Genomic DNA, 72,089 nt, shown 5'->3' with positions numbered 1-72,089 from the left:
ACAAGCCGAGACATGCCCGGGAGATACAAATTCTGGGGAAACCTACAATGAGTATATACATAATAAATGTAAAGTCTGTATCATAAAGTCTGTTCAATCGCTGTACATATTTTTCCACTTCTGAAATCGTTCCCATTCTAATTCTTGGTCCTTGACAATAGCATACCTGTTCTCCATACATTTTGAGGCAGCTGTACAGTAACAGCAAAACATGCCAATATGTTCCCCACAGAAACCAACAGCCAACTATGAAAAATAAATGGTGACAAAGTTCCTAATTTAACCTACTAGCTGTATCTCCCAAAAATAAAATAAACAAAAAGACTTCACAAAACCAGGATAACAATTAGTACCTGTTAAGCTCTTAAGGCAGTCTGAGAAAATACCCATCCTACTACTCTGAATGGAAATGAAATGGAATTCTAAAATGGAATCCAAAATAGAAGATTATCTCTGCTCATGGAGGCATTGCAGATGCAGATTATCCATCACTTTCATTCTTGAAACCCACAGCAATTAACCACAATTTAAATTAAAGCACACTATTGTAAAATAAGCATACTTACAGAAAATGTTGTCTAGGATAGAAAGGCAAATACTAACAAGACTAGAAGCACTCTTGATAACATCTTATTATTCCCACTTCCCTTGTGTTCTTTAGATAGAGAAATGCATGTGATACTGGCAAGGTTGCAACAGTGCAAATATATCTCTAATCCTAAAAGGTAACATAGAACCATTCATAGTTTCAGCTTTGTTCCTGAAGATGCTTAGTAGTTTTTCTACTTCTCTCTTCAAGTAAACTCAAAAGGGATTTTCTGGTAACAGAACACCACATGGTTCTTTTATTGTTTAGTGCAAATTAACAATCCTTTAAGGAGTAGCATGAAAGATCCTTTCCTGCCTCCTGAGCACATGTTAGCTTTCAGCAGTTGTTCACAGAGAGCTGTAGGACACCTTTTCCCTCCCACAGTTTTGTATTTCATTTTGGCAAAGATAGACACATATCCTCAGTAGAAAACAACTCAGCCAACTGCAAGCCTTCAAAGATTCGCACATGACTTTAACAGGCGCCCCCCCTTTTTGCCCCCCCTTTTTGTATTAGCCTCAACAATTTCACTTATTCTGCCAAATTCACATAACCACAGAATCATTAATGTTGGAAAAGACCTCCAAAATTATCAAGTGCAACCTTTGACCAAACACCATCACATCAACTAGATCATAGAAGTAAGTGCCACATCCAGACATTTCTTGAACACCTCCAGGAATGGTGACTTCACCACCTCCCCGGGCAACCCCTTCCAACACTTGACAACCCCTTCAATGAAGAAATTCTTCCTGATGTCCAACCTGAACCTGCACTGGTACAGCTTAAGGGCACCTCCTCTTGTCCTGTCTCTGGTTGCGTGAAAGAAGAGGCCAACCCCCACCTGGCTACAACCTCCTTTCAGGTAGTTGTAGAGAGCGATACTGTCACCCCTGAGCTTTCTTTTCTCCAGGCTAAACAACTCCAGCTCCCTCAGCCGGTCCCCACATGACTTACATGACTTACTCTCTAGACCTTTCAGCAGTTTTGTTGACTTTATGGTGTTGTGCAGTGTTTCAGGATAACACTTAAAAGGTCTTGTTACACAGAATCATACTGGGACAACAGGCTTCAAGTGAATCAAGTTAGGAAATAGAATTCTGGAGGTCATACACAGAGTCTGGTCCTTATTCTGGCAGCATTAAAAAAATCAGCATCAGAAAAAAAATGTGAGAAAAGATGAGTCTCTGCAATACTATGGTTAGGCAATGTCTAGCAAAGTGATAACCATATTAGAGCAAGAAAAAAAAGTATGAGAAGCTGAAGACATCATCTTAAAGCTTTCAGTGACAGAGGTCTTAGGGCAAAAGTTCATGTTAATAGTGGCTGTGGAGTAAAGATAGTAATATATATTAAAAAACCTTCCCCACCAGAAGCCCATACCTTGGAGGATACATGTTCAAAAAGCACCTAAAACCTTTCATAAAGTTTATAAACCTGGGCTGAATGCCAGTTTTTGTCTTTCTCCTCAGAATGGAACATGTGGATAGCATTCAACCTCCTTTGCTCAACACTTGTCTCAAGACAGCTTCTACCTTGTGCTAAGCCTTTAGACTGGTCAGTAGTATTGCTTAACCACGCTTTTATCTAGTCATTGAGACAACTTACCTGTACCAATTGTGGTGGCTGCAGTACCCAGATATACCCATGACATACTGCAGCATCATTATCAAGATGCCTCACACACATTAGGGTAATTCCTTCATCCAGGCTGGATGGCAGCAGACAGTATTCTCCTTTATTTTCAAAACTAAAATAAAAATAAAGAATGATGAAATTTGTCAGGAAACACAACACAGATAATGCAAAAAAGAAAAATCCACATGCTCTCTTTGTTCAGCAATCAATGACATCACACATCTGCCCCTTCTAGAACACTAGAGTGCTCTCAAACAGCATCACACTAGTTTTTGCAGCTCTTAAATGTCAATAGAGCACCCCATGAGAGAAGACTTCAGGGCAAAATTTTGATTGTGCACTTTGAACCATTATTCATTCATTTTCTTATTGATTCACGTCTACACAGAGCAAAAAAAAATTAAATTCTTTACTATTTCACTGTCCTCTCCATGTAAGTTATCCTTGTCTCTGCTTTGACCTCCAGTTTATCAGAAATAATAAGTAAATGAAAAAAAATAGTATTTCTTCTTTAAGTTAGATTTATCATTCAAAAACTTTTGAAGCCAATGTCTCTCCTGCCTCCTTGACTAATAATGCCTCCTACTCAAGGAGTTAAAGTTTTTATATAAATAATTATTTGGGTTTTTTTTAACTTCAGTTACTTCATGGCTGGGTACCCCTCTTATGATTTCTGTGTCAAGTTGTTCTTCCTCTATCTTGAACAAAACCTTTTTCTGAATGTATGTCACAGAACTCTTTGCATAGATAAATAATGAGAATCAGAGAGAATGTCAGAGTACAAAATTTCTTTTCAAGCCTTTAATTTTCCCCAGGTGTTTTTCTAAGGTTATAACTCATCATACCACTCTTTCACAGACAGTAGAATCTTTATCTCATAAATCATGCATGATTATTGCTTCCTTTCTTTAAAGATGTGTTTACAGGTCAATTTTACCAAGCTTTTTGCAAGTTAAATATACAAGTACAATCATCAAAATTATATCCAAGACAATAATTTGGAAACTTATATTTGGATTAATGTGCTCTTCAAAAATTTCTGGTCAGGTATCCTGGATGAGGAGACAGGCCTATAACAATTCCCAACTTAAGTGAGACTAATTAGCTTGCTAAGCTTTCTCAGTCATTCCAACCTTGAATTTAAATTTCATTTTCATTGTTTCACAGAACAGTTTTCCTATTAACAGGAACCTGAAAATGTTGACAAAATCAGGTGAAAACTACAGAAGACTACTGCAATACTTGGTAGTGCATTTGACCTGAGAGTGCAAGCTTGGCTTCAAACTGAATTTAAAGGGAGAGAGGGGGGAAAAGTAGTATTTTACACCAATATTATAAAACTGATATTGCATCTAAGGGTATTTTATTCCAACATGGAATCAAGTGTCTAAACAAAGGTGTTTTCCTAGCGTAAGCCACTTAAGAATATTACTTCCATGTTGCAGTGTTTTTTAAATAAAAATTTGAATAAATTTGAATTTGATTAAATAAAACTTAATAGATGGGTAAAGAGAACTTCTTCAGATGTTATGAACCAAGCCTATTTTCATCTTTCCTTACACACTTTGCACTGAAATAGATTAAAACTCTTTAGTTTGTTCAATTTCCTGACATTATAGGACCTAAAACCTGCCAAAATTTTTATTTATGCTGTTAAATACCTATGAAATGAGCCTAGAATAAATAATTAGTTATTTCAAATCAGTTAATAGTTTGCAAATATTTTCAGTATATTCAGACACCATACCAAGCAAATATGCAGAATGTTTCGGGAAATCAGACAGTAAAACAGCATGCCCAGCACAAACCTTGACTCCCTTCTTTTTCTTTCCTAACCATAAGAAAGTGAGTACTGTCATGGTAAACACAACAGCACTATTCCACATTCAGATAATTTGCACATCATCACAAATTAGTAGATGAACCTGGCTACAGAAAAAACACCACCTGCATCCCACACCAGAGCAGGCAGATGCCCAAAGGAGGATGTGAATAGGAAGCCCATGCTGGAGCTGGCTCCTGGCAAGACTTGTGGCTCCAGGGTGAGAGGAGCCCACACTGCAGCAGGTTTACTGGCAGGACCTGGGTGGATCCATGCTGGAGCAGCCTGTTTTCCTGAAGGACTGAACTCTGGACACACACTGGAGCAGTTTGTGGAGAACTGAATCCCCATAGGAGAGACTCACACTGGAGAAGTTCATGGAGGACTGTCTCTTGTGGGTGGGACAAGGAGCGAGAAGAGGAAGGAGTGGCAGAGACAATGTGCGATGAACCGATCACAACTGCCACTGGCTGTCCCCTTGCACCACTGGGAGAGAGGAGGTAGAGAATTCAGGAGTAAAATTTGGCCCTTAAAGAAGGGAGGGGGTGGGGGCAAGGTACTTCAAGATTTATTTTTTCTTTTTCTCATTGTCCTACTTTGATTTGATTGGTAATAAATTAATATAATTTCCTTGAGCCAAGACTGTTTTGCCCACAACGGCAATTGGTGAGTGATCTGTCCTTGGCCTTATCTCGACCCATGAGCCTTTTGTTATTTGTTCTCCCCCTTACCCAGTAGAGAAGAGGGAGTGACAGAGCAGCTTTGGTGGGTGCCTGACAACCAGGCAGGGTCAACCCGCCACACCTCTCCTTGTCCCAGTCTGGGAAAAAAGAAACTGAATTTTGCAAGAAAAACAGCCTTTTTGTTTATCTGCCTCACAATCTACCATGCTCTGTTTCTAAGAAGAGAAATAGGCTGAGGTTTTTTCTGTTTAATTCTAGTGTAGAAATTCAGGAAACACATACTGGGTAAAAGCATTTAGATCTTTTGAAGGTTTAGGACATGTTTTGTAGACAGCAACCCAAAATAACCTAAGAATAGTTGTCTACTTCCATTCACCTGAATTACTTGTTTAAAGTAAGTTTATGGATGAGGTAAGTTTGTGCACTCTTTATGGCTGCAGATTGAAGAGGTTACTAGCTGAGGCTTAAGCACATGATGTGACACCTTGAGAAGTAGGCGCTTCACTCAAAAACATATCAGGCATTTCTGCATTTTGTTCTGCAAAGGTGCGGTGGGCAGCACAATACAAATGTCTCTGCTTTTCTGCTTAGGTAGTCCAAGTTCAGTTGTGTTTATTAGCTTCCCTTCACCTGGACCCACGCTAATTCAATTCAGAGCACCTGCTCGTCTACCTAGTTTTGTTTCTTTTTATTAAAGGAAGGCTAATTAAATTGAAGAGTTGCTCACAAACCTGGGGTTTCGGTACAGCAGCTGAAGTGCTGGGCAACAGGCATTGTGCTACGGACAAAACATGAGATATTAAGCTAGCAGAGTCAAGAGCTAGGAAGAACACGAAATGACAGTTATCTATGCAATATTATTTCACAATACCTTTTCCTTTGCATAGTCATTAGTGTAGGGCCTAATTACATAAGCACATACCGTTAAGTGCACAGGCTGCCAAATCATTTAACACTATTTTCGTTTCAGTGGAGTGGACAGAAACAACAACATCACTGTTGCTGATTAACATTAAATAGGGTTCTTTTTCTTAATACTCTGGTTTTCCTAATCTCCAGCAAATAACATAGTCAAAAAGAATGTGTTACAGCATTCTGGTCACAGATTGATAAAGGTTTCCATCTCAAAATCCTTATTTTTTTCTCTCTAATTGGAGAAGATTTTTGTAAGATAATGCTCCAACTGACAATTATTTGAGTGGTTTGTAACCACCTTTTGCAGAAGATAAACATAGTAGCTGCTCTTGATCCAAGCTGACCTGCCTCCCTGAGAGCAAATAGAAAAAAAAAAAGGAAAAGGAAAAAAGAGGGTAAGAGAGTTTTAAAGAAAAGAAAAGCAAGCATTTAAAAGCAAAATGTCTATTCATGAGACTGATTTTCACATGCAGCCTTGCTGCTGCGACAGGCACAGAATACGTTTGTATTAGCCACTCCAAAAGCACAGAATATTTCTCTCACCACAGTGTTTTTAACACCTGAAAACCAACTTCACAGTACACAAAAAAATGCAGTAAAAATGAGGGAGTAAAACAGTTTTGCAAAGTTCAGAAAGAAAACCAGTTAAACAAAACGCAATATGTTTTCCCAGTTCCCAATGTCATGCTCAAGCCATTTCAGCATGTTCTGTTGCAGGATACTCAGCTGCAGCCTTGACAATGCTGTTATTACATATTTGGTTATAATGTCTAACTGGATAGAACTACTTTAGAGCTAGTTCAAGGTACAGAGAAGATTATGTTCCAGCAGAGGAACGAACAATTACATCAGACACTCCTGAGATTGCTGATAGAAATTGAAGTTACAAACCAGGTAGTCATCCAATTTAAGACAGGACAGACTCTGTTCTTGATGAAGATTATGATCTGAGTCATCAACTTGACATTAAAATTAGACCTTATTAGTGTCAAAGAAACCACTACTGATCACTGAGTACAAAATAGGAATAGCATTTTAAAATGTGAGCAAATAATTTGTGCTTCTGAGCTGGTGTAGGGTAGGAACATTGATTTCCCTCCGCTCCTTAACTTTCACTTTTTTAAGCATCACAAAGAAAAAAAAGATGCTGTGTTAGTAGGTATTTTAGAATACCAAGGAGGCTAATATTTGAGAACGTTTCTAACAATTTTATAAAACTATAAACATTCCTATTACATAAAGAAAAATTTCACTGAGATATTTCAGCCACACATTGAGCTACAGCACAGGAATATCACATCAACTCTAATTTGCAGGAATGTATTTTATAAAACAAAACTCCAAAGGCTTATTATAATAAGAACTTTGGGTCTACTTCTTTTCTTTGAGCATATGTTTTGAAAAATGTCACAAGACTGACCTCTGGTGGGTCATAAATTACCAGGCATCTAAAGTGACACACAAAAAATAAATATGTATCACGCACGAGAAAAGGAAGGGATTTTTCACAGAATCCCAGAATATTTTTCATAGATTTCAACATAAGAAGGACATACTATTCTTCACAGTCTCCCACGGCAAAGAAGTGAATATGCTGCAAGTCATTATAACAAACAAGAAACTATAATGATTCCACTACTTATTCACTCACCAGTATTTGAACACAAAATTAGCTATAGGACTCAGAACTACTGCTTTTTTATGAGATTAAATTTAAACAGCTAGCACTGCATATAACCTTTGAACCTGCCTAAATTTTAGTCATGCACAAGGCCAGATCCTCAAATGAATAAGTGCTCAGGTTAAAAAAAAACCAACAAAACAAAACAAAAAAACCAAACCAAAACCAAAAAAAAAAACCAAAAAACAAACAAACAAACAAAAAAAAAAACCAAACCAAAAACAAAAACAAAAAGGTAAAATTCCATATTCTATCATTCAGTATCCTGAATATAAAAAAACCCAAGCATATCCAGCTCCACCTTACAGCCTTCTCAAGTCTTCGCCTTTACCAATATAAGTATTTCATTATCTGAATGTACTCCATAAGATAATCAAGCAAAAACCTGTCCTTTTTTCCTAATAAACAGGAAAGACTGACGTGATGAAAATTCTGTTTAAGGAAACAATTCCAAATACCTTGCATAATCTACAGTTTTGTAAAAGCCACAAAAACTGCAATTTTTCAATGTCAGTCAGTCAGTACTGAGTGTAGAGGTTGCACAAGATGAGTCATCTGGTTTTGCATAACAACTTCCAATTTAGACCTTCAAGAACCACATTAGCCTTTTGCCTCAGCATTATGTTGGGAAGCTTTGTTCACTGTAAGAGCAACTTTTTACAGAGCTGTGGCCTTCCAGAACACAGTCTATCCTCTCTTCTTTATTTTCATTTTTACATGACCTACTTATCTTTTTCTCAGACATATAACTTTGAAGCGATCATATTGAATGTATTTTCAACCTGCAATGTTCCATATTAATGCCTCTGTTATTACTGAACATTCTGAAAATACAAATGAGATTAGCTAATGATGCTAACAGATTTTTATGTTCACATCCTCAAAGAGAACCAACTGATAGGAAAATCTATTGATCTAATGCAAAAACCCATAGAGCATATCTCCATCATGATTCCCTTGTCTGTACATGTAGGCAGTTCTTAATCACTTAAACACTGACATTACCCAGGAATAATTGTATCAGATGCTACTAAATGAAATGCCATAATGGTCCTATTGTACCCACAATTTTTAGCCATATCCATGGCTCCATCAGGACTTCCAAGGTATAAAAAACAGATGAGAGCTAAGTCTATTGTCAGTTTACCTAAATGTTCTATATAAATATCCTATTGTCCTTAAATTTTCAGCAAAAACTGACAAACATTATAAAATAAACTTGTAATCTCAATCACTAAGAAAAGCAAGTTTGTCATTCAAGAGTATGCTCTCTATAAAGAATTTAAACAATGTATTGAATAGGCTTTAGCTTTATTACTATGTTTTGGGGTTGGTCACTAAAATTCTGTATCAGTTTTTCCAGTTTTGCCCAGCTTTGCCATCAGACTCATTTACTATTGGCTGTTTGGATCATTCTCAATTATCCTTTTGAATAACAGCGTGTTTGACACTGTTCTGGTACTACTCTGCCTTTGTCAGGACAATCAAGAGATTGTGTTTCAGACAGCTTTAAATACCAAAAGTTAAAAAAAGCAGTGAAATTGAAATTTACTGTCCCTAACCAACACTGCTTAAATACCCTGCTTCTTTCAATTACATTTAAAAAAAGGCTTCAAAAACATGTATCAGCTTTCTTCTTTTCAAACACAGACTGGATTTTCTCCTCTATGTAATTTAATTGTCTTGGTAAAATGAAATCGGAGTTAAAGACCCAAACAAGAACTTATATCACATAATTTTTTATCTTTAGAATTATTGAATTGGTCAACTTCTTTTACAGTCAGTAGAATGGAACACTCAATTCTCAAACATGATTTATAGAGGAGATAAATAGTATCCTGGATGCATAACTATCCTATAATCTAAGATTCTGGGGGGAAAAAAACCAAATCAAAAACTGACACCAAATACAGGAGGAGATGTTTATTAGAAAATATCATGCAGCAAATACTTGAAAACAGAGCTAAAAACCTATATAAGTTCTAAACCCACTTTATAGGCTTTCTTTTTCTGAAAAGATTCTCTGCTCACTCTTTTGCTTCAAGCCTAATTAATTGATGAAAATAGTAATATTAATGCATTAGAGCTATTATAAATTACACTAGAATTTCCAAACTAATAAAATACCTACAGAATTACATATATGAGTGTATAGATTTAAAATCTAAGGAGTATGGGCTTGCCTAAAGCTCGAATCATAAGCTCTCAGGCAATAGACTTAAAAAATTGTGATCAAGAAATAAAGACAATTATTTGAGTTAGAACAGCCTCTGTGAAAGAAAGAGATGCTCTTATAAAGTAAAATATCTGCTTAGAAAAGAGGTGGAAAAAGCTCTGCCATATCACAGCAGTAGAGTAAAAAGTGTGGTAATAACATACCACCTTTTCCACTTTAGTACTTTTTTCCACTTAGTGGAATATGAAGGCACGATCATCCAGATTTTGCCTAAGGTTCCTCCAATATGAAGTGAAGTATTATCTGAAAATAGTTTCAAAAAGTAACATTAGTCAACAATCATTCTGTAAAGTCATGAGTGCAAACAGCTGATACCACGATCCTGGTAAATCAATCAGGTGATTTAAGCAGACCATAAAATACGAGCAATTAAATAATCCTTATGTATTAACAACTAAGAATGGCAGCTATTACTCAAGGAACAGCAGAGGACTAGACCAAAGGGTTTTCCAGATGACTGATTGTTAATTTAGAAGCTGGAGCAAGCTGTTTGTGTAAGGAAGAAGAGCAATGTTAAGCAAAGACTCAGCTCCCTTCTCAAGAAAGGAAAATAAATACCATTCTTCCCTTTTGAGGAAATGTTATAGCAAAACTGCCACAGATGTGTCACTAGGAACCAATGGGTCAGGAGGACTTCCACTTTTATGTAAGACTTGCTTTCTGACCAATCTTATTATACTTCACAGATTAGTGATGGAACTAAATTATTCTATATGAGTAGTACAGTCAGTCAAAGTTTGACACCATGTAAACACACAGAATAGTATGGCATTTCTGAAACATTACGTCACCCTTGAAGATTTAGCACAAAAGGTAAGAACTGGCCTCAGACCATTTTTAAAAGTAATTTTAACGCTTCCTCATTATTTGAGAAGTGTACTTTTTTGTATTAAATTTGATTAAGTCAAAGATTACTGATAAGAAGCTTAAGAATCACCATGACAACATCATGAAAATGTGTACTGTTCCAGATCACACTGTCCAAGAAATAATCCAATCTATTAAACCAACTAACTTCTAAATACATTGCAAAGTTTATTGACTGGTTAGGAGGTTAGTAAAGTGCAAATGCTGTCAATGTTGCATTGCCTACTAAAATGTCAGATAGAAATTTGTTGAGATTTCAGCTGTCTTCTCTCCTGCATAGATTACTCTGACATTCAATAAGGTATAAAATGCTGTTCTTTAAATATCTAATGGATAACAAGAAATCACCACTTGAAGTATATAGAGGAAAATGGTAATGCTTTAATAGCTAAAAGGGCCATCAGAATCACGTAGATGTACAGTCAAGTTATGGGTACAGTAGATTCCATAACACAAAACAAATTGAATCAATAAATGCATGTATGCTACAATGTCACTTCAATATTTGAATTCCACTTCCAGAGGAAACACAAGGCTTTAGATTTTTTTGATAAAATATATGCCATTGTCAAGCAGCCAGTTTTGTACAGCAATATGTAGTAAAAGCATATGGGAAAGACTGGGTTGGCATTACAGAAAGTTAATGGAATTTCAACAGGAGTTGACTCATGCTGTAATGCATCATATGAATTCAGAAAATTAAGAATTAGTTTTTACAGTTTTCCAAAATAAATCTGACATATCAGGGTTACCAAGATGTCCAACAGTGTTATGACCTGCCCCTGAGGTCATAACCGATCCCTTGGGGCAGATTAGCATGAAACAAAACAGAATGACTGGTGGGTTTTTACACACACACACACACGTATGTATGTATGTCAGGTTTATTTTGGAACAATTTGATTGCAATGGAAACGAGGTGTGTAGCAGGTTTGGGTTTATCTATAGAAATACAATAATATAAAGGTATAAAAATAACATCCAAGAAAATATACAAGAAAGAGAAACAAAGGATAAGAGTAGATAGTGGAAAGGAGAGATACCACCACCCAACAAGACTTGATTACAATTACCATGTCTGTTGGTCAAAGTGATGGTTGCAAACTTGATCCATCAGGGGTGGGGGAAGCCCTCGAAACATAAAGTTCAATGTGTTCATAAGCATTCAGGTTCAGGTGGCAACATCCAGGTACCTCTCCTGGAGGGGACAGTTTATACTGTCTGTTGTAACACTCTAGATCATGCACAGTCCTCTCGTGGAAAGTTCTGGGGGCAGTTTGGGGGTCTTTGATGGTTTATGACCCCTTCTAAGGCATGACTGCTGTTTCTCAAACCAATTATGCCTTAACAGAAGGAATGAATACCCTCAGGCCTACGTGTGAATGTCCCAGTACCTCTTCCGGGATGGAGAATTTTATACTTGAGCCAGTTGTTGAAACTGGCATTGTAGAACGCATTATCACACCTCACAGGATCTGCTTTTTATAGGACTCTTCCCTTATCTGTCTCAAAACCCAGCTTTTTGCTAAACAGAAGTCAGTTTGTTGTGGTCATCCTCTGGTGGTGGGTGCTCACCGGCTCTGCACCCTGGGCTGTCCTTCTGCAGATCAGAGGTTTTGCCACCACACACTCAAAACTCTTCACATCCTCTCAGTTGAGGGTGCAAACCTGGCCTCAGCAAAGCACATTGCTTTTACAAATGACCAATTGTTTGAGTCATTAACCTTCAATATTTCAGTCTCTCACAAACAGCAAACCAAAATCCAGTGTTCCATATTTACTCAAGCATGTATGTGCTGGTTTAAGAGTTAACCAGCAGGGGAAATGAACTCAACTCAAAAGAGAGATTATAAATCAGAATAACAATTTATTAAAATAATACAATAAGTACAATTATACAAACAACAATTGGTCTTAACCCCCAAAACCCAAATGTATAACCCAGCACCCTGGGGCATGAACCAAGTGGTGTTCCTTGGGCTCCCCCTTGAGTCCAAAGTAAAGGGAGAGGGGAAAAACCTGCTGGTGGGAGAGCTGTTGCAGTCTGGTTGAGAGCGGTGAGCTTCCTCTGGATCCCATGAGTGGTTGAAAAGTTCTGAAACTCCAGGTTTATATATTCTCCAGTTCAGGCAGGAATGGTCAATCCTTCCCTCAGAGCGGGGAATTCCATAAAAGGAATGGTCAATCCTTCCCTCAGAGTGGGGAATTCCATAAAAGGGTACGAGGACAGGAACATCCCCCCACAGGCAGCCCTCCCCCCCTCCGACAACAGTTTCTGGGAAATGGCATGGAGGGCCATAGAATACACAGTTTTGGGCTATACCCATCCAGTGATGAATCGGTCCCAGTTGTTCTAACTAGGACAACGTACAGCAAGTTAATTCTTCAAGCTATATGTGCACAAACATGGCCTAGTTTATGCAAGAGACTCATTTTCAGGTAAAAAAAAAATCCGTTGACTAGTTACCAACAATACATTGCACACAAATACATTTAGACCTTGAAATGATGGGCAAATCAAGCCACAGCAAGAGTACATTATCACCCATATAGAATAATCCCCTTGAGTATGTTGTGGGTTTTATTGTTTGGTTTTTCGTTGTTTTTACTGCTGGTTTTTGTTTGTTTGCTTGTTTTAAAACAACAGACACTTAAAAAACTAATAACTTACAAAAATACTGATAATCATAAAATCATAGAATCAAGCACGTTGGAAAAGACCTCCGAGATCATCAAGTCCAACCCTTGATCCAACACCACCATGGTTATTAGACCATGGCACTAAGTACCACATCCAGTCTCATCTTAAACACCTCCAGGGACAGTGAATCCACCACCTCCCTGGGCAGCCCATTCCAATAAAATGTCTCATATTTCTACCACCTCGATACTCTCTTCTTCTTTCAACATTTTCTACCATCTCAGTAGTATCCCCAGTAGTTTTTTCAGTAGCTACATGATGCTCAGGCTTCTTTTGCATAAAATCCATTGATAAAATATTCTGTCTCAGTTCGTTGATATATTTCAAACCATTTACATCCGAAAGCTTCTGGTTCTGTGAAATGGTTGAAAAGGCTTTTTTAAGGCCCATGTAAGGATTGGTGTTTTCTGTTTAGTTTTTTCAGGAAATAGCACTGCTTCAGTTTCAGGTGTAGGAAATCGTACTCTATACACTTCAGGGTAAGATTTCTGAAACTAGAAAAGTACATTAATTCAAATTAGAATTTGACCAACTTGTAAAATAAACTACTACAGTGCAACCTCCATTTCTGGAGTAGGAAAATTATTTCCCTAATGGGCTTTCTACATCTCCATATATAGAAAATATCACCTAATTTTCTAATATGGGTTGATTCATCACAGTATTCCAGTTCTAATGATATAAAGTTGATACCCCCAAGCATACGCGCCATTTTAAATTTCAGTATTTCTGTACAGGAATACATGCCTAAGACTTGGTAAAACTTTTTAAGTTCAAATTAGAGACTGTAGAGCAATTTTTATTTACTTGCTTGAGCTTCTTCTTTTTATCTTTCACAGGTATTTCTTTATTCATTACAATTTCATCCAGCAAAGCTGCCAGTGGTTCTTGAGAGCCAGTTGCCCTTTGGTATTCAAATTCATCTGTACTGATTTGGTGACAAAATGGTGGAGGAGGAAATGTTGCATCAGTATCAGCTCTAGCACATTTAATCTGAAGAAATAGTAAAAAAAAAAAGAGCGCTATGTTTTCTGCAAACAATTTACAAAAACTGGCTTAATTAATTGACCACCCAGAAACATCAAGTAGAGAAGATATGGCATACAGACCCTAAACTGTACTTTCTATCTCTTGTACTAATCAAGTGAGTTCCAGTAAGTCAAAAAACATGACACAAAGGAAGCCTGTTCAACTCTTGAAATAAGTTTAAACTTACTTTTTCACTAGAAAATAAAGATAGAGGAACTAAAAGCCAGTTTTGAAAAAACAAAATATGGTATCAGGAAACAGAGTTATAAAAAAATGATCAAGTAAGGATGGCTCTGAAAAAAAAAGGTTACAGCATTAATGGAAGCACTTTATAATTCACAGTTTTCCTCATTATTACGTAGTTTACCCATTCCATGGAAAAGAAGTGCTGATTAACAGGAAAACGTATTTTAAAGTTCTTGTCTCTAAACCATTCAAGATTTGCTTAGTTGCATATGAACACATAGTTAAGGTTGAATATCAGTAGTCAGAATTAGTTAACTCTTCAGAAGCTAACAGAGACAGAACAAAGTGTTTTAAGAACTGTTGAACTTCGGAGAACAAAGGATAAATTTGACCTAGAAACACAGAGACAAGAGAGGCTTTTTCACTAGATACTTACTTGGACTCTCTGGAGACGTATAACATGATCCTCTATAGAAGATTTTAAAGCAGAAGGAACACTTAAGATCTCTTGATAATTATCCATGAGAAAAGATACTAGTTTGGCAGCAAGCAGTTCATCCAAATCTATTTCATCATTTGAGCAGAGGATACAACGGGAAAACGCCTGAACCATCTGAGAAAAAAAGCAACATCATTATCATGTATATTTCTGTTTGGGACTGAGGAGTAGGGAATCAGGCTGCATTTAAAAAGTGACCTTGTAGAATAAATATTTTAACATCACAATACTTACTGTACTTCCAACATACTAGTATAATAAAAAAACCAACTTGTTATGTACGGTGACATTATGTTAGTGGTGGATTGAAGATTACTCCTGCCTCATATAGATAATCCAATCCTGACTTTAGACTTAGAATGGATGAATTCTATTTTGTTCTCAAGACTTGGTAAAATAGCCACTTCATATGGCTATTTACAGTTAAACAGAGAATAAGTATTTAGAGATTTTTTTAATATAACACAGAACTTTCATAGAAGTTAAGTATGAGATGGAAAACTGAATACCACTATTTTGAAATCATCAAACCAAATTTCAGGTCCAGTTCACTTCGTGTAGTCTTGTGCTCAAGCATTATGTCTGTGCACTGGTCATTTCTAACGTTAAAAGCACAGAAGGTAAAAAGGATTTCTGTCATGTACCATAGACTACGCAGTGGAATTAAAACCTAGTACAAAATACTTGGACTGTAAGGATTCACTTCTAAAAATAACATTTAGATTATAACATAACTACTTAAATAAAAGACCATTTACAGTTAATTAAATTATAACCTTAGCAGTCAAAAAAATAATTATTTTAATCAAGTGTTATTCATAGTAAATTAAAATCTTAATTGCTGTGGAACAAATTTAGATTTATGCACATTACTATAGAATTTTTATAGAATGGCTCTACAGCTTAGTTTTGCATTGCACTTAATTTTCAAAGACTTTAAAATTAACCAAAATAAATACATGTTCTTAGCCAGTTGGAATTGTTAAGAAAAAGCATTAGCAAAAAATAGAGCTTTGTCAAAATCTGATTAAAATTCTTTTCCGAGACTTTTGTGGTGGAAAAAAAAATTACTATTGAAATGAACTGGTAGGATTTTTTTAAATAGCTGAAAACAGGTAAATCAAAATATGCAGCTATGTATTTCTAACCTTGACTGAAACAGGAAGTCTTTTTCATTCACACTGCAATGATAAAGAAGACCAGAGACCTCCTCTGCTAGTTTTTTTTTTGTTTATTTGTTTGGGGTTGTTTGTTTGGGTTTTTCTACTGAATAGAGAAATCAGTGGGGATTTAACTTTGAAAGATAAGGAAACCTCTAAAATTCTAAGCAAGTTCTTTGTGTGCTCACAAATTACCATGAAATTCCAGTTTATTCAAATTCAGATTAGCTTTCAACATAGCTAGAATAGATAGACAAACCACTCTTCCAACAAGCAAACTGTATTATGTATACACTCTCCAGTAAGAATCTTCAATCCGTGCTACTCCAAAAGCCTTGTCCTCGACCTTTTGCCTCACATTTATACATACCAAAGTTCTGGTCCTCACTGATTCAGAAAGAGGTGGCAAATCTTTGTTGAGGCTAATTCTTGCCATCATTCTCACCAACAGCTGTAGTCTTTTTCGATTTTCTGGTGGCAGCAGGAGACAAGATATCTGAAGAGCTTCTACAGCTTTGCTGTGTTTTTGCAGCAGTCCTGGTTTATACAAGATCAGGAGGCAGGGCAACATTTCTCACTTAAGTATTTCCATAACATTTAACACAACATTTCTATATTAAACTCCCCAAATTCCTTTCTTACTCATTCAAGACTGCCTTAGAACTTCGGTTCCCAAAGAGACTAGGAAGATATTCCTAGAGTTGGACTACTAGATCTGGGTGGCTTGTTTAAGTATTTAGATTTCCTTCTGATGCACTGGAAAATATTAATAACCATAACAAACAATTCTAGATATTAGGATACATGAAAAACTACAATGTTTTGATTCATCCTTTGCACTTTAATTCCCTCGGCTCTAAACATAACTGAGATGGTATGCACAGGTGTAGCAACCACAATAAAATGTTAAGCCTGTGGCAACAATCAGAGAAACATAAACATGTGCTTATACATCAGTGACAGCTATGACAATACCAACATGTTCCTCACACCTGTAGGGGTTAAATTGGTGCCTAACTCTGCTTACAGACTCTTGAGAAAACAATCCCGTGAGCATGGTAGAGATATTTGAAGACTGGACATGCACAGTAGAATCTGATAATAGTTTAGATCTCATCTATAAAGAGGTCTGACCACCACCATTTTGGGTTTATAAGGCTGTGCAAAGGAAGCATCTATTACAAATTTTCCTAAACAGCACTAACAAAAGTCAGGAAGCAAAATACCTGCATGACTGACATCTAACAGTAAATTCTATTAAAAAAGGAAGAAAACAAATAGAGACTTCTTTTTCCCATAGGATTATGGAGGTTGGAAGAGATCTCTGGAGAATATATAGACCTCTTCCCATGTTCAAAGCAGGTTCATCTACAGCAAGATGCCCAGGACTATGTCCTGCCAGGTTTTGAATACCTTCAAAGATGGAGATTTCACAGTCTCTCTAGTCAACCACTTCCACTGTTTGACAACCTCCCAATTAAAATGCTATTTTCCTTTATATAAATGAGGTTTCCTGTACTTCTGTTCCTGCCCATTGTCTCTTGCCCCGTCATTGGGTATCACTGATCTGGCTCCTTCTTTTCTCCTCCCATATCAATCTTTTATACACATTAATAAGATTCTCTCTGAGTCTTCTGCTTTTCAGGCTAAACAGTCCCTGCTTTCAGCCTTTTCCTATATGGCACATGTTCCAAGACTTAATAATTTTTGCTGTGTTTACTGGACTTGCTGACTAGTGCCCACCAGGACTTCCAAGGACTTCTCAGCAAAGCTTCTTTCAAATCAGGCCCCCCCATACCCAGCATTCACTGGTGCATGGACTTTTTCTTCCCCAGAAGAAGGCTTGGCAATTCCCTTTTTTTTAACTTTATGAAATCCCTGTTTACCTATTTCTCTAGTAAGTCAAGGTCCCTCTGCACGGCAGTACAACCCTCTGCTGCATTTAGCCACTTTTCCCCATTTTGCAATATTTGCAAGCTTGGTTAGGGCACTCTGTCCTTGTTTAGGACAGAATGTCCCATCATCCAGGTCATAAATGAAGTGTTAACCATTACTGGCCCATTATCAGCCCTGGGGTACTCACCACTAAGAGACAGTCAGCTGAATTTTGTGCCACTGATCACAACCCTCTAAGCCCAGCAACTCCACTGATTTCTGAGTTTACCTCACTACCCACCTTTTCAGCCTGTACTTCCTGAGGTTGCCTATAAGGATATGATGAAGGACAGTGTTGAAAGCTTTACTACTCTCAACATAAACAGTATTCACCACTGCTATCCCCTCATCGACCATTTTGGTCAATTCCACACTGTGTAAAAGTGGAACTGTTATTAAAAAAAAATGTGCAGTAGTTAGTAGGGCAGCACTTAGAGACAGTGTTCAAAGCAGACTGGTAAAGCACTGTAGTTAATTTTCAAAGCAACGCTTTCTCTAATTTCAAAGAAAATTTAACAAGCATACTAGTGCATATGTTTAGAAGATATGATTCCATATTATCATCTCATTTTTTTTGTGAAAGAGATCACAAAACTAATTTTTGACTTTTTGAAACAGTGCACGGTTTTCATTGATTTCCATATGGACATTGGTATGAAATCGTTCTCTCAATTTTCCATCTGAGAAATTATGGGAAATAAAACTCCTAAAACCTGAAAGATATAAAAAACAATGGCAAAGCAAACAGAAATAGAGTATGAAAGGAGAGGAATAATTTTTAAAAATATTATCAAGAATATTTGTTGTCTAAGAAAAAGAAGACAGAAATGGAACTATACTCAGAATGAAGAAAGATTGTGAACTAAGAAAGTATAACTTCTCCAGAAAGAGAAGTGTTATTCTGAATTCGTTTTTCATCACAACAGTTTACTAAAAGCAATGTTGTTCGCAGGAAAAGAAGTTCAAAAAACTGACATGATACAAAGCATGCTTACTTTTCAACTCAGTTTTTTTTTCTGAAATGCACCCATAAAATGTAATCAAATATTTTCACTTTTACTGTCTTTCAATAGGCCATCTATAGGATGAGAATAGGTGAATTTAATATAGTGTGAACAACTGAAAAGTTATAGTTAATAACGAAACCACTGCTTCAAAGAAGCAGTGGATTAGTTATTGTAATTTCTAAATTTAAGCAACAAAGGATTTCAATTTCCTTCAAATGTCATATTTCCAGGGTTAAAAACAGTGCTTATAGCCCTAATCCTTTCTAATCTAGACTTCAGTCAAGCAATTTCTAAAAGCTTATGAGAATTTTTAAGACATTTAAGCATTTGTAAAAAAAGAAAAATCTGTTAAAATCCATCTGTTAGATGTTGAGTAATGAACAGAGGCATTTAAAAATTAAGACAAGGAATGGAAGCCTTTTGAACTATTGTGATCAAAAGGATACAAATATTACCTTGTGATATAAAATAAATTTAAATATTAAACTGTGTTCTATGTAGAATGGAAAGGACAAATCCTAAAGAATTCAGCTGTAATACTATTTAAGTATAGTAAATTAACTCCAGGAAATTAATTCTAAAGAATAATTTTTTCATTACATCCCAAACTACTTACCTAACACACTAACAAAAACATCAAAAAAATGAAATGTGAGAAGAGGTTCTTTCATCTGGTCAAAGTAGTCGACTATAGTTTTGAAAACATCTCTTTCAAAGCCTACATATGTAGGCTGCTTCAAATCTGAGCAGCTGGGCCCTACGAAGAAAAAAAAAAGGGGAGGAAAGAAAGAGAGATAGAACATTGATTTTAAGCCACCAACCAGATCAGTATTTTCTAATTCAGTTCATGCAAATACACCATTAGAGGAAAAAAAAAAAGAAAAGACTCATTCTTCAAAATAAGTGAAATTTTATTGATCTACTGAATTGATCTATTCCCAACAGGTCTAGTGAAGACACATAGTAGAGGAAAAACATGAACAGAATAGTTAAGCCATTATATACTTCATTGAAATAAGCTGCACTTGAAGGAGAATACATGCTGGCAAGTCTTTTCCAACTTTGTTTAGGCAATTTTCATAAAAAATAGTGAAGGTGAATATAAATAGGATTTGATAAAGTGGTAAAGGCACAGTCAATTCAATTGATTTTTACGGGGGTGGGCTGTTTGTGGGGTATTTTTCCCCCTCCTGAATTACTTACAATTTGCTAGACATTTCATTGCAGATAATATCCAGTGAGGTAGTTCTTCTGCATGGGGAAGAAACAGACAAATTAAAAGGAGGGAAAAAAATTAGAAAAATATCTAACTGTAAGATAAAAGCACAGCTGAAAACACTGTTACAAGTTCCTCCTGTGTAGTAAATGAACTGACTCCAGAGTCAGGCTATACCTTAATGTAGGATCTAACTTGAATTACATCTATAATTCAGTATCTTCAGTATTCCCTGTCAACCACGTATGCATTCTGCTCTTGCAACTCAATCAGCAAAATGGATCACATCACAAATCCTTAACCTACCCTAAAAAAATCAGACAAACTAATTCAAGCTATACCTTCACCAGTGCAACACAGTGAAGTGTTTACTTTGCACTGAAGATGATGAAAAGCACTTGTATATTCAGTTCTGTCATTTCTACAAGGCTGAAGTTAATACTTTGAAGTGCTCCAACTGTCTTTAAAATGCCCACATACACATTCTGAAAGATGTTTCATTCAAAATCAAACCAGGTTTCAATATCATACTTAATTCCTCTACAAAACTTGTGAAAATCATGATGGCAATAACAGTGTGATACGTCAGAGCAGCAAAGATGCTTTATTTTCTCCCTGATGTGGAAAGGAGTTCTAAACATGATACTATCTTCACAACACATTGACTGAAAACTCAAAATTTTTTAAGTATCTCTCAGTGTATATTTTGGCTGTCTCCCAATTTTTAATACATTTTTTCTTTATGTAAACACTCCAGGCAGTTGAAAGGGCAGGGTTGAGAAAGCCACCTTGAAGTGAATAAAATCCCTATCTTTATAAATGGTAAAAATTTGCTGCGCTTCCATCTTCATTTTTCAACACTAAAGCTGGAATATGTTTAAGAGAGTAAATATGAAATAAACACTGACTTTTACAAATGGGATGTCAGAGGAGAACAACAGCCTTCTACTTTGTAAAAACACTAGTACAGATGTGATCATACAAGTATAAAGATGCTACAGGCTAGTATAAATCAGAACTAATACTTTATACTAGTAAACTACAATATAAAAAATTTAAATGAAAACTTCTAAAATACTCACTTGATTTGTCTTCTAAAGTGACAATGCCTTGCTTATTGACATTGTATGCATTTTGAACTATATGTTTTGAATTCACAAGTTTTACGTCTAACACTTCATCCAGAGAATCCAAACCCAAGACCTTTTGCAATCTGTAAAAACACATAAACACATAGTTCACACATCATCTAATCTGGAAAAAGCAAACATAAAGTATTTGGATAGATACAATTCTGAAAAAAAGGAGGCCTCCATTTCATAGAGAGTATCTCCAGTCGGATGACAGCCATAAGGATCGAGTGCAACTCCTGTTCCTCACAGGACTACCTAGACTCACAGAATATCCCAAGCAAGAAGGAACCCACAAGGACTCCAACTCCCAGTTTGCGTACCACAGCCCCCAAAATCACACCATGTGCCTGAGAGCATTGCCCAAACACTTGAACTTTGTCAGGCTTGGTGCCATGTAAACTTTCCGGGGGAGCCTGGTTCCAGTGCCCAATCACCCTCTCAGTGAAGAACCATTTCCTAATGTGGAGTCTGAAGTTCCCTGACACAGCCTGATTCCATCTCTTTGTTTCCTACTGCTGGTCACCAAAGATCATCTGCATCTCTGCCTCCCTTGAATTTGTATACTACAATGAGGTCACTCCCCAACCTTCTCAAAGTTGAACAAACCAAATGACCTCAGCCTCTCCTCCTAAATTTTGCCCTCAAGACCTTTCACCATCTTAGTTGCTGTCTTCTGGACATTCTCTATGCATGTTGACAGTTTACCTAGAAGGATACTGCAAGAGATAGTATCAAAAGCTTTGCCGAAATCCAAAACCAGCACATCTGTTGTTTTCTCTTTGTCCCTTGGTCAAGGGGGACCTTGTCATAAAAGGAAATTGAATTGATCAAGCAGGACTTTTCCCTGTTGAAACCATGATGGTTTTGATCAATGACTGCGTTGTCTCTCAAGTATTTTTCATTAAATCCCAAAATAACCTTTTCCATCATTTTACCAAGCACTGAAGGGAGACTGATAGGATTGTAACTACCAGGATCTTCACTCTTAGCCTTCTTAAAACTCGGGAAAATATTTGCCAGCTTCCAATCAATTGGGACCTCTCTGGGTTCCCAGGTCAGTTGAAAATAATGGAGAGAGATCTACAATGACATCATCCAGCTCTTTCAGTACTCTGGGATGAATCCCATTGGCCTCCACGGATTTAAGTGCATCCAGCTGGAGAAGCAAGTTTCAAATAAGTTCAGGGTGAACTGCGATTCTCCCATTTCCCCCAGTCATGATCTTGCAACACAGAGCTCTGGTGGTTTCAGGGGTCCATCATCAGACTCAGAAAGGCCATAGCTTTTTGCTGGGCTAATACCATTGCTCCCTGGTCAAGCTGGCAGGGTTTCAGGACCCTTTCACACAAACTACTGTGCCAATCCTGTTTGCTATGCTCCATAGGGGTCTCTGTGTGAAGGAGGGGCTTGGTCACCATTGTCCCTGGCCTTGTTGCCCAGGTCCCATCAGGCAATACCATGTGAGCTGCAGGCAGAGACCAGAGGGTCCCTCCACTCCCCTGCAATCTCCATCTTTGAGGAAACCTGGCAGTGCACATGCAGTAAAGCACACGCTGCCAATCGTGCTGTCACCAAAGCTGCTTGCCTCAGCATCGAGTTCATTACATGCACATAATGTGCTAGGTTTACATTAAAGTTTAGCAAGGCCTCAACTGTGCTGTAATATTAGCTAATGTGTATTATTTTTTTACCCCTGCATAAATTGTCTTAAACAATGACTTCAACTTTGCATGGGATATTCCTTTTGAATACACTAAAGAATATCTGACTCACAAAGCCTTCAGCACTCAAGTAGATACTCCATTTATCTCATACAAAGTATTGTACTTGACATTGAAAGTTTTCATAGTGTTGCATTCCTACATAAGTGCTTCTATTTCATAGAAACAAGAGAAAAAAAAGAAGACTGAGAGAAAAAAGTGATCAAATAAGACAAAGCCCACACAACAAAAGGACTAGCATAACATGACATGAAAAAGTCAAAAGGTACCAAGCACAATAAAATTTTTTTGCTGAATTTGTTAGCCAAATAACAAATTGAGAGTAGTAGAGAGTAGTATAATCTAGACACTATAGCTTTGAAGGCAGCGATGAAAAGTGAGTGGGTGAAATTACAAGCATTATCAGAGAAGACAGGCAAGACTATTACCTACTACAGTGTTAGCATAACTTGACTCACAAGTATACTCACTGTGACAAAGTCATGGATTTCCATATCTCTTCTATATTTGTTTGTGTTAGCTCTCTGCGGAACACAAGTTTGCATGCCGGTACTTCCCCTATAGCTATACTGTGTCGCTTGTACCACATCTCGGAGTTCTGAAATCAGAAAAAACTCTCCTCATTAACTGGTGCCTTTTCAAGTATTAAACAGTATATTACAATTGTGGTACAGCATTTCAAGCATTCCTAAATTCCAGTAAAGTCTTCAGGATGTAAGTGAGTGTGTTTCACAGGTGTGAAACATTTTTCTCAATCACACACACATCTTTTCTCAATTCCTTAACTTGTCCAAATGCAACCGGACATGCCTATCTCGTATTGGCCTTTTCAGCCACCAACACGCTTGCAACAAATGTGGGTAGAGCCCTTCCCAAATCTTCGTTCGCGAAGCCCAGCCATGATGAACATGTCCAAAGCTGAAAAATTATGTGTATCAGAGTAACCATTAAAGTTGAGTAGTCAATGGCCTTTAATCCTGTGTTCAGGTCGTCTCCATGATTAAAATCAGTTCATCTACCATTTTAAGATTACACATCTGCTTATGGAAAAGTTATTGGAGAATTATTAGATGAAATACCAAGGAATTAGAAACAATTCATCCTTTTTCAGCATATACTGATCATAACTAAACATCAAGTTCATTAGCAGGTTTTATATATGAAGAAACTAAAAGCAAATAGCTACATCTGAAGACACTCATCAGTCCATCATTACAACAGAATAAAGTAAAGCTGAGAATGCAGAAAACTACTATCCTTTACCCAACCTTCAATCCAAGCTTGACACTTGAAGATTGTCATTAAGGTGTCAGTGGACGGACATACAATACAGTTCATACCAGCAACATACTTTTCAACACAAAACTCTTAGTCATTCCCAGTTCTTTGATTTGTATCACAGAGCAGTGCTAAAGCGCATTAAAAGTATTACTTGTGATCACAACCAAACCACAAAATACACTCCAGGAATGCACTTAATTACTCCAAGTGCTAATCGTCTGTCATTTCATGACACTAGACTAGAGCTAGTTTGAAACAAATAGCACCCTCTGAAATTAAGAGTCTGGTCTTCCATAGCACTCTCTGAAATTAAGAGTCTGGTCTTCTACATCAGTATTTCACAACACAGAATCATGCTCATCAATCCACATACAGCCAGTAAGTGCTCAGATTGATACTGGAGCAACTCAAGATGCCACCATTTACAGGTATCTGTTTTCTTCAGCATTCCAGTGGAAGATACACCTTATTATAAACGAGCTAGCAGAAAGGAGCTTATACCTTTGCCTCAGTTACTTCAACTTGCAGTTCATTGTATTAATCCAAACTGCCAGTGAAAGAGATTTTGAGCTATGCCAGACTGCATGCTGTTGCATCTGAGTCAGATGCATAGAGGCAGTCTTTTCCTAACTCTTATCAGGCCAGGATGCTTGGATGGAAATTTAGAGCAGACAGCTAGAAGCTGTAGCATGTTAAAACTTCAGCAGAAACTTGCTCAGTAATTAAAATACTCTATTCTCTTGACTAGTCTTTGGCACTCTCTTTTCTTCTATCCTAATCTTCTACCTAGTATTGAAGTTCTTAGGACCATGTTTTTCCTCTTCAGAAACTTGCTGTACATAAAAAGTGTACTTGATTTGCACACAGTTAATTGGATTGCAAATATGGAATAACCATTCATTCAGAAACTTTAGATGTCCAGCAAAATGGTAGGAGATACTTTTCCAAACAGTCTATGGATCACCAAGAAATCCAAGACCAGTGTCCTGCACTGAAATGCAGTAATAAAAAGGCAAAAATTATCAAAGAAGTTTCAAGAGTTCACAAAATATGAGAACACACACATACGCTGGAGGAAGGACTTAGAATATACATAACTACAAAAGCCTAGGCTTTTACCATGTCCAGGAGTTGATAAAATTTTTAAAATAAAAGTATTTGGCATTTCATTTTATAATCAAGTATTTTGTGCCACAACAAAGAGGTCATTAGTTTGGTTTTGCTTTCCAAATATGCTTATGTCTGAGGAAGTGAAAACTGGGTGTTTTACCATTGTGACGGATTTCCCTGGGATGTGTTCTTGAGAAGTGCCAGCCTTCGGTTCATTCCAGTCTGGAAATTTAATTATTTCCTTTCCACATGAAGGTTTCTTTGGATATGACTTCAGTGGTGAGGAAGGAGGAAATCTACAATTAGAGAATATTTTTAAAGCCTCTGAACACCAACCTAATCCATATTTACTAATGTAAAACTGTAGCAGGCCATCACATGCAGAAATACAACAAATGCCTTGGACATTCAGTGTTCCCTGGAGACTAGTATTAAGTGCTATGTAAAACACAGTGAGGTGTCTTATTTGGCCTCCAGCTGCTGCTCTTGAACAGTTCGGGTCCTTTGAACCTCCCATGACATAGCTGAGCCTTGGGTAAACGTCTGATATTCCAGTGCATTTCATATAGCACCAGCTGCCTGTACACAGACAGCTGACCCAGGTCATCACTAGAAGACATGGATTCTGCTGAAAAAGTTGCAGGTAGGATTTCCCCCATGTCAAGTGTGTTGTTAGCACGCATATCCTAAAGTAAAGCTACATATCTAAGACACGTGACCAATATTTGTATTTAATTAAAGTGCATGCAAGTGTCCACACAAAATTTTATCAACATTACCATGTTCTTTTGTATTTACATGTTTCCTATGCGAAGACTATAACCTGTAGTTCTCTGGAGTCTTTTTCCATCTGTTGTGCAGATAACTAATTCACTTTTTAAGGCATTTCAAGAAGTGCCTTGAAGAAATTAGCAGAAATAAGCCCTAAACCAGCCCTTGTAGAAAACAAGGAAAACAAACTATCCAGCTTGATCACAATCAAATTACTGCTAAGCCATGCACAAAGGAATTAATGACAGCACACCACAAAGACAAATCAGTTGGGTGGCAACGCGTCTTCAGACTGGCCCAGACCTGATCTTGTTTACTTTCACTCCTAGGTCTTAGATGCTGAGATTCCTGATGCTTCAAGAAACTAGTTAAGCCTCACTCACTCTTTTAATCTGAATGTAAAAGACAGTTATGTCTGTGATTTTGCAACAAGAGCGTGTACTCTGCTAGATAGCATGCATATGTATCCTACTAGAAAGATACACTCAAAAAATCCTCAGGTTTCTCCATGCTCTCATGCAGTTCCAGTAAGTTTTAATTAAGTTTAATAAGTTTTTTACATAGTTTTGTATTGCAGTGTTGTTAGTCCAGTAGTGTTACTCTGCATGGGTTAAACACACAAGGGTTTTTACCATGAATACTGAGACCATTTGGCATCTTCCACGGTGCTCTTCAACAGAGTATATGCAACACAGAGATATCATTTCCATCAGACAAACCCTGAGAAGGAGTGGCGAGCATCTCATATTAATCCTGCAAGATTTACTCTGCCTTTTGAAAGTAAACCAGATTAGATGGCAGATGTTCAGCTGTTGACTGTTCTCAACCATTTCTCAGATACTATTTCTTAGAGTTTGATGTTAACCATCTGCAGCCTTTTTCCTTTGCCGTATACTATTTTCAGCAGTTCCCTGTTTCATCTCTATTTCTTCACAATTTTAAGCTTTGTGCCATTTGTTGCCCTGATTCACAAACAACCAGTGAAAGAATGAGTTCTTACAAGCAGGAAAAGGAGGTGTACATTCCCCTTTTTCACACAGCATTACAGCAAGATCTAGACGAAGACAAGTTTTTGGATGAACAATGAAAACTCCCTGATTTTATGATGAAAAGATTAACATTACTCAAATCTAGGAGCTGAGAAGCATTCCAAGCCTGACACATCGAGATCAAAATGGTTTATAGCCAGCAACACTAGTTTTAGGACTCTGTACAAAGAGGAAATAGAGATACCTCTTTGTGTCCAGAACAGAGGATAAAGAACAAGGTCAACCAATATGGGTCCCAATGGTATAACAATTATTAGAGCTGCATTCCAAAAGTTTGCTATCAATGCAAGAGTAGTAACTCTTTTGCTTTTAATAGAATTGCTGCAATTCAAAAAAAAATGTAAAGCCTGACAGCTTCCAAAACTGTAACTTCTCACTCACTATTGTAGACTAAACTGAGCCAGTTGGTCAGAAAAAACTATGTGTCTGTGTGTTCTATTTTTAGAAGTCACATTAGATCTCACCTTCATATTTAATACTTGCCAAATACCCTCAAGCAAATCAAGATTTGACAACATCTCTTTTGCATACTCCGTGAAGAAGAGCAGGCAGCCACACTTATATGTGAAGGTAATAAATGACAACTGTGCACCACAGAGTACCACAGCATATTAACAGATAAATTTACAGAAAAGGTATGTAGTATGTCAATATTTCCAGAGTAAGCACTGTCAGTGGAATGGACTCATACCACTACTTGCATCAACACAGTGAAGATAAAAAGATACTATTTTCAGTATAACATTAGGAAAGTCCACCAGAGGGAGCCACCAGGACATGAAATGCATGAGTAAAATGGGCTTGAAAATCAATGTTTAGTTCCACAAATAGGGAAAAACCCACGTTTTGATATTTAAAGCCACGTGTAAAATACATAGCTTATTTATGCACTAAGCCCAGTCAGAGAAAAGCTGGCTCCAGTTCAAGATGCATGAAAGGCAGTTTTAGTTAAAAAGTTCAATTAGTCAGTTATCTTTTCAATGGGAAGTGAAGAAAGAATATCAAAACAAAATACATAACAAAAGAGCTCTCTTATTCAATAGCAGGTCATTCGGCAGAGCACACAGAAAATTAAAAGGACAGAAATATTTCACCCAACCAATTTCCACAGCCTGCAGCTCAGGCAAGTCCTGCCTGAAAATACAAATGAATGAAAGAAGAAAATAATTTGAATGTGTCAGGATGCTAACGTGAAACAAACGAACAAAAAATCCCACAGCCTCATGAACATGGCAAACCCAAACCAAAGAGACATACTGTAATACCAGCAGTTACCAAAACCCATATTAAATCTTTTGACAAGAGTCCATGTCCAGAAAGAAAGGAGACACCAGCAAAAAAAATCTGTGCAGGTAGTGCTCTCATTTAGAAAAGGCATATCAGGACTGGGCTAGGAATGTACCAAACCAATAACATACCCAGCACCATGTGCTGCAGCAGAACCTAACTCCTTTTCTGACTTGGTTCTAACAGGTAAAAAACCCACTCGATACCACCCCTTTATATTTAACCTTATTAAGGTCAAAGACCTAAAATCCTCTGCAGCTCTTCTTGTCTTCCATGCCTGTTTCCCAACCTGAGCTGGCCAATGACTAGCTAAATTGTCACAATCTCTTGCCCTTACATAACAGCCATAAGCAGGTGGCCAAAGAATTTAAGAACAAGCACACATGATACTTCCTCAACATCCTTTTGCAGCCTTCAGTCACATTCGGCTGCAGACTGCAGAGCCTGTATTGTTTTGAGATACTTAGCAAGGGATTTTCTTGGGTGAGATTCTCAAGGTATCTTCAGAAACAAGACCTTTGATACACGTGTTCTTCACACTTGAGTCACAAATTCTAAAATTTAACACAAATCTGATCCAATCTGACTGTAAATAACTGAAGTGCCACAAGCCTAACATAAATCACAGTATTTTCAGAAAAAAGTGCCTTGACCCAAGTTTGTTTATAACCAAGGAAAAAAATTACAGCATACAAACCTCTTATTTTTTAAGTCTTCCAAATTAATAAATAAAATTATGAGAGTAATGAACAACTGCACAGGCATACAGACCAAACAGCAAAAAAGTTTAGGTTCGGTCTACACAAAAACTAGAGCAAAAGAGCAATAGAGCAAACTGAAAAATAAACTTCATAAATAGCAAGTGGGAATTCAGTATTACTTATTTTTTCCAAAGAGGATAGTAAGAAAACATGATCTAAAAATTAATATGTAAAATTTAATTATGCAGTAAAACCTATAACAAGTAGAAGTATAGGCTTATTGCTAACTTACTTTCCCTATTACTTTGCATGAAGATAATTCCCATTTCCTAAAAAGAAGACTCACCACGTTAAAAGTTACAAATCCATACTTAAGATAATGGTCATTTTTATACTACTTGTGCACTGAACAAGACACTACAAGATGGTACAAATTTATAACCCACAACTTCTGGACATCCAAACCTTAACTGAGGTCACAAGAGGTCAAAGAATCCACTCCAGTAACACTAAGTTTTTCTTACAAAGAAAAATCTTTTCCTCTGTTAACAAGCCACCAGTTGAGAGGCTAAACAGTAAGCAACCAAAGCTTTGTCTCTTCTACGACAATTTCAATCTATAAACTAAGGACCATAAAATAGGTTACATTATTAATTACTTAGATTCAGAAGACCTTTCTCTTCTCTCAGAAGGAGCAGAAACAGCAACCAAGTTCTCATGGGGCTGGGGGAGAGGGAGGACAACTGGAGCTGGATGAACAATGGCAATCTCACTTCCATCTACATCACCTTGATATGTACTCTTCCAACACCAACAAACCTGATGTCCACCGACAGCAATCAGAACTTGCTACCTTGTGAAACTGTAAAAGATTTTGTTAGTATTTACAGAATGTAACTGAATAGAAGTGACCTTCAAAGATATTTAAAAACAGACAAGAAAACTGAAGCCAAACATTAAATCTTGACAGTTACCCATTTCTAAGTAAAATAAAGTCTTTAAAAGGAAGGGGAGGAACACATCAACAGTTTTCCAGAGGCATTCTACAAAAATACTTGTAAGACATGAACAAGAGTTATTACATCTTGTTTCCAAAAAAACCAAAATTTTTCATCACTATATACAGACTTACCGATACAAATGGCCATCATCTTGGAAGTCCTCTTTGCCCCACCTTCCTTTAATATCTTCGATAACATGGTTTTTCAGGAACTTTTTAAGCAGCTTAACTGTTTGATCGCGAGTCACCTCTGGGCCGAAATTTTGATTAGAGCCGAGTAGCTCATGCAAAATATCCACCGCCTCCGAAGCTTTGAAGCAACGCTCGTAGCTTTTGAAACGACAGCGGTGCTTCCGCACGGGCATCCCGGCACGGAAGAGTTCTATTATCTCGTTCCACTAAGGGAGGAGAACAAAATCCGTTACGGGAACTCTGCTCCCAGGAGCATTGTGGCTCTACAAGCGCGATCAGAAAGCAAAAACTTGAAACCCTGAGAGCAGAGCTACGCAATTTTCTCTCAAATCTGCGTTTGCGAGAACACGGAAAGATAAATCCAGGAGTTAGACTCTCCAGACCTGAAAACAAACACAGGTCTAGGAAGCTGAAATATTTAGAGCCTCATATATCTGCCGCCCTACAGACACGACCTTTTAACCTCCCTTAGGCGGGACAAAAGGCTGGACCTGCCGCGCCGCTCCGCAGCGCCTGCACTGGGTTCCCCCGCCCCGCACGGAGCCAGCCTGGCAGCAGCGGCCGGCACCCAGAAGACTGGAGAGGGAGCAGCCGTGGGCGCGAGCAAGTCCCGGGGCAGGAAGCTGCCGTGGGGCAGGGGCATCTCAACCAGGCGTGTGGCGCGGTAAGCCGGGCCCACCAGCCGCGGCCATCGGGGGGATCGCGTCCGGCGGCCGCCCGCGCGGAATCCTCCCGGCCACGGCCGCGTCCCATTGCGGGGCGGCGGCCGTCAAGTGAGGCCGCGCGCCATCTGAATTGGGCTACCCGGATACGGCACGAGAAGGCCGGCGGGAGCGGCGGCGGCTCCGCCCTGAGGGCGGGCCTGCGGAGCTGGGCTCGGGTTTAAACCCAGCCTTACCTTAGCAAGGCATAGCAGTACTTCAAGAGAGGGTGCCTAGAGGATGGAGCCAGGCTCTTCTCCGTGGTGCTAAGCAATAGGACAGGAGACAATTAACAGAAACTGATGCACAGGAAGTTTCACCTGAATATGGGGAAAAACTTCATTACTGTGCGGTTGACCACACACTGGAACAGACTGACCAGACAGGGTGTGGAGTCTCCCTCACTGGAGATACCCAAGAGTTGTCTGGATGCAATCCTGTCCCATGTGCTCTAGGATGACCCTGCTGGAGTAGATGACCCACTGTGGTACCTTCCAACCTGGGTCAAACCACGTCACTGAAACACTGGCCCGTGAATTACCACCCAGATAAAGAGAACACAACCTTGGCATTAACTAAACAATCAAACAAAACAAAACCAAAAAATCAAACAAAAAAAAATCCCGACATTTTTCAATGTTTTAAAGTTGTTTCCAATCATATTTTTTGATCAATAATTTTGTTTTGAATTCAGGCTGTATGTGGGATAATTATTACTTACAATTATATTTTATATTATTCATACAGAAGACAGGGATTGATGTTGGTGTCACAGAGCTCATTGAGTTGTTTTATATTAGCTTTTTGTGAACATTATAAAGAAAGGATGATTTGGAAAATAAATAGGAAACTTGTTTTAAGGTATGAAATTCTGACAGGAGGTCAGCTCTGCTGCAGGGGCAGGCATATAACTGAAATTCCTGTGATACCTATTACAGATGAGCTATCTGTCAAGTTTTAGGACTCCCACAGATGAGGAGTGACTGCTAACACTAGTGTTTCACCTCCACCAAGTTTAAGGAAAATAAAATTCCCCTCTCAACATTGACTGTAACATGCACTTCTCTTTCTAACCTAACTCAAATGTATGATACACTTAAGCATGTAAGATGCACAATTTTTAGGTCCGGATCAAGTTTTTGTAATTCTCACATTGTGTGTAAGTGGACAGGATTTAATAACATTTTGTACTGATGTCATTGGCATAGTAACACTTTATGCATCCTCTTAGGATACATCCATACAACTCACTGAAACAATGTATTCTCTTTCTCCAAATGCTTCCTAACTCACAAAAAACTAAACCATTGTGCAGGAAATTATGCAGCATGAATCTGACGTGGCACTTACTGACAGCCCACAGAATGATTAGCATCTCCAGTTTCTGCTCCTGCTTATTAGTTTGTCATCTCAACTAACTCTGGAAGAATTTGGCTACTGTACAACTGCTAGAATTGGAAGTTTTTTCTGACTCCTTTCTGTTCAGCATCTGTCCACATGCAGTGCTCCTTAGTTTTGACCATGTACAGTCTCAGGTACTACTTAAGTCCACATGAGAGGGATTCTGTGATAAAGCACCTTTCCACATGTACTGCCAAGGAGCCGAGAACTCAGCACTGATGATTCTAGGATCAAGCATCTGAAATTCAGGGATCCCAATACAGATTTCAAGTCATCCAAATACTTTCTGAGATCTACTTTCAAACTGTCATGAGAGCTGACAGCTACAGGGATTAAACAGTGGAAAAATATAAATTTTTTTTATAAAGAAGACTCAATGTAATCTCAAAAGAAAACATTTGCAACTCATGCCTATGATAAAGTTTAAATTCTTTTAGTATTTATAATGCACCATAAAAGTCAATAAAATAAAAGTGTTCAGGTAACAAAAGTTGTTCCCTCGGTATTGTACAACAGGGAGGCTATTAAAACCTGCCTCAAAGCTTTGGGTATTTGAAAATCCCACGGACCTGATCAAGCACAAAGCAAATATTGCAAGCTTCTTTTCTTTAGTGTTAAACATAATAGAAAACAGTACTTTTAAAGGTAACATTAATTTAAACACCTTTAACTCCTCATTTGCAGGTCTGTTGTGTGCATCAATCCTTTAATAAATTCATGCAGTACAAATGTAACTTACATACAATAGCTAGTTCCTTTAACGTCTATACATGTGTGACCCTAACCTCGGTCTGCCTAGCCATGGAAATAAAACATACTGGCTAATTCCACACAGACTGGAGTCATGCCCAGTCTCCACTGCCTGACCCACTCTCAGAAGCCAGAGAATGTCACATATTTTTTTTTTGCCTGGTTCTGGACAAAGTAACTGATGCTATTAATGGAATAACTTTAACCTTGAGTTGATAAGAACAAGCAATTATAATAATGAAAAAAACCAACACAAACTCTTTCTAGGCATGTATTTCAATAGATAATGGAAATGGAAGAGAGTAGAGCACAGTACAATCATGTCAGGCAACATTCAAGCTTCAATCAAAAAAATTCCTTTTTTTAATTTTATTTAAGTGCTAAGATTTTGGCTATTGAATTACAAGACTCAGTAATCCCCTTACCCCCTCCCACAAACAGCATATGCTACCAATATAAAATATATCCATAGATACATTGAATAATAAGTATATTAGGCTACTACAGTGAACAAATCAGTAAGATGTTTTGATCACTACAAGATCGCTACAAGACAATTCAGATAATCCCCATATTAGTAGCTTTCCAACATTTACGATAATGTCCAGCTGAGTAGAACATGAAATGAATTAAGTTCTCTTAGTAAAAGACAGTGTATCGAAAAATCTGATCTTCAAATGAAACGCCATGCCTTGACAGATCAACACACAATCCTTCCTTTAAAGTAATACAGTTTATAAACAGATATAACAATGTTTATGTATTGACTATATTAATAAGCTTTAAACAGTACTTACTGAAGATTCTTTTAATGCTGCTGACAGTCTCAGCAGCTTACAACATTAAGGTGAAGTGATTTTTATCCCCCTCAGTGTTCAAAGTACTCAGTACTTTTCATGCACATTTTAGTTTTCCTAATTATTATCTTTATTTTCATGCATTTCCAAGATAGATATCATCTATCCTCTTTTTTTTTTTTTTTCCAGAGATCCACAGTGCTCCCCTCAGCCCCCATATTCTGAATCCCAAATAACTTACGGTAAAAATACAAATTCTGTTCTGGAAGAAAACATACAAAATATACACCATGTAGAGTGTGCGCACCTAAATATCTTGATTGTCAAGTAGTGCAAGTTTCCGCTTTGATGTATATACTTTTTGGTTTTAGAGACAAGAATTTTTTACTGATCTTTGTGGATCCCATTTCTTGCCATTTTTGGTAGTCTTTGTCCCTTCGTGTAAGCGTGGTACCAGAAGTGGAGAAACAAGACTAAAAACATAGAGCCATACAGCCAAATAATAAACATGAAAATTGGATACTGGTACGGACAATCATCCATGATGTAGATTTGTCCTATATGAACTGTAATCATAATAAACTGGACCTGGAGGGAAAAGGTGAAGAAAAGAAGTACTTTTTAAATAAATGACAGACTTACTATAGAAATTTAAAAAAATTCAGCATAACTTGTACGCAGAAAAACAGATAGGAGGCATGGAGCCAGGGTAAAGTGGGGAGCAACAGGGACACCAACACAACTTCTTAATATGACAGAGATCACCTTTACAGCCCCTCTCCAAAAACCTTACTCCACTGAAAAACAGTTTTACAGAGAAAAGGCAGAAAAGTCCTGGGACAAATTGAATTACAAGCAGCACTGAGAAACTCATAGCAGGAGAATGAGATTCTACCCTGGCCAGTTCAGAGAAGAAGGAAGGAGGCAAACAGTGTTTGACCAGTGACAAATGGGAGGCTCCTTTAGAGAAATTAGCCGGGGGGGGGGGGGGGGGGGGAGGGGCGAAAGAACAATCATTACAGGGTTTGGGAATATGAATTCCCACCTTCCCTGCACACTAGCACGTGACAAAAAAGTATTCCACATGAACTCCAAGTTAATAGTCCACTGGTAGTGCCTCCAAGACAAAAATATTCAAGCTACATTGTTCAGAGTTGCACATGGTTACATGAACTATTCTATTAACATCAGCCCTAGGTGCAAGCAGACAGGGTGCTCCTTTCCCTCCTCCATTAGCATCCTTGCTCATGATAAGCGAATTGTTTAGCCAGGAGCTGAATTTCAAAAATCCAGTTGTTAAAAAACACAGGCATCAAAAAATCACCCAGAACCATAACCTTTCAAAAGTGATATAAAACTGATAAAACACAATGTAATTACTACAGGAGCATTTTGTAATGCTCTGGGGTGAAGAGAGGACCCTGACATTAGCTCAGCTGGTTAGAGCATGGTGCTACTAACACCAAGATTGTGGGTTTGATCCCAGTATGGGCCATTCATTTAAGAGTTGGACTCCATGAGCCTTGTGGGTCTCTTCCAACCCAGATTATTCTTTGATTCTGTGACTAAATTCTCTAAACATAAACACTTTCTATGAAAGAACAGACATGAAATTCAAAAGAAATATTTTTCCCTTTCCTCACTACTAGTTACATATGTATTCTGTACATTGATTGTATTTTCTTGGTATAAACTTACGTTTTAATAATTTTTATACAAGTAATGAGTTTTGTAAGTATATTTACCAAGTATTGCATAACTGAAAAGCTCATGTGTCTACACCATTCTTATAGTGAATGCTGAAGTCAGCAGATTTAAGTATATAACTGGAGAGCTCACACCTTTTGTTTTCCTGAATTAAAACATAAATCTTGTACCAACTGTAACCTAACACATGAACATAAATAACTAAAAGTACAAATTTATTGCATCAAGTCTGTGTCATTTTTGAGAGTTGTATCTGTCAAAAGCAGTTACTCACAAGTTGTATAGTTGTCATGTACTTTTTCCACCACAAATATTTATGGTAGGCTGGTCCCAAAGAGCAGATTCCATAATAAGTATACATGACAACATGGACAATACAGTTCAACAAAGCATGAAATGTTCCCAAACCACCTGTAGAAAAACAAAACATAGTAGTAGTATTGCATCAGGTATTTAAAAAGCCACCTCAGGTCCTAGCAGATATTTTGAGTAAGAATAGGAAAAACATGTACCAAAAAAACTAGATTTTGACTAATCCTCAAGGTATTTAACCTGAATTGGGTTGATATCAGTTCTGAGGGATATCAGTTTGCTGTCTCAGAAACAGCTTCAGCATGTCAATGAATGCAAAAAGTTAGAGCTAAAAGTGATCCAAGAAGCAGTAGACAGCAAAGTACTTTTAAGAGAAATATGAACATGAAACTGTTGAGCATAAAAGAAAAAATTACATAAAAGGAGAGATTTAGTGAGGGAAAAGAGTGCTATTTTCCCATTAAGAATCATTCCAATTAAAAATAAAACATTCTGTGTTTTTAGTAGCTCACACTACTCTTCCAGCTTGATAGAGCATAACTCCTCCAGCTGTGATTGCAAACTTTCTTTGAAACTTAACTATTTGTATTTTCTAAAATAATTTGACTGTTCTTACAGTTCAAACATACATACTTTTTTTGGCTTGCTCAGTGAATATTCAGAAGAAAAAATAAATAGTTAAAGCAGAGAAAAAAGAAAAGAACAACCTAATCAACAGTGCAAAAATATGCTCCAAAAAGCAACACTATACTAAGCACCATGTTACAATTCCATATTTATATCCGATCCCAGAATCAGCATCTCCATCCAAATCTATTGTTTTTTTTAAAAACAGGTTGAAAACTTGATAAATGCTGCTATTCAGAAAGACAAACACTGATGAAACTGAATACAAGGTAATCATCAGCAGGACTGAAATTCTTGAAAAAATTTTAAGTTATCAAACAGAAAAATGTTTAGAAGGGTAAGTGTAAAGATAAGCAATAGAGTTTTTGGAGTAAACACAGCTCTGCATGAATATGAGAAACTATTTCTAGCAGAGGACAAAACAATTCTTGCACACTTTGCTGAAAGTATTTGTCAAGTATCATATGGGAAATTTGAATCTTATGCAAAATCAGAAGCCTGTAGCTGGTATACTGATCCAACATCCAGATAAAAGGTAGAAAGTTAATCACCTATTAAATGGAAAATTTTCAAGGTTGAAGAGGAGGGACAGCTATTTGCTGCAGGTTTTCTTTTGCAAACCTATTAACACACTGAGGTGTATGCTGAGAAAACTACTCACAATTTTGTCATTAACTTAATACCAGTTACTCAGAAATATTTGAGAATTACATAGTCAATTCACCAGTTTCCTAATAACAGAAACTCAACAAATGCAGTAGTTATACACTAGTAAAAGCTGCACACTGGACAGATTCAATAGATCCCATCTGCACATTTTCTGGACTACTTCAAGGTCTTGGTTTTGTATTCATAAAACAGACTCTAACAGATCAGATTAATAAGCAATGGTTCTCTTCATCAATCCATCACCAATGTTCTGGGACAAAAAAATCCAAAATACACTGTCAGGAAACATAAGGGAATAAACATGTATAACCCCCTCTATTTCTCAGTAAAAGCTCCTAAAAAGGCCTAAACTGTCCCAGAAATTAACTGTGTATTTCTCCACTCTGTTCTTATCAGACTATTGTCATGGCAAGCTGTATTTATTAGTGGTGCATACTAATAATATAACATAAGAAGATGCATGCAGAGATACACAGAGCAGAAAAGGAGAAAGTGAAGGTAGGCTGGTAGTGGACAAAGAATTTTAATTCAGTACAATTCAAATATGTTTCTTTAATAAAGAAAGTCTAGAAAAATATTTCTGTAGCTTTGTGAAAGCCAAAATATTATATGTAAATAAACCCCATTCACACTACCTAAAGCCAGTAAAAGTAACTGCAACAGAGACTGAATAATTTTTCAAGCAGAGTCCCCCCTCCAACTCAGTTCTAACATTTCAGGAGGACAAACGGTTTTGAAGTAGTTTCGACAGTTATTTGCCTCATGTATCTCCTCCAGCACTTCTGATTTTACAATCACTTGCCTTTTTCATGTAATAATGCTTTTTGCTTATATACAGCTCTCTCCTCTGCATCTTTTCCCCCCATAAGAAATCAGCACTGCACAAAATGCTGTCAAATAGGAAAAATGAGTAGTCCCCAACCTTTCAAATAATTATGGTGATCTCAGTTGTTCCATAAAATACTGCAGAAATCTAAATTTAAAAACACTGATATTTGCAAGATGTTTAATTCTGTTCTTTTTTTGTCTACCATAGTTAACTTTTACTACCAGAACATATGTTCAACTCAAACTCAACTCTCTCTCCACTACCTGCAGCAAATTTGACTCCAAACCACCAGGTCCATGGCATGATGGAATGATGAAAGACATGCAGGAATGTAACTTGGTTGTTTTTCTTACGCAGCACAAAAAATATCTGAAACAGATTTTTAATGAACAGGATGTTACAGAAAATAATCAAGCCCAACATACTTAAAGAAAACTGTATGTATCAGTCCTGGTTGCTCACAACTATACATTTAAGAGTACTTTGCAATTGCAGTCTTGGGAGAAGAAGGAAAACTGAGAGTCTAGATATGCAGATTAGTTTTAAAAAAAATTAAAACCAGTATGTAAAATCCACCTGAGAAGCCAGTGCAAGCTTTGAAATGAAATGTTCAAGGCTGAGCCATCACCTACATGTGCAACAACAGTGTAAGATGGACTTGGTTGGATTGAGAAGTCTTTAGAAGCATCAGATTTTAAATCCTCTAAACTATTAATGAAATGCCATTTGAGAAAATTAACTGAAGGATTAGCAACAGATAGAGATAGTAAAAAATAATAGAGAAATAGCACTTTATTATGAACATTGAACAAGCCACCCTTGAAAAACAGCAAAACTGGACAGAGTAAATGTAGGTACACTTAACTGATATTGACAGGCCACATTTTAAAGGACAGACATTGAGGGAAGTGTTAAGGGAAGACAGAGGAAGAAAACTCTGTAAAGAGAAGTCAGGTCATGCAAAGGGTAGTATCAGATGGCAAGCAAATAAACACAGAAGAGAAGAAGTCTAGTTTGCTGGGGAAAACATTTGGAATCAGCAGATTTAAATACAGCTAAGGAATTACTTTTGCAATAAAAGCAAAAAGCTGATGAGAAACAGGTACCTAGTTGTGTGGATTCAAAAAAGTAAAATAAAAAAAACAAAACTTCAGGCTCAAGACTAATTAAAAAGGAGCACTCTAACCTGTGGGGAATAAAGGCAAATAGAGGAACAAGCTTGTCGGGATTTTCCAGTTTTAGCATTCCTGACCCTTCCATTACCATTCCATTTGGTTTAATCAGTAAGATCTTCCAGTGTTGCATCATGAGCATTTGCAGAATGAAAGTCAGATGGCTAACTTTGCTCGAAGAGTGTAGAACATCCTCACTGTTCATGAGTCAATTCCTGAACCACCACTATTGGTGGCAAATAGAACTGCAGATGATTTCAGCACTCGGAAGCTGGTTTGAAAATATCTAAGCCAATCCTACTTGATGTCAGTCTTGGAAAGAGAGAAAGGCAGATGACTGCTGATGGTAAGCAAGGTCTGCATTCTGCTTCAATGCATTGCTGTTCAGACTTTCTTTGCAAAAGGGTAGAGTGTCAGCCTGACATCAAACACCTCCATAATCATGACCCTCAAGGCAATCCCAGAAATTTAGAGAAGGTAGGTATGGCAATTTTGTGCTGTATTCAGAGCTGATGATGATAATATTCTGAATGAGAAAGATAAAATCTGAATATGATATGAAAAAATATATTCAGTATAATCACCTCTTTTTTATCTGCAGTGTTGAGACAAGCATTGCCATAGCATAACAGGTTAGTGTATTCAGCTGTTAAACAGGCAATTTATCTGGTCTTCCTAAATTTTTAAAGCTATGTTCTCTCATTAACATTTTTCCTGATAATCAAGGAATGACAGTGTAATAGAACAATCAGATGAGTTAATAAGGGTAAACATCTCGATGGTATTCTAATGATTGAAGACTGGAGGACTAACTAAAAAGCAATTTATACCCCCAGTGCTCAACAGCACTGGTCCTTCTACTGTGGAAACATCATTATTTCTTTTATTAGGCTAAAGTACTTACAGTATCTAATAATTCAATGAACTTGGAAAAGAAGTAAAGCCAACAAGTTCGCACCATCTGCAAGAGTACAAAAAAACCCCTGTCAAATCATAATAGTCATAAACAAAATTAAGCAGCTGCAGGACAAATGAATATATATAGGAAAGTAAATAAATATATAAAGGAAAGTAAATAAATATATAAAGGAAAGTAAATAAATATATAAAGGAAAGTAAATAAATATATAAAGGAAAGTAAATAAATATATAAAGGAAAGTAAATAAATATATAAAGGAAAGTAAATAAATATATAAAGGAAAGTAAATAAATATATAAAGGAAAGTAAATAAATATATAAAGGAAAGTAAATAAATATATAAAGGAAAGTAAATAAATATATAAAGGAAAGTAAATAAATATATAAAGGAAAGTATCAGGTTAAGTGGTGTCCCAAAGCTGACAGAAATACTTAAGTGTATGGTTTTTTTGGTTTTTCTTTAAAAACACAAAACATTTTTAAATCCCGAAGGAATTTTAAAACCAAGAAGAACAAGCAACAAATTCATTGCCTCTTTCTTTGTCCCAACCAACCAACCCCTCCAGTTATCTCACATGCTCTACATTATGTAAAAGTGCATTTCCACATAGTGCATTTCACTCTACAGCAGTGCATTCAAAAAAAGCAGGCTGTCCAAAAAGCATTTCTAAAAATAAAGTCAGTGCATAACAAGACTACTTTGAAGGACCTGGTCTAGAGGAAGATGTCCTTGCTCATGGCATGGAGGTGGGAACTAGAGGATCTTCAAGGTCACTTCCAACCCAAACCATTCTATGGTTCTCTGATAATAATTCAGCTTTGTGTTTGGCAACTTACCCTTAGAGCTGTTGGTGACCTTGAGTAGTCAACAATATCACACCGGAACGAGTACCCTGTGGCCCAACCCGACATAAGAAACTGGAGCAAAGAAAAGGGAAAGGGTAAAAATTTACTTTACTTCCTTTGAAAAATTCATTAATTTTGGATTATTTTTGCAATCACTAAGCAGGAGAGGAAAAACAATATTAAAAACACGTCAAATAAGTTACGTTGTCAATCATCTACCTCTGCGTGGGATAACTACCACAAAATCCTTTGCTGTTGCAGATTAATGAATTCCTAATTCCAAGACCACACCTGTAGAGAGGAATTTTCTTCCTACACTCATTATTTCAGCATTAGTAACTGAAGAGGAGAAACAGCTTCATCTCAAAACTAATGTTAAAAACCAACTTACTGTGTAAATCTGACCACAAAACCATAGCTAACCATCTTAATACTGAAAAGAATCCAACACAGCATCTTAATTCTCTAACAAAATTAGCACTATAAAAAATTATAATTGCTAATTATCATTAAAGACAAGGAACAAATCCATATGCAGAATACATATTTAATACCATAGTTTCTAAAATTTTTCCTTAGTTAAATTGAGTGATTCAGTTGGTCTTTCAGTGATAAAAGTGATGAGAAGCTACAATAAGAACACACACATGACCAAAGGACTGTATGTACCAAATATCATTTAATCTTTTCTCTTTGAATATATTAAATAATATATATACTATAATAATATAATAAATCTATTTGGACATGAGCAACATTATTAATATTACACTTGGCTCGTTCCACTGCCAGCCCCTATGACTACTGTATTTTATATCTGTTTATAAAGTGCTTCTCATCATCACTATCCTCTCATGCATGCTAAGAGATTCAACTCCCTTAACAGATGCAGGAGTTTAGTCTTTTTAACTTCCTAAAAGAACTGGTTGCTTAAAGAAAATAAGTTCTGGAACACCACCAAGACAACACAGTACTAACTCAACCACCAAATTACTTGGTTCCAAAGAAGGAAAGAATCAGCTTCTTGGTGACTACCAGACAATAGCAGAAATTCAATCTGTTACACTCTGTCCATGATTCTTTCATGAAATTGTAACATGGAAGTCTTGATAGCAGACTAATTGAATACTGTGGTAATGTCAGACACTAACAGAAGTTTTTTGGGGTTTTTTTTGTTTGATTATTTCTTTGTGGGGGTTTTTTTTGAGTTTTGGGGGTTTTTTTGAGGATTATAACCAAAACAGGAACCAAATTTTATAAGGAAGTTTGGCAATTTTTCAAAGTGATGTTTAAATAGCAAAAGCATCTTACCCACCACCTTCCACACTGCAATCATATCACAAAGTAGCTGTTGCTGCACTGCCTTTAGAGTGGTTTGAAGAAATGTTAAGTAGTTCATTGTAACTCCTGATGACATTCGTGCAAATTGATCTACAAGAAACATGTACTACCAATTTGGCACAATAATCTGAATTTTTTCAAGAATCACTAGCATACTTCTTGGAGGAATATAATTACAACCATCAAAATAATATTTTTTTGATAACTGCAGAGTGGGAGTTATCTTAATAGACTTATTAAAAGTTAGTAGATAGAGACATGAAATACATAAATACATTACAACCAAAAGTAGCACTTACTTCGTAAGTCATATATAAAGAGAGGACTACCACACTAAAATTATAAAAGGTCATTATCTGCCTGAGTTCAAAAGGTTTTTTATTTTCCATGAGTTTGGGTCCCAAGGAAGTGACAAAATAAATGTAGGTTCCAATGATAAAGGTTGTTGGAAAAGGTGAAGACATGAGTGGCCAGCCTTCCAGTCTTGGATCTAGAGGGGGAGGAGAGAAAAAAATTAAATCGGATGTCTACAGTACTTATTAAAACAGCTACAGAAAAGTATTTAATTCCTAATGGTTTATGTTTTCCTGTCAAACCAACCATGTTTCAGAGTCTATTCACCTCAAATCCATACTGACTGGATAATAAGATTGAGGACCTGTATGTTTCAATGCTTTTTTTCTGCATCAATACTTCACAGATAATGAAAAGGAGACAGAATCATGAGTGATGTGATTTTCTGTCTCTACAGTACCATAAAAAACACACTTTCATATTAGAAGGAAGTTGTAATATATCAAGCAAGTATTGTGTGTTCCTTTCCAGTTATCCCAGAGAGATATATTGCAGAGACACCTCCTTATATGCACACCTCCCTACAGCTAAGGCTGGCAGGCATTCCATCCAAGCATCACCATGACTCCACTGAACCCTTCTGGGGTTCATCACCCAGTCCCACCTCAGCAAAGACTTCCACATTTCTCCATAAGCAGGAGAACTGACACAAGCTTCACGTATTTTTTTAAATTTTTATTTGATTTGACTTTTATATACTGACTTCAGGAAGATTTGTTTCAGAATGATCCCAAACTTAAATACTGACTCAGTAAACTGCTGTTTTCATGGCTTGCTGCTGTATTTTAAGAGTGAAATTATACTATTGCAATTTTTGTCAAGTGTAATTCATAGGCAAACACTTTAAGTCAGCAAATTTTCAACTCACAGCATTCAAGCAACCTATCACCCATGAGACCCTCTGATGTGGTTCACAGCCACTGGAAGTGTAAAAACAGATTGAGAAGGAAAGCACATTATAATGCTGCTCACAGTTTGTAACATGCCAGTGCTGCTGCTCACAGACCAACAAGGACTGTGAACCACAGCACTCGGCATCTGCCTCTGTGCACTGCAAGAGAATCACCAGCTCTTTACAACTGACTGCTCTTTCTACATCCATTCTTGCACTGCTCCTACCAAACCTTTCCTATTGTTCTTCCCAGCTTGATCCTGAGGAAACCATGTTCCACCACTAACAGTGTGCTACCAAATGCCAAATATAAGCACTGGTGGGCAGGGAGACAAGGAACTCATGTTCTGAAGTCATGGACACTGCAGCAGAAACACTTCCTTCATCATCCAGCTCCATCCCAATCCTTTTCACCTCACCAGCCATACTGATTAAACTCCCTTCTTGCTTGCATGCTGTGCTTCTACAGAACAAGAGAAAAGGTGCTCAGCTATGCTGAAAAAGATAATCAGTCATCTTATCTATCAAACTTCAACCGCTTCTCAAATTTTTCCCAGGAATCGGCTAATTCCTGTCACTATGTGCTTACTGCAGTAAGAAACACTGAGATAGACGGGTCTTAACTCCAAAATTGAGATATTCTGTCAGTTTTTGGTAAACATACAGAACAACAATATAAAATCAAGGCTTGTTTAATATCTCTTACTAGCTGCAACAAGAAACTGACATTCCTTTTCAAAATAGAGCTGTGACAGAGTTAATTACTCTGAGGATTAATTTCAAAACACTGAAACTTACTAGACTTTGTTGGTTTTTTTCACTTTGCAAAAGCAAAATACAGTAACACCATGAGCCTGCATTAATTAACCCATAAAATCCAACTGTTTGATATTGAAAAAGAGTTAAAACCTTATATTCAGCAGCACAGGAGAAATGTAAACTATATATTTAGGCAAGCCAATAACACTTACAGAAAAATCACTGTCTGCACTTTATTTACTGAGAGCTCATACCCATAAACCACCTAAGTTTTGCTTATTTCCTATTTTAAAATGCAGAAATAGTTTGCAATGTCAAAAGGTAACTGGTAAGTTTTACAAAAATTTATAGGATGACAAAGCTACTTTTAAGTTGGTCAACAGCACGTTGCTATTCAAAATTATTGGCAGATTTAAATTACTCACCAGCATCTTTAATCCATTCATCATAGAGTAGTACAGCCTTTGAAGTCAGATTGCTAAGGGCCATTTTCACTTGATAAAGATTTTATGATGCTGCCTGCAGGAAAACAAACCAAAACAGAAATATGGATTTCTGTCAATAAAAAAGAGATCAGTAAAGTTTTATGGAAAATATTTTCAAGAAACAGAACAGTAAAAAACAGAGAGGGTTAACAGAGCACCACATGGGAAATACAGATCAGGAAGCGTTAGCTGACCACATCCCACTATCCTTGGGTCTAATTTATAGCTGAGCTGTTATCCACGACAATATGATTTTGCAATCTATACATACAAACCAGGTGCTTACGTGCCATAAAGTTTATCTCAAGAAACCATGCTGTGGTTAACCATTACAGTTAAGGGACAAATATGAATGAACAGTAGATACTTAAATTCATTTTTATTACCATCTCCACTTAAAGTCCAAGTCACTGATGTGGAGTTCAGCTTTGCAGCATTTATTATTGAAAAATAATATTAATTTTCTAAGATGTATTTCTAAGGTAGGTGGGAAGGAGAAAACCTACCAATATGTCAGCATATTCCCTTTAAATACAATAATTAGCTATGTTATAATTAGTGTGCAAATCCCACTCTGACGAATCAACTGTTTCCACATCAGGATAGTGGAATGTCACAGTACAAGTGGTAATATCATTAACTCACAAAAATTATCCAGCACCTCCACTCTGCATGCAGCACCTCCCACATATGTAAAATTTTTCCAAGTATGCTTATATGAATACTCTTTTTTTTCTCCACCAGCTCTTCCCTTGTCTCATCCCCTCTAGAAAATACCTTTTAAAAACCCCAGCACATTTAAAGGGTGTCTCTCCTATTCCCACTGAGTGTCTCACTTTACCATACGATTTCTCTCCATAACCCTGAGCAATCTTCACACTATATTCACCTTTATTAGTTCAGGCTGCCACCACACCTTGATAACAAGCTCCCTTCCTCTGGCAGCCCTTCTGCATCTCCTCCAGGCTAACCAGCTGCAGGTTTGGAGAGCTGGTTCTGCCCTCAAGATCTTAATGCATCCTCAGGTCTTCCCATTATCATCTTCTCATTTGTTCTTACCATAACAGTTCTGAAAAATAATTTCACCCACATCTCCACTTCTACAAGTTCCTGTTCACTGCCATTTCACAGGAGTTTTTAGCCATTATACCCACCCTTCATCACAAGATCCAACACAGATAAGACTACCTTCATTAGAGTTCATTTGATCTACTTTGTCCCAATTCTCATTTTACTACCCACTTGTTTCCCTGCTTGCAATTCTATCCTATGCCCCTGAATATCTGAAACCACTATCAATTTCACATTTGGAAAATATTCCTTCTGCAAGTCTCTTTGAAGTTCACATTTTCTAGAAGTATCATCCTCCAGTATCAGCATTTCCCAACTCAACGTCATTGACTTTGTGCTGACCATTTTCACATGCCCTACACTCATATTACAATGTTTGCTTCAAAGATCTATATTTATAATGATGCTTGCAAGATTGGAAGTGGGGGGCATCCTCTTCCTTTTCTAATGGAAACCAAAAGGGTCCTCTTCCATTTGGCACTAGCAATCAAATGATCGAAAAGATTTTATGGTTACAGGCGAACTATAAATATTATTGCCATCTTGCTCCATAAGCCACACTATTGATGATATCAAAAATGCATAAATTCAACCCTGTCTTGAACACCAGGTACTTTAGACTGCCCAACTGTGACAGCCAGGCAATTCAGCTGTAACTGGTGCTGAGGAGGAAGCATAAATAAAACCTTTACTTCATAAATAATCACTGTAATTAAATGTTTAGACTGATTACCTAAAAAAGTTATCCTTTTAATTCCAGTATTCTTTCCATTTCAGATGCACTAGAACAGTCTATCCAGAGACAAGGCATTGCAAACTAAAGGTATTTCATTCAGCAGTTACAGTAAAATTCTACCAAAGCCCACAGACACCTTGTGCAGAGTATGGCTCAGTTTTTCAACAAATATATTCACTGAATGCAAATAATCACATTATATTTAACTGGTTCTTCAATAAGAAAAATAGTTTACTGATTTTACTGCTACTCATGCTGGTTTTCCCACCCTCATACTACTGGAACTCAGACTAGTTAGTTCAACATGCTGACCAAGACTAAAGTTATACAAGTATCTACTTCTTAAAAACATGTTCTCAAAAATTCAGAAAATTCAGTGTAGATGTTGGCTCTAAATTAACTGGCATTTAATATTGCCATTTACCTTGTTCCACCTCTCCTGAGCCCCCACCTCTCCTGCAACTCCCCTTGCAGCTCCTCTCCCTTTAAAACATTCCACAAGAGCTAAGACAGCAAAGGCTCCAAGCCTTCAAGGTTCATTTTCTGTTCATAGCCAAGCAAGATACAACTGTAGTTGCCAAAGTTATTCGGAAAGTTCAATAACTATACTTGAGAGAAGGATGTACGAGGCAGAAATCAGCCACACAATAGTGACTGATCAATTAATCTGAACCTAAAAGTAAGCAAAATTTAGTAAGTTAAACCCAATTATTTTAAGAGTAGAAATAAAGTGTGCAAGAAAGACCATGTTGTTCAAAATTTTCCTATGGTTAAAAGATTTAAAACCAACTTTCATATATGACATTATCACTTTGCTTTCAATGTGCTTTAACTAGCTACTTTCTTAACTAGCTACTCAGTTTTCCTTTGTAAATCCATTTCTATGAACAATAGTTTACATTAATGTTAGGTTCTGAGGATAAGTTGTTTGTTTACAACCTACAAAAGTAGGGTTAATGGCAGCATGGAAGATATTTTGTCTTATCCTTTTACACGTAGTTCACAAGCAAATTCATATGTACTGGAAAATAACATGATCAAGGCTTGGTTCTGTTTTGTTTTTGTTTTTTTTTTAATAGAAGAGTTAAAAAATGAAAACCACATACCCACACACAAGATAAACAACTAGCTTGTGCTTCACCAAGAAAAAACAAACCATTTTTGAAAGATTGTTTTTTTATAGTACAGCTGTTGTTAAGAAGTAACTTATAATGCTTTGACCATAATACAATCTTCCAAAAAGTTTGGCAGTTTTGAAGGCTACAGAACTTATCTTCTAAATGCGAGACTGGAAAGAGTTTGCCTGAAGGGACAAAGACTTGGGGCCAGAGAAGGCCATTTTTTAAATACACAGCTTTAGTTCTTCATGCTATAAACTCATCTGCCCATTAAGCATTTGTACAGCCACAGTTCAGTCAGGAAAATGTACATTTGGTTTACATACCTGCTAAAGTACTTACAGAATCAGCACATCAGCACTTTTATTTCCAATGTTCCACTTTCTGCTCATGTCAAAACTATACCATAAAATGCACAGCTGAGTGTCTAGTTTGTAGCAAACCCTCTCAATGTTAGGTAAGTCACATTAGCAAACTCATTTTCAAAATTAGGTTATTTTAAAAGACATATTGCAAGCTACTTACATAAATTTAAAAATGCAGTCATATAAGTAGTCTGCCCACCTTGAAAAGTTTTAAATAACATACAGTCAGTCCTCTCAAACACGTGCATTTGAAAAACAAGCACCAAAATCACCTCAAAAACATATTCAAGGTACTCAGCTCTTCAAAAGAAATAAGCGCTTTTTCTGGTTTTGTCAGTGGAAATAATATTGTGCACCTAGGTTCCAGCCAGCTGTACTAGCATCATTTCTGAAGATATCTTTAAACAAATGTGCCCTCCACCACTTCAAAAATAGGAGGTATGAGGCAAAAGAGAAAAAGGGCTATGTTAAAAGAGCAAAGTAACTTGCTGTCCTCTGGTCCCCTGCAGCTCAGCAGACAGGTGGAAGAGCCCACTAATTGCAGCTGAGTTAAAGCATACAGCTTGGTAGAACCAATTTCAAGTCAGACCACTACTTTTACTGGGAAGGCAAGGGCAGATTAGATCATTTACAGCAACCAGAAATGCCACAGATACTACAGCAAACTATATGAGAATGTTTGATGATGAAAAGTGGTAAGGAAAGAAGTTGTTAGAAGTCCTCAAGTTCAGTCAGCTCATAAAACTATTAGTGATTTTTGTAACGGGAATTACTGGTATGCTTCAAACATTTCTTATTTCTAAATGAGAACAAGAAGTTTCTCACATTCCTTTGCTTAACCCACATGAAAGATATTTGCCATTCTTGATGCTCATTTATTCCCCCTACATAGTTTTTTAATAATAAAACAGATATAAAGATTTTACAACAATTGTTTTATGTTGGCGGCTACTGAACAAAACAAGCACACAAAAGAACTTGACAAAAAAACAAGCAAAATTAAACAATCTAATGTGAGCTGTCACTCCAGAAAACAAATTTTATCTCAGCGTGAACTTAAAAACACTTAGCATTAAGACTTTACATTAGACAGCAAAGCTACTTTTACAGAGATCCTTTAGCAAAAGGCTGCAGATTAAGACAATAGACTACAGACTTCAGTGGTCTAATTTCCAACCAAGGCAGGTCCCAAAAGCAATGGTTCTGGAACATCACCCCTGGCCTGACAAGCCAGTGGTGATAGGAGGATCCTCCACCCTGCAGAGCCCACTGGAAGAGGGGGAGAGCATACAGAAAGCACTGACCCACACAGCTCTGATTTCAAAATTATAGCTTAAGAAATGGCAATAATACTGGCTTACATGTTCAGGCACAATTATGAAACTTTCACATTTCAGAATGACTTTGTATACTGTTGTTAATTCTTCTCTTGAAGTTCAGAAGATAATTAAATTAGGACGTTTCACAGATGGTATCTTAAGCTTTACCTGGGAAATACCAGCTCTGCCCTTCCTATTTCCCAGGGCTGTGTGTTACATAATTGCAGTTATTTTAACTACATTACTCCCTCATGTCACATGGCAAGCAACTACAAACTGCCTATTACAATACATGGATTACTCACATTCTGCAACAAAGTTTTAAACTTTAGGTGGGTGTCACCTGTTGTCATGGATTTTGCTGAGAGAAGTTTCTATCACCTTTACTATCCTTTATGCCTTGTCTCAATCACCCAGCCCAGTTTTGGAAAGGTTCATCTCACAAGTTTGCCACATCCTGCTTAGCATTAGGTGGCCTTTCCCTTTTTGATAGTATTGCTTGTAAACACTGCCCCTTTTAGGTGGCAGTGGACATCCTAAAAACAGACGAGAGGCTTAGAAACTATATTAGAATGTCTACTTATACAATTCCTCATTGGAACTATTCAATAAGAGATCTAATACTTATCTCATGTAGTCACCCTTACTGTATTTTTTACATAGTATACCTCCCTATTTAATCTTTTGCTTTTTAAACTAGCATCAAATCTGTCATTCACCTGTGTGAATAAAGTAGTCTAAGTAGAAGAACTAGTGAAAAAAAGTTTAATTGCAATCACACTTCAGATGGTTTTCTGCCCTTCTAATGGATTTCCCATTCTGCTGCTGTGTAAAATAAAGACCAATTCGTATTTTCTTCCACAGCTGCCTATAAATTGTTAATAGAGCAGATATTGCAGACTTCACAGCAAAGCTGAACACTAACAATAGGCAAAGAAAAGCCCCTTCTTATGGGAACTATTTCAGGAGTACAGCTTTGTTTTGTACCCAATTCCTAACCAGAATGATATGGGCATTCCGCTGGATTACATACTCTGATCCAATCGCCAGTCGTTGAATGAGGAAGGCCCACTGTACAATCCCACAGAATCACTGCCAATGGGGCTGGTCCTCTGACAGCTGCAGGGTAAGTCACAGCAGCTCACCAACCCAAATGAAAGCTTAAGCTTTTAAGAAAAAAAAAAAAAAAAAAAAAACAAAAAAAAAAACAAAAAAAAAAAATTTCTCAGCCAACTCAGACTTTAAAGGCTGAATAGGCCTTTGCAAAGGAAACATTAAGACATACAAACTGGAATGCCACAGGCAGAGAGAAAAGTGGGAATAACAGCTCTGTCATAGATCCCTTCAAGCTGATAGTGAAATGCAGGGAGTACACAAGATTATCAGGTAGGGAGGACACAAGATCATCATGTCCAATCCTGCCTACTCATAGACAATCATGTACTAGATCTGTAGTCAGGAACCTTACACATTCCTCCTCAACAAATCACCAGTCTATCTACAGCAAACCACAAGGGACACTCTATAAGATGAGAACCGAAGCCACAAAAATTGCATGTGCTACAGCAAGGCAGGAAAAGATCTGACAATACCAGTATCTCAAATGCATCACCTAGGGTTGCAGAGATGTAGGCGAGAGTGATTCTGGGGACTAATCTTCTACATCACATAGAAAGACTTATCAAGTCTAAATAGTCCCTGCAATCATAGCCTGGAAGGACGTTTCTTTATAAGTCTGAACTCAGTTATTTGTTTAACTCAAGTATAAAACTCCAGGCAGATCCCTGAAAAGGTTCTGAGTTTCACTTAGGAAGTGAGCAGTATGGGCATCAGTGTATCTTCCTCGGTTTTCTCTCCCCATAGTTCCAGTGTTTCAGAGAAAAGCAAAAGCATACGCAGGAGAGAAATTCCTAGGATTTTAACTCGTGCTCTTCTGCCTTTACCAAAAACTCTTTACTTAAGCATTTAAATGTCAGCCGTCCTTCAGCCAACTAGTGTCACCTGCCTACTGCTCTGCTGCAGTGAGTGTCTCCTGCACTCAGCTTAGGACAGAAGTTCTTCTCGTTGTTTCCCCAGTGCGTGACTTGCACTTGGCTCCTTTAAGTTTCATTCCAACTCAGTGACATCAGCTCACGGTCACCTAGTCCTGCCTACATGGCGAGTCCTGTGGCACATATGGCACGACAACTTTCACTTAGATGGTTCTTAATGCAACTTCACTTCCATTAGATTACCCTTACCAAAAGCCTTTGGCAAAGTATTGATTTGGCCCAAAGTAATTGGGCCATATGATCTCAGGTTAATATCCTCCTCACCCAAAGAACTTGGACTCTTCCTTTTCCCTCCTTACTTATTAAGCAATAAGAAAACTTTCTGCAGCATTTCAGTTTTTCTTTAAAAATCAGATCAATTAAGCTTTGGATCACTTTAAACAGACTCTCACAAAACAAGAACCAGGCCTAGACAGCAGTAACACATTCTAGTACTTTCAGCCATGCTGCACAGTCATGCTAACTCATACTGCTCCCTGCTCACTCATCTACAAGCCAACATCTTCATAATATGCTGAGCTTTCACCCGTTCTGTTTGTTTTTCCTCTATGGTAGAGACAGTTCTGATAAGGGTATGTAAGAATTATTTACAGCTGTGGTGTTTCTAAAGTGTATACATACACATTTTTAGTAACCAAGCAAACCAGAATATAAAATTCTGTACTAAAGTAGAGGAGTAAGGCCTGTTACATACACTGCAAAGGTAACACAGGGTGGGCTTTTTAAGCTGCTTAGGAAGCACATTGTTTTTAATATCCAATCTTAAAAAGGGAGAGGGAGTACAAGTGTTAACTAAATACTTTGAATGGAAGGGATCAGAGACATCTAATGTCCCAGACTGTTTCCCTGCTTTAGCAGCAAGCTGAGTCACTGAGTTGGCTCCATTGTATCATCTATCCTGATTAACAGTTAAGAGTCAATGCATATGAGTTAACTGCATATCAGAATCTCATACATCCAATTAATTATGATACCTTGGCTACCAAGGACTTAGTTTGTGTTTACACATCTCTTAGTATAACAATTATGTAAATTGCTGATAAATAGTCACAGGGGGGGTCACTCTGTGGAAGCTAAAGAGAAATGCAGAGCTAGAGTTCAGCTTCCAGAGAAGACTCCTTAAAACAAAGGAGAACAGGACTTGTTACATAGGTAACATCTTGCTGATCTAGCCAATAACAATGGGAAAAAAACAGAGAAGCCTTTTTAACTTCCAAGACATCTCAAAAACAAACAATCAATGGCAATGTACCTGTGGCCATTCAACACTAGAGAAAAATCAATACAGAAAAATTAGACCATAATTTCCACCAGTGGTAGACAAAGACAGGTAGATGTTTTGTAACATGAAAATACATGAGAAAAAAGTTTCAAAGGAAGAGAAGATGGAAAAAAAATTATATAATTACCTTAAGAACACATTATTCAACCTAAGACAGAAGAGATAAGCAAGTAAAGTGACAAATATTCATAATTATCAAAGGAAGAGGTATTTTTCCACAGGCACATATATAGCATACACTCAGCTACTGTCATTGTAGTTGTCATAGCAAAACATTGTTGTCATTGCAAAGTCACTGCCATTTCATAGAATTTTTATTGTACCAGCTGTAACCTTGCTGGGTTCAGAATACTAGTAAGAAGTAACACTGATAACACTCATGCAGAGTTGCAACATACTATTTCTTCACACTTTAATGTAGCAATTTACAATAGCTGAACTGCTCCCACACCATTCTCTCATGCTGATGTGAGCTAATTTGCTTTACCATTGTCTCCCACTGCCTTGCACTTGCTTAACCTACCCACTCTCTGGGTCCTGGGCCGATATCCCAGGCAGCAAAATAATGCATTTCTTTCTGCTCTGATTTTGCTTGCATTGCAGTAGGCAGGCATAAATTTTAAAGGCAGTTGACCTAGAATTGACACCCTCCCCTTCCTCCCCCCTCTTTTTAAGCTACCATGCAGCATAGTGGACATGCTGCTGAGTATTGTAAGCATCAGCAACTGCACCCTCCCTAGGAGGCTCTTCCAAGAGAGAGCGGGAACCAGCTGTGCTAGCACCTTTTGCAGTGACCCACGCACCACAGTCATGAACTTTGGGAAGTGTGACACAGGCAGCAGCCACACAGTGAGAGGTGATAGCAGAACTTCAGGGTGACAAAAACCACTTTAAAGGAAATCTGTTCTATGCATTTTTAAACTAAAGTTCTAGAACGCTCCTCCTACCCACGGAAGCATTCTGACAGTATCATTAAAAAAGCTGCTGCTTCGAAGTCCAGTCTTGGCACACAAGCTTTTTGGAGTGCTCCAGGAAGCAACTACACTGCCACATCCTAAATCTTTCCAGTCTCGAGCTGGTGATTTGTACAGCTGGAGCTGGAAGTTTCAAATCACTGAGGGATACGCAATGAGATATGCAGGACTTAGGTTTTGGGGGGTTTTTTGTTGTTGTTGTTGTTTGAATTGACATTCTTCAGCATGATGAAAGGTCTGGTTAATCACTATGAAAGACATTCATGAGTATTAGTATTAGGCAACCCACAAAGGTACATTATATCATTGTTTGGAGACTCAGGCCTCTCAGTCAGAACAACTAAACAGAGCAGAAAAACCATGTATATATTTCTAACTCCTCCTGACGCTACAGTTTTTTCTCCTGCATCACAAAGAAAATCTCCACTTAAAAAAAATATAAGTAATTAGTTTACACTTGACCAAAGTTACTGTGGAGGTGAACTACAGTTTCAAACATTGAGAAGAGGTGGAAAAGCCAGATATTCCCCAGTAAGTGTTTGTGGTACTCTGTACTCAATGGAGGAATCCCAAAGGGATGGCAAATGGACAGCAAAGAGACATCTGAAGTTTAGGAACAGCTGAAGGAAAAGCCACTTGTGAAGTCATTTGTAGTCAAAGCCACTTGCATTGTGCTTACACTTTGAATCCAGAGATAAATACATGGAAATTAGTAAATTATAAAACTCCATTTGATTCTATTTGAAATTTTGATGGCTTTTGAGTACCACTCAAGCCATCTTGCATATTGCTTACACTACTTCTTGTTTGAAGGTTCTACAGTACCGTTTCCTTTTGAGATGACTCACCCACTGGAGACTGATCCAGTTTGACAGAGGTTGGGCACACAGGATGAACGCAAGAATGGGAGCACCTTTGCTTTGACACAGTACTAGCAGCAGTTCCAAAAATACTCTTTCCACTTGTATGCAGATACCCTTTTAAGGACTATAGAAGTGCTGGACTTTCAAAGAGTTCTTGCAACAGTCGGGGGGTCAGAACTCAACAAACAGTATGAAAACGAATATTCATAGCTGCCTATAAGCATTAGAGCGAGGAAACATCCGGACATGGTGACCCAGAGCAGACAAAGGCCTATGGAGACTAATGAAAAAGGTTGCCTGGGCAGAGCAATGCTGCATGGACAGTATTCAGAGGACAATCTAATCTCAACAGCTTACATGAAAACAAAACTATCCATCATCACCTAAAAACATTAACTGTCTTGATTAACAAAAGTGCTTTTCAAGATTTTTTTAAACCAGATCTTGTTATAAAAATCCAACGTTAAAAATATATCAGTTTTTCATTCAAACTCCAAGAAATCAACATGCAGGAGTTTGCATAACAAAATGCAAAGTAGAGGTTGATATTATGGGCAAAGATACATTAATTACAAGAAACAGTTTTGAGGGTTTACTTTTGCTCCAGATTTAGTTAGCTAGACTTTAATTCCTTTGCCAATAGGAATTTTTAAAAGTCTCCATTATTTTGCATTTTCTGGAAGCTCAAGAATAGCATATAAAGCAGTATTATTCAGGTTGTGATTTTTTGACAGTAGAGCGTTTTTAAATCAGCTTAAAACACGAAGTGGTGACTTCAAAGAGTAGCAGAATGAAACAACACGTTCATGCACAGCTCTAATCATATGTGTGTTTTCAGGATTTTCCATCTTTTATCAGTATTTTCCACTACTACAGTAGGATGCAGTTTTTACCATCTTTCCAAGCATTCAGAGACCACCCAAGACCACAAGACATCTCTGCAGTTTAAAATAGAACAGTTCATCCAGACAGCATGTAGGGACAAACCAGCTATGTCTGTCCAAGACAATTGCATTTTCTTTTTCTTTTTTTCGATCCTGAAAGATTGCCAAATACAAATAGCTAAGAAAAAAAAAAATCGCAACAACAAAGTGCATTAGGCAATGGACATGCAAGATCAGAATAACACAGGAGACAATAATACTTCCAACGCAGAAGCTTGGCAAGCAGCAGAGTACTCAGTCCAGTACTAATGTTCCTGTAAAACACCAGTATACTAGAAACAGACAAGTGTCTAACAGTCTACTGAGCATACAACAGCAGTAAAACAGAAGAAAACTGGCCTGTCTCTAAGACAAAAGAAAATTAGACTCATAAATAGTTATGCCTTTAACTTATCAAAACAGTCTTAGGCAGTATTTTTGATATATAGGTTTCAGTGCTTTGCAGAAGAGGTCAGTGTGTTCGTATGGAGCACTCAGTCCCCAGAGAAAAAGGGGCATGTTTTCTACCAGTTTCTACAGTTGTGAGGAAAATCAAAGTGCTGGATGCCACTTCAATATTCAGTTACCACGCAAAACTAGAAGGCCACACACCCCTTTCTGAACCTAAAGCAACACCGGAGCCCTCATCACAAAACGCTTCACAAGTATAGTGACTTGCCTCCACTCTTTTCCTTCTACCTCACTTCAGGATGACTTTATTGCTCACACTTAAATCAAAGAGTTTGCTTTCACCCACATTCCTTGTCTTACGTATACATTATACAGCTGCAGGTTCATCCAGCTGACCGTATCCAAAAAGTGTGGTGCTTTCCCACTCACTGGAATGGAAGATTGAATCTCTTCCCACTGCAGTCATCTCAGAGAATGAGCCAGGGTCATATAATTTCACCATTTATAAAAGCGACTCCCTTGCTTATCACAAAAGTCTGTACAGATTCAATCAAGTTTTGTCTGATGCTTCAGTACCTTGCATGAAAGCAACTAATGAAATGCCACACTTCCCAAGGACCTCTACAGGATATAAGCAAGAATATCAGATTGCACTATTGCCACACCCCAAGAGGCAATTTTCCATCCCATACTTTTAACTTTAATTCAAGTGGGGTATATAAGCTTTTCAGTTTAAAAATAAAGTAGCAATCTCATTTCAAAAGACTGGGAAAAACTCCAGAGCAAACCAGAACTCAGTATGGTCCAGTCCACATTCAGGAACCTTTTTCCACAACTTTCTGATAAGCTTCCATAATTGATCAAGTGGACCAGTTCAGTTTATGAAAAGCAGTCTCAGAATAATCTGAAATTCAGTTGGGGAATATTTCACCCCACAAGATTTCAAGCAGCTACTAAAGGACTAGCTGAAGAGATGCACGGAGAGCTCCAACAGCACCTGTGTTTTTCATTCCCTCCTCCTGACCTTCTTTCTTCTACAAAATCTAAGAGTTATGTTCATCCTTAGAAGTTAAAATAAGTGAACTTCCTGAACATCAGAGCTAGGCATGAAGCTATTTACAGCCTTGCCTTACAGTTTTATCCCTTTTTTGTGTAAAAAGAAACTCAAGCAAGCTCCTTAACAACCTGACTTGGCACAGAACAAAAGGTGCTACAGAAACAATGTTGTTGGCACAAGAGTAATAATGCAAGAGACCAAAGGAATTAATAACTATAACAAGGTTTTTGAATAGTGCATCTCACAAGTAGTTTTATGAAAGGTTTCATTTCAAAGTTGACATTGAACACTTGAGTTTACTCCATCAGCCTCTTGGCTTTTGTAGACAGTATGTTCTACAATTCTCATTCACAAAAGACTACGGTGGACAGAGCACCTCCAAAGTTCATTACAATAATTTCACTAAGTTTGTCAGATCCTGTACAGAATGTACAGGTAAAGATTAAAAAGTGAATCTTTCATATCAGCATTAAGCAAACAAGCCACAGAACTCCAACTACAAAAGTGATAAAGAATGTATTTAATCCTGATTTTTTTTTAACTGTACATCTAAACAAACACAACAGGGATTCTAGTGGATGTTATAAACACAAATACTGTAAAACATACTATTCATTTGCAATATACCTGAATCTAAGTCATTTTCACATGTACAGAAGGAAACATTGCCAACTGCCTCTGAACAGACTACAGTCATTTCCATGCTGCCCGTCCCCATTTAATCATGGTACATGGTAAACAAATACTGCAGTATTTACTTAGCAGAGTAAGTGAGTATATCTGACCAATAACCCTGATAATCTTGGTGCTTCAGCCAATATCTTTTCATGAAAAACAATACAAAAAAAATTGCCAGAATGAGACAGTTGAAAATACTAGCTGTGAAATCTTAAAAAAAAAATCTGATACATTTGATAAATACCGCATTTCAAAACTTAACTAAAGAGAAAGAATTCCTATGCCCCAATGCCCACTAAAAAAGAAAAAAAAAAATCTTTTCTCCTCCACCAGTGACAGAATGTCTAAATGAAGAATTTTATCCTTCCCACTCACCTGACACTCTGCTCAGGTACATATCAAAAAATTCAGCTTCAACTACTGGAAGCAATTTCCAGGCACATCAATTTCTAACAGATCAGGCAAAACCAAACTTAAAAAAAAAAGAATCTACTTGCCACCTCAACTAACTTTCCTGAAAGAAAGAACACAGTGAACCATTCCCATACTCTAAAAGCTTACAGAGAACTACTGAATCAGGTTTTTGTGACTTTGCTTTAAGTCATTTCAGGACTGATGATACAATGCAAATTATTTCCAAATCAACAAACTGATCTTTGTGAGTCAGACTGCAGCAAGAGTCGCTCTCTTCTTTTGTTAGAAAACAAAGAATAAAAGGAATAGAGTAAGCTATATTTTTATCTCAGGCATAGTAATAAACCCTGAAAGCCATCACTGGGATAGGAGCATTCTCTTGAATTCCAGTCCATGAGATGCCTGTTGAAACTTAGCAGCTTTTTGCACTCTACATGCTATTTCTTCACACAAGGTTTTGCAGTGCACCATACAAAGTCACGCTCACATTCACACACAGTCAGTGAGGCACTGCTTTAAAGACTTTGAATAGAGGCTCCAGGCATCAGGCCCAATGTGCAAGGCACCGTATCAATATAAAAGATAATCTAAACTACAAAGAATTCACAATACAGTTAAACGCAGGCAGGCAGCAGGTAGGATTTCATAAAGCTGCTACAAGCAGCTTCTCTTGAGCATAGCCTGCTCAAGCAGAGCAAGTCTGGCTGTTTACAGGGTAAGTTTGCAATTATAAGAGCACTTTTAATAGCAGCAATGTAATTTTAATCAACCTCTCTCCCCACTACTCATACCTGCTCCTATGTCACCCTTGACTCCTGCTGGAACAACCATTTCTCTGGCTGCATAATAAAACAAATTGGGAAACAAACATAGGGTGAGAGAGGCAGCCTCACAGAAATGCTAAGGTATTTTTTAACTTAGATCAGTTCCTCAGTGCTTTTCAGCAGCAGCCTTCACCAAGACTTATGCCAACACAAAAGTGACACAAAAAGCATGTGGAATAAAAGAAATGCCAGTGAAACTAAAACATCAGCCTAAGCTGGTATCACAGGAGACAAGAGTCGATGTTCATTGCTTTTACTGTGACAAGTAATACAGCCCTGACAATTAAAAGGGGCAATCTGAATACAATTGCTCCTAGTAAATAAGATGATTCATAGAGTTTACTGACATCTATATGTGTCTTCCTTGTGACACCTGTGCCTCTCCACAGATGAAACCCAGAGTATGCTTTGAGCTGGATAGGCTTTACAAGTAGTTTTTGAGACTAGATTTGTGTGCTACCTCAGGATTTTGAAGTTAAGTGCTACTGAAATCCAGTTCCTCAGACTCTCATCCAGACCCAAGAGAACAACATGACACTTAAATCTGTGCTGCTGTAAGCTGAGTATTCTTCTCATATCACTGAATTCATGAACTACTTGAAGGTCTTTTCTAGTCAACATCTTCAGTGATAAATTGCTGTGTGTAACTATCATAAGCTGATAGAGCAAAAATAGCAAAATACATGCAGAAGAAAAAAGATATACATTGACAGACACGTTGAAAGCATTTTACTATATGAATTCAGTAAAAATAGACAAGAAATAAAAGAACCCCATTCAGTATTTCCATGTCAATTCTCAGCATTAAACACTGAAACCAAAGATAAGTAAAGAAAAGAGACACTTGAGTTGTTCTGGTAAACTTCAGTGTAAACGTACGAATTTAATTTCTGCTGAAATAATTTTTTACTTTTTGGATTTCAACTAAGTAGCATACGTATTGAAAAAAGTTAACTGCTACATCACTTGTGACTTCACAAAACTTTTAGCAAATTGAACATGTCACAACAGCCTACAGAAACTAAAACTATTGCATGGCCCTTTAGCTTTCATGTTCTTGCCTTTTAAAGGAACCTTTTAAAAGGAACTGTTTAAAAAAAGTACAATCAGGCTTACAAAATTAACTATTTGTTTTGTTAATGCTTTGTCTTCTTTCTAATAATCTAACATTTTATGGAGTAAAAAGTTTAGTTTTCACCATTTAGGCTGCATTTGCCCTCTAGATGCAGCATTGAGCCTGGGTACTGGACAGAGTCCGTCCCTGAGAAAGCATGTGGGACTTGCTCCCTAGGACAGTACAATAATGCAGAGTAACTATCCAACTTTTAAATAACATGTAAAGCAAATTTTAAATGTGCAGAAAGATCCCAAAATAAAACCTAAGACAACCCTGAAGCTTTTGTGGCATGCTTTAAATATATTTTATGGAAACAATTATTCTTAAAGTTGGAATAGCCTCTGTTCTAGTTTCCTGGTGCTTAGCTCCCGTCCCTTTCCACATCGAGGCAGAAGTACAGATCAGCTTCCTTCTAAATACTTGGACAGGCCTACCAAAACTGTGTTTGGAGCATCCATAAATTGCAGCTGAGAAAAACATAATCAAATCTGCCAGTTCTTGAACTTGATATGTACTTGGGCAATGAGAAACTGCTAAAAATATTGCACCTGTGTGTCCTACCTGCTGTGGCTTCAGGAAAGAAAACCAGAATAGTGAAGATCTGCAGTGAGGGACAGAATAGTGATAGAAATGATTATTTCTTCCTTTCCAGCTGCCCAAGCTTTGAGAAGTAAGTTTCAGATATCCATTAGCCTGAAGTGAATATGAGTGTTGAGCTATAATATTTTTATAAGGTATGCTGTGCCACTGAAGATGACAACACCCCACCTATTTATACTTTCCTATGTACTATAGCTCTGCCTATCAACTTTGATCCACTTCAGAGTGAAGCAGCTTCGCATAACCCACAGCTGGGAGCTAAACTATCTCATTTCAGCTGAGGCAGACCAGGGAGCTCACACCAGCCTTCACTAGGACAATTACTGGGCAGCAACCTCTCACAGCCATGCTGAGGCAGAGTCATCAGGCAGGGAGAGATGCCACATGAAGTCTGCCAAGTTACATCCAGAATACGACAAAGACAATTTCACAAGCAGCTGATGAAGAACCAGGAAGAGATCCTGGCTCCCTTCCACCTCCTGCCCTTGAACACGGCACAAAGGTGACTTCCCTCACTTTCCCACTTTCCTCACCCCACACGCACCTCCCGTGCCCATCTCATGCACTGCTTGGCCCTCTGCCTTGCTCCACATTTCCCCACACCTCCAGAAATCTGTGTGTTAAGCACCCAGACAGGGGCAGGCCAAAGAAAGAGATAAGCATTAAACCAGATGCATTGAGTAAAAGCAGCTTCAAGAGGAAGAGCAGGAGTCCAAGGCAGGGAAAAATAAAAAACAGTTTTCCAGTTTATTGCAGCAGAGGGAACCAAAGTCAGGAAGGGCACAGCATGGCAAGGAGAGCATTCGCAGCAGAAGCCATCGAGTTAAGTCAGGATATAGAAACGTACCTGATTAATTCTTTTACTGGTATGCAATTAGTTCACAGGTATTTCATGGTATTTGGTGAGCTTCATAATTAGTTAAATCCTATTTGGTATGTATTACTTGACTAACACTTCCCAACACATTCCATGAATATTGCTTCCTGTACCATAACCTGTCTCACTCTACCAATAAATACTATTTAATAGAAAGATATACACATTATAATGAAACACTTATTTGCATTATTCCCCACATTTGCAACAGAAGTGCTGCCTAGGAAGACTTTCACAGGATCAAAGAATGGCCTGGACTGGAAAAGACCTTGAAGACCATCTAGTTTCAACCACCCTGGCATAGGCAGGGGCACCTTTCACAAGACCAGCTTGTTCAGAGCTTCATCCAACCTGGCCTAGAACACCTTGAGAGATGGGGCATCCACAACTTCTCTGGGCAACCTGTGCCAGTGACTCACTTTAAGCCTACGCTTATCTAGGTTTTCAAATCCTAGGTCTTTGTACACTTTCTTCAAGCAAACACGTAAGTACGAGTGCACCCATTCCTTAGTGAAGCATTTTCAGGGTATGTCCACACTGCTTAATGCCATGTCAATATACCACCACTCTACTTCTACCTGAGGTAGCTCCAAGGCAGCCTGAATTCGTCCTGGGACGCACCCAAAGTGTTGAGAAGCAGAATAAATCAGGCAGTACGCTGCTCCCAGGCTGCTCCCAACAACTAGAAAAACTTGTTCAAACTTCTCCCACATGGCAATGTGCAATATAGGCCTACACATGGATCTGGGAAGAAGTGAATTAGAATGAAGTAAAGAAGAGAATATCCATACATGGCTGTAAGTTTTCTGGTTTGTCTGAACAGCTTCAATTAACATATCTTGCTTTCCTGTAAAAGCAAAGAAATCAGGAAGAGCTGGTCTGCTGCTTCACTATGCCTTTTCAAGCATCCCACAATTCTATCTTGGTAGCAGCAATGCCCAAAACCCAACCAAAGTTTCAACTCACTTAAAACATATTTACAAATTCAGTATCAACATACTTATAATTCTCAAACAACCTACATGACACCTACAGTTGCAAAGGACAAGTCTAAGAGATTGTTCCAATGTAGCCTCATCAGCTACACAAGCTGGCATTGACCTGCTTCCTCAGCTCATGGCCTTGCTGGCAATACAGCCAGTCCTCAAGAATGGACCTGCCACACGTGGCAGCAGAGGTGACCTGTCTCTAAAGAGGAGGAAGGCAGCAAGCCAGACAGCCACCCTTATGACTTGCCAGAAAACCCCTGGCTAGACATTGTCCCTCCAGCCCTACATTTTAATATCACCATGGGCCACACCTCTCCCCTGGCTGTCTCCAGCCTTCACCCTTGGAAAGAAAGAAGCCTTCATTTCCTGATGCCTTCTTTTCTCTGAGAGCAAAGGGTGGGGGAGGAAAAAGGCATTTTTCAACAATAAAGTCCGTGATGAAGTGAGGCCATGCACATGCCATGGTGCGACTTGTTCCTCACGACAGGAAGATAAGCTCAGTGCGTGTGAGGCATAGCCAGAGGGCCTTGAGAGATAGGAACCATGAGGTGTGGCGCACAACCAGAGGGTTTGGGGGAAAAGTACCGCCGGAGTGCCAGATACATCAGGGGGTTTAGGGAAACAGACACCGTGGGGCGTAAGGCACAGACAGAAAGCTTGGAGGCCAGGCACTTGTAGGGTGTGAGGTACACTCAGGGGAGTCGGGGGGACACGTACCACAGGGCACTGCCTCAGGGTCTGGCGGTAAGGCACAGGGGTGCGCAGACGAGAACAGGGACTAGGGATGCAGGTGCAGCCAGAAGACCAAGGTGGGGAGGGAAGAAGCTCAGCGCGGCACAGCCGAGGATCTGCGGGGGAGGGCAAGAGGAAAGCGGGCGCAATCACGGAGTTTGAAAGGAAGGTGGGAAGGAGGCACCCCGAGCCCCATCCCCATCCCACCCCGTTCCGGCCCGTCCGCGAGAGCGCCCCGCCGCCCTGGGGCGTCCCGCGCTCGCTTCCCGCTCCCGCTCCCCGCTCCCACAGGGTGCACTCACGCGGCAGCCGCGCGGACCGCACCTATCTCCGCACCGCCAGGCGCCAACTGCGCGGCAACTCCGCGCGGGCGACGGAAGCGCGGAGCGGGGCGGGACGGACCGCCCCGCCCCGCAGTCCGGACTGCCCCCCGTTCTGTCCCGCTCCCGCCCCCGCCCCGCTCCGCCCCCGGGCTGGCTCTCCCGCCTGTCCCGCACCGCCGCCGCCCAGCTCCCCAGGGGACGGCGCGGGGAGTACGCTCCGGAGGCACCAAGTCGCCGGCCCCGGCCCGGCCGTCCTCCTGAAAGGGTCAGACGGGGCTCGGGGCCCGCCGGGGCACCACACGTAGCAGTCTGTGGCTGGAGGCCCGTGTCGCTCCTGCTCCGCGGGATGCCACTGCCCCCGGGGCCTGGAACGTCCTCTCCTGCCGCCGGGTGTCAGGGCTAAGAGTTACAGACCTTCGTGAGCAAGTCCAGAGAAGGCCTCGAGGATGATCCGAGGGCTGGAACACCCCTCTTATCAGAAATGGCTGAGAAAGTTGTGGCTAAGCCTGGAGAAGAAAAAGCTTCGAGGAGACCCTATAGTGCATTCCAGTGCCTAAAGGGGGCTACAGGAAAGATGGAGAGGGGCTTTTAGCAAGGACATGTAGTGATATGACAAGGGGGAATGGCTTTAAACTGGAAGACAGAAGGTTTAGATTAGCTATCAGGAAGAAATTCTCCGCTGTGAGGGTGGTGAGGCACTGGCGCAAGTTGCCCAGAGAAGTTGTGGATGCCCCATCTCTGGAAGTGTTCAAGGCCAGGTTGGATGGAGCTTTGAGCAGCCTGGTTTAGTGGAAGGTGTCCCTGTCCACGGCAGGCTGATTGAAACTAGGTGGTCTTCGAGGTCCCTTCCAGCCTAACCATTCTGTGATCCTATGACTAGGGAAAAGACAACTGTTTTTTTACATGTTAACAATACCCACTGCTGTAGTGTTCAGGGGTTCCTCCAGATGACCCTAGATTTTGATCTCACTAGTGCTTTCTGCCAGCATGCAGGAGTACAAATTGCAATGTGGCTTCTTGACACTGCTCCAGGATTGGTGGCAACTAAATGTCACTCTAGGCAACACCAGGAAAATTTAATAATTCCTTGTTTAAAAAACAAAGCACAACTGGTCAGCTTTGGCTCAATGCTTTAAGGCACACTTCCACCCCAAAAAGACAGCAGTACTCCTCTCTTAAAAGATGTTTAGAATGAAAGTAACAGTCTCCAGTGACTCCCATCTAGAGAAGTATGGGGCACAAAGAAAGGTGATGGGGAATTCCTAGTGTATAAGGAGGTGCTCCATTTAGTCCACAGAAGGCTAGAAATTACAGCTTTTTGAGATGGCTAGCATGGAGAGGATAGCTCAGATCAAAAGAATTGGCAAAAAGAAGCAGTAGGGAGAGGATATGAAGGCAAATTGAAGAAGAGGCAAACTCGATGATGTACAGAGACACAAGATGAAAGAACTGTGAACTGAACACATGGTCCATGTGGAGGGGCAGAAGGGGTCTCTGAACTGGAGGACAGCAAGAAGATCAGATTTGAAGTTTGAGATTACAAGAGGCATAACCAGCATAGAAAGCTTGTTATAAGTGTGGAAACATTATGAGAGGCTGGCAGACAGATGGTGGGATGTAGAAACATAGTGCGTAACAGGGAATTTGTAGAACCTCCATATATCACTTGATTAGGGTGGGGATTAGGAAGAGGACCTTGTCCTTTTGGATTTGTTTCATGCTTCTATTGGAATTGCTAGGATTATGACAGGTGAAGAAATCCTGGGGGTTTTGAAAGAGCATCTTAATGAGATCACTGGGTTTGGCCAAAAGGGATATGTCAAAATATGATAAACCATTGAGCAATACTGTATGTCTCATGTAGGAGGGGAAAATCACCAAAAAAAAAAATCAAACCAGCCCCATCTCCCTTCAGTTTTGGAAGAGAACATTTTCTTTTAATTCTTAGTTCAAAGCCATTTTTTTCCAAAACATTAGCCAAGAAAAATTACAAACAGATCTTAGGAACCAGCACATCCCTGCTCAGGTAGAGTCCTTGTGAGCCTTAAGAGTAATAAGTCATCCACAGGGATGTGGCTATGTGGCTCAGCCAGCAACTAATATTCCTCATGTGTTGCAAAATCTATTTTGCCATGCCTGATAGGGCTGCCTTGGCTGAGACAAAATGAGACACTGGGGTGCATAACAATAAAAAGTAAGTAGGTTACCTGTATACTTTAAAATACAAGACTGTTGTCATTAATGGACAAAAAAAAAAGAAAAAATAACCAAATAAAACAATAATAATGAGATGCAAGCTAACAGCTCTAACACATTTGATGCCAACAGCATTTGCATCAACAGATTTTCTCTCTTTGGAGTCTGTAAAGAGGGTAAGAGTCCTTGCTTTCCATGCACTTCAGGAGCAAAGGTAATTTGAATCATCAAGCAAGTCTGTGAAGGTTGGGAGAGAACAGAAATAATGGTTGACCAGTTCAGGGCAGGTAAATGATTAATATGCATCAGGGGAAAGGCAGCGTGAAGGAGACAGCTGTGCCCTGCACACAAAGAAAACAGAGGCACACAGCAAGTCAGAGGCATTTACATTGTAAAAGACAGAGCTAGAAGCAAACAGTGCTTAGCATGTGAAAGCTGCATATGATATTTACTGTGAATTTAAGTTATCTTTAAAGTTCCCTACATTCCCCATCCAATAACAGGGCAAGCGATAAAGGAGCATAGACACTGAAGACAGCTCATTGGATTTTACATGATGGTAAATACCTAACTAGTGGTCTACAAAGCACTGTGCTTGCCATGAATACTGCTAACCAATGCTTTTTCTTTTTCATGGCCTTATTAGAATCCAGGTAGCTCATATGCTTTGAGTCTTTTAGAGATATAAGTACTCTTCTCTAGGACTGTATTTGAAGCCTTGAACCGCTGACTGGCAGAAGAAGCACAGGAGCCACTCCCTAGTCCAGCAAAAGTGTTGGGTTCTTTTGCTGACACAGTACAAGGTAATCATCCCAAGAACACCAACAGATATCTGCACACAAATCTTAAGGAGATGCAAGTGTAACCCAAATCTTGTTTGCAAGCTTTGATTTTCTGGAGAAATCTGGTTTGCCTGTGCACCAGTATTGGTCATGACAACTGCCAAACCTGTCCCAGACAGGTTCTGCTGCAAGTGGCCTGTCTCCCATAGCTGCCATAGCACAGAGGGCTGCTGTGTTTGGCAGCTGGACTGGTGACAAAAGGGACCTCTAGGCCCTTTCTCATTTTCCAGTTGGAGTTACTTTCAGACTTGGCTTACTGCTTATTGCAGAAAAATTTGCTTTTTCTACCTAGTCCTCTGAGCCAGAACAGAGCCTTTTATGTAGTTGAAGCATTCTACTCATTTCCCTGCCTGGGTCTGTTCCAGAAAAACATGCATGGGCCCTTGTGTAATGCTGGCAGTGACCTTCCAGAAACAGTTTCCACATGGCAGACAAATTCCCCCTAAGACATGTATCATCAATTTTGCTGTGGGACAAGGTGAGAAGATGACTCAGTCCTGTTCATCTCTCTACAGATGAGCTGAGTTTTGCAAAGAGGTTTCGCCCTCCCTCTATGGACATACCCTAGAGGTAACTGTACAGAAGTGAGTAGTCACTGCTGGTTTTGCATGGCTTCTGGACACCACAAGCCCACCACAAACTACTGCAGTATTGTCAAGTCAGCCTGTTTCAATAGCTACACATTTACCTGCATGTTGAGTTCCAGTTTTGCCATTTGAACAACAGTGAAATTGATAAACTCTTGGAAATATGACAAAGCTTTTCAGATAGGGAACTTTCCGTATAAACTCATCTATCTCAATTAACAGTATTAAAACCATTAGGTCCATAAAACAATTATTTTACTGTTATGCATCTGAGACTGGTTCTAGACAGGAGTAAAGGAAGAAGCTATCCCAAAAGTAGAGTGAAAAATGTCTGTTGCAAAAGTAGAAGTAATAATCTGAAGTGTATGAAAAATGTCATTAAAGGGGATGTTTAACAGAGTGTCATGGTGTCATTTATATATATATGATATACATATGTGATAAATATATACTTTCTATTATGTATGTATATATTTTAAAGTTTCTGTATAATGCATATAGTACATAGATATGCAGAATATACTGTACAAATAAACTTAGAATGCATAGACACACACATGATATAATACACTTTTTTATAAATACAGCGTGGTTCTCAAATGAAAACTGGTAGTGACTCACCTCTTCGGAGCGTATTGTTTGAATGTAGGCTGGTTGCAACTCATTCTATAACAGGAAGGAGAATTAAATAATGTGCAAATAGTGCATTGCAGTCAGCCAAAGAAGCCTTATGAAACAACCAAAGCCAGCACACTTGGCCATCTTATTCCCAAAAACCGTAATCTTGCATCACCAGACTTTTCATTTTAGTCTGTCCCATGTCTGAAAACAATATATGAAAAAAAAGAGCCACACAGTGGCTGCTCTGGAGCCCACATCTTACAGCTTTTCAAAGCTGAGAACTCTAATTCAGATGCTATCTACCAACTGTTTTGTTATACAAAATTTCTAGCTAAATCTTTCATAAGTCAAATTTTATCTGTATATGTTACTGTTAGTGATGGGAGCAAATGTTTTATTCTGTAGGAGTGCAGACAGGCAAAGCTAAAAGAGGTAGCCATCTTTTCAGGATGCTAGAGGGTTGTGAGGTCTGTTTGTTGTACCTGGGCCACAACAGTATGTCATAATCACAGCCTAATCCATGAGCTGGATGCATAAACATGTCTCAAAAAATCAGTTTCTTTTAGAGAACAGTGTTCCATGACTCCAAAAGGATTCTAACATGTATCATTAAAAAACTAAAAGTCAATAAAAAAGTGAATGCTAACTTTGCAGAATATCTGCGCTGTGCTGGAGAGGCTTTAGTTGGCCAAGGTGGCAGGTGCATGCCATGGTGCAATACACCAGAAGGACAGAGAGCTCTAGAAAGATCAATAACAATAAGCTGCTAGTACATACTACACCACCTCTGAATCAGAATAATCAACGAGGATTTTTCCTTGATTTAAAGTCTGTTTCGTGCTTGTAGAAACAGGTGAGTTAATGAGGCAAAGACAATCCAGCATAGCCTAGTGCTATGGTGCTAGTAAAGACTTAGCTGTCTGTGTCATTACCACATTCCATGTGCTGCACAACATCTGCAAGGGTAAGATCTTGGGTATAGAGTTAAGTAGCTATTGATTTGTACTTTGTCTGAACACAAAAGGAACAGACTCTTTATCCAAGCAGCATGTGATGACACAGAAATACATACATAGATGTATTGCTCACATAATTTTCCTATTTACTCTGTAGTGAAAAACCACACTCTGTGAGCTCATGGGCTGCCATGTTCCCGTGAACAGAAGGGACATGGATGCCTGTCAAAGAGTTCACTCTGCTATGTTCAGCATCCATGCAAAAGTTCCAACCAATTTTGCCAGATTCCAGACATTTTGCTGTGAGAATGCATTATAAGGATGTTACCCTTGGGTTAAAGAATGCGAAGAGATCTTCAGATCTGAGCCCTTGAATTGTTTTATTTGTTTCATATTCAGACCACTAAGGCTCAGAAGATAACTTATCAAGAAACTGAGTATCACTGTGAGAAACAGACATCTACAGAACTTCTGAGAAAGCTATAGAATGCTCGCCTTGTTCAAAAGCCAACCAGCTTCTTTTTTTCTCCTGTCTCTTCTCATATTTCTTATGCCAACATCCATAAGGACTCCTATGAAGGCTACTAAATTGCAGAATCTTGCTAACAGCAAAGCAACACCTCTTCCCTTTCTCTCCCAATCTCTGAGATATGAACAAAATCAAAAAAACAGAAGAGTGAGTTTTACCACTAATTATAACAAATCCACAGTCCATTCTGCCTTGACAGATACGACAGCACTCAAAGAATGCAAAATTACAGTAAAATCATACCAAGAAGTTACTTTCTAAAATTGATTTTTGATCACATTACATGTGCTTAATAATACATTGTGGAAACCTAAGCCTTTAATGGATTTCCACTTATTTATTTATCTATTTTTATACAACGTTCTGCAGATGGGATTGGGAAGAAAAGCAGGAAAATAAAAGTAAAGAAATGGATAATCAAGACAAAGAGGTATTCAACACCATTTCTGTTATGCCTGGTTGGACTTTCCATCTGATTTCAGACAAATAAGGTTATATTTGTCCCCATTATCCCCATGACAGTTATGTCTTCTGTGCTTGGTACACGGGCCAGAGATTAAAAGTAGCTTTTGAAACTGAAGATACCTACTCACGCTCAAGGAAAGGTAAACCATGGAAAAATAGCTGTGTGGCAGACATGCTGTTCAAGACACTCAGAAAAGGAGCCATAGGCAAGATATATTTCAAATGGATTAAAGTATTGCCTCTTTCTTAATAAGAGCTCCAATAAATTTAGAAGCAACCAACCAATAAAGTGTAAGAACTTGGTAATTTAGATTAATTTTTAGATAAGATGCTAAGAAGAACAGGCTGGGAATTTCAGCAAATTTTGAATTGTGTAGCATGATAGAGGAGTCTTAGTAGCTTGAACTGTGTTGTCACAGCTAGCTGACGCATGTAAACAGGTTGGTTTTGAAACTGAGACTCTTCATTGTCAACGTGCCTGTGAGACAACAATTCCTGAAAAAGAAATCCCATAAGCTAATTACTAATCAATCAAACGGAAATCTGTATCACATTTCATAGCCAGTTACAATTCTGTGGCCTCCCACACATATAATACTACCACAGATCAGGTATTTTAAATTAGGATTTTGAAATTAAGGAAAAAGAACAAATGACAAAATAAAAACAAACAAACAAACCCAAAAGAAAATTAAAAATGCTCCCAGACAAAGAAGAACAAAATTCTTCACTCACGTATTTGTTTTTCTAGAAATATTTGCAAAAGGTATGACGGAAATCTTCACTTATGATGCTTCTACATCTATACATGTGGACACTCAGTGGCTTTCCTTTATGAAAGAATGCACTGTGCAGGTCTGCAGTTACGTCCGCAACCTATTAGAGTCACAAAAGCCCATCTCACTCACCATCCTGCAGTGCATGTTCAGATGGCATAGGTGTGTTGCAAAGTAGCAGTGGCAGTCATGAAGAGAATACTGGAGGAGTTGCAGATTTGTTTTAATCTGGAGAATGAGAGCACCATATGCCACCCTCCATAGAAAGGGCATTTACGCTTCTGTTTGGAGTGAGGTAGACACTGATCAGAACAGTTAAGTCAACTAGATGCATGGTAAGATCTTACAAGGACCAACCTGCAGCATCTTAAAGATATTTTTCCTAGTACAAGTTGCAGTCTTTCATTCCCTACAAAAAACAAGCTAAAACTGGCAGGAAAAACAGCAAATAGGGCAAATGTGTACAACAAAACTTTTGGAATAAGGTAAGAAACAATTTCTCATAGAAATACTATTATTGCAGAAACCAGACTTGAATTTCTGAAGAAGTAGGCTGCCAGCTTGATCTATTTCCCCTATTCTTTTGGGAAAACATCGTTTTTGAGGAAACAGGATTCCGCCAGATAATATACCAATCATCTTAAAAGTTTCTGTCTAAAGGAACCCAAAATGTTCAAGACCCTAAGTGCCAGCTATATGCTGCACCATGAAAAAGAAGGGAGGAAAGCAGCTAAAAAAGCTCTAATTTCTGCTTATTGACAGTATGGTGGATCCACATCTTAGTTATGTCACTGAGAATTTGGAGCAAGTTTCATTGGTTCAGAAAATTTTCATAAACTGTGTAATAATAGTCAGCAAAAATTTCCAAGAGTTGGAATTATTGTATATTTTGATCCAGAAGGACAATGAAAATAATATTGATACACCTGCATCTTGCATATGTGTGAGAACGAGCAGTAAGAGTTAAATGAATAACTCATCCTGGTATTTCTTAATTTAATCACCTAACCCTGAAGCTGTAGCAAATCACACTTTCCCAGTCCAAAAAGCAGCAGCTGATGAGCATCTCCACTCAGTTATCCATCTGCCCAGTGCAAAAGCCTGTGAAGATCACAATTTTGCTGCCCAAAGCTGGTTCTCTCAGCACTCTGGATGGAGAGAATGACAAAGATTTCACCTCACAGTGTTGTTACCCAAACAACTACCCTGAAACACTTTCAAGTTCAGTTCTGCCCATGGTCTTCCCCTTCCTCTTGGGCAGTAAGTTCATGCCATTGAAATAGGCATCAAGAACATACTCCTTTCTTGCATCTTCTTTCTCTCTTTGGTACCTTTTATACACTCTCCAAGGGTAGCACAGAGCTTTAAGACTTCAACAAAACAAAGTGAAAATAAAATCACAGGCTCAAATACCTCAGATGT

General features: G+C 38.3%; 2 protein-coding genes across 2 annotated transcripts; both read right to left on the bottom strand.

The window, feature by feature from the left end:
• Nucleotides 1-12,804: 12,804 nt before the first annotated feature.
• On the bottom strand, nt 12,805-30,609 carry DEPDC1B (DEP domain containing 1B). The gene is made up of 10 exons (XM_018070530.2): nt 30,350-30,609; nt 25,570-25,705; nt 23,489-23,616; nt 21,247-21,377; nt 20,152-20,199; nt 19,565-19,705; nt 16,377-16,543; nt 14,784-14,960; nt 13,940-14,125; nt 12,805-13,626 (listed from the first exon to the last, which is right to left on the bottom strand). Exons 1-10 carry the CDS (start codon nt 30,580-30,582, stop codon nt 13,465-13,467), a joined length of 1,509 nt encoding a protein of 502 aa, XP_017926019.1. The 5' UTR covers nt 30,583-30,609; the 3' UTR covers nt 12,805-13,464.
• Nucleotides 30,610-33,518: 2,909 nt separating this feature from the next.
• On the bottom strand, nt 33,519-63,422 carry ELOVL7 (ELOVL fatty acid elongase 7). Its single transcript, XM_008933618.2, has 8 exons — nt 63,358-63,422; nt 44,912-45,005; nt 42,781-42,971; nt 41,132-41,212; nt 40,279-40,335; nt 38,466-38,571; nt 36,040-36,176; nt 33,519-34,646 (listed from the first exon to the last, which is right to left on the bottom strand). The coding sequence occupies exons 2-8, from the start codon at nt 44,973-44,975 to the stop codon at nt 34,443-34,445; spliced, it is 840 nt and encodes a 279-aa protein (XP_008931866.1). The 5' UTR covers nt 44,976-45,005; nt 63,358-63,422; the 3' UTR covers nt 33,519-34,442.
• Between the last annotated feature and the right edge of the window lie 8,667 nt (nt 63,423-72,089).

The sequence above is a fragment of the Manacus vitellinus genome, unplaced genomic scaffold (genome assembly GCF_001715985.3).
Source record: "Manacus vitellinus isolate BGI_N305 unplaced genomic scaffold, ASM171598v3 scaffold_18_pilon, whole genome shotgun sequence".
In the NCBI taxonomy this organism is placed as follows: domain Eukaryota; kingdom Metazoa; phylum Chordata; class Aves; order Passeriformes; family Pipridae; genus Manacus; species Manacus vitellinus.
This window is presented reverse-complemented; position numbering and strand designations above follow the sequence as displayed.

What these genes read in the sequence shown, in the direction of transcription:
- DEPDC1B (XM_018070530.2), bottom strand. Translation starts at nt 30,582, where the DNA reads ATGCCCGTGCGGAAGCACCGCTGTCGTTTCAAAAGCTACGAGCGTTGC. An exon ending in AATGAAATGTCTAGCAAATT is followed by an intron (nt 19,706 to 20,151) that starts GTAAGTAATTCA and finishes TTTTCTTCGTAG; the next exon opens with GGCCCAGCTGCTCAGATTTG. An exon ending in CAGTGAGGACCAGAACTTTG is followed by an intron (nt 14,961 to 16,376) that starts GTATGTATAAAT and finishes TTTTTTTCTCAG; the next exon opens with ATGGTTCAGGCGTTTTCCCG.
- ELOVL7 (XM_008933618.2), bottom strand. Translation starts at nt 44,975, where the DNA reads ATGGCCCTTAGCAATCTGACTTCAAAGGCTGTACTACTCTATGATGAA. An exon ending in TGGAGTCAAATTTGCTGCAG is followed by an intron (nt 36,177 to 38,465) that starts GTAGTGGAGAGA and finishes GTTTTTCTACAG; the next exon opens with GTGGTTTGGGAACATTTCAT. An exon ending in ACATGACAACTATACAACTT is followed by an intron (nt 34,647 to 36,039) that starts GTGAGTAACTGC and finishes TTTTCCCTCCAG; the next exon opens with GTCCAGTTTATTATGATTAC.